Raw genomic sequence first — 72089 nt, 5'->3', positions numbered from 1 at the left:
GCTGTGTGAAGGCCATGGCCAAGGGCTTGTTGACAAGGAAAAGTCTCTCTGCATCCGTAGAGTGGATCAATCACATATATCACTAATCACCCTCCCCAAAAGAGGATTAGCAAGCCTTAAACTCGTAATCAAGAGCCAATGAGTAAGAGAGCCTAATCCGAATGCATAATCTCCCCTTATGCTTTAAGATCAAGTGAAGAAAAACCTTGAATGAGCTAAAAATCCCTCAAATAAAGGTGATTCTCTCATAAGGGAGTGATGAAGCTTGTAACAGAGTTTTCCCAATGATATCTAGGATTGCAAGCATCTCTAGACTCTACATCTCTATTCTACAACATCCCTTTGTTGCCCTATGTTTTGCACCAGATGTATGTTTTTCTCATGAAGGTAGAGTATGGTTGCTCTCTTAAAACTATTGCACTTACACGCTCCAATTCTAGCTTCTGTGAAAGATGGTCATGCTAAGCCTTGTTGACCTTAACAGACAAGATCTGAGAAAGGTACACCATCATATAAGCAGTGCAATGGTATGGTAAATATGCAAAATATACTTGGTTGAGAGCTCACATTATTGAATGTCTTCTCTCATTAGCTTTGAATTCTCAGCATTCTTTCTACACCCTCATCCACTGCAAGTTTTTCCCTTGTCCTCTTGATGAAAGACTAGCAAAGAAGCCCATTTCTTGGAGAACATGGCATATCATTGAATTACATGAACAGGTTTTCATGCCAAAGATTTGAGGATAGAAATGCAATGGTTCAAAGACTTCTAGCTTGTTACTTTGTTTAAAAACTTTCATTGTCTTGTCTTTGCCCATGATGCTTATAATTGGCTTCATATCCCTATGAGCAGCACACACCAAACCATAACCATAAAAAGTTGTGCAATAATCATGGTTCCGAAACTAGTATGGCAAGAAAGATGCAATATCATGATCATATGACAATAAGCACCATGTCAATAACAACTCATATTAAACCTCTCAATGATATAGCGCCATGTTGCACGAAAGAGTGTTGATGCTGGCATCAAGTACCGCATCCACTATTAGTCACCATACACTCTAGAAAGCCAAAGGGGAAGGACTTTGACCATTCAGTCAAAAGAAGCTTATATTTGTTTTTAGGAAAAGGCATGTGCCAACACCTTTCTCCCCTTGTTGTCAGGGTTAGGGTTATTAATTAGAAACAATATCAGTGTAAACAATCCTTGTGCATAGGATCAAATGTATGAGGAGTCAAATTTATTATAAGTTGCCCAATGTAGTTCTAGTCAAAGTCTAGACTGATGGTGACTTGCCTATTAAAGCTTGCACAGTGTAGTTCTAGTCAAAGTCTAAACTCATGATAATGAAATTGCAATGTACATGCATGCGTGTTAAAATCCAATATAACAATATGAAAGATTAGAGATGTTAAAACATCCCCAATACTAGCTTTTACAAAGTTTTGATCAAACATAGTGCATGAAGCATGAACACCAAGTCAAACAACCTGCCTATGACTTCAAAGATAATAGACCTTAATATATTTTTATGTATAAGTAGTCCACATATTAGCAACATATAACATGGTTGAGCCACATACAACAAGAATCTCATACCAACAATGTGTAATGTAGCAATCATATAAAGATGCCATTTAGTCCCAAAAGAAAGAAAGAAAGAAAAAAGTCACTTAGAGAAAGAAAGAAAAAAGTCATATATAGATGCCATTTAGTCCCAAAAGAAAGAAAGAAAGAAAAAAGTCACTTAGAAAGAAAAAAGTCATATATAGATGCCATTTAGTCCCAAAAGAACGAAAGAAAAAAGTCCCTTAGACAAAACATGTGATACCACACTATCCATTATAAGAAACATCTCATTAATGTGCATATCAATGAATCCAAATCTTACACACATTTTGAAAAGTGTACACATGTTGAATCTTTGCAAGTCATTTTCTATCTTTGCTTATCTTAAAATTAAGGATTTGATCCTTCCAATGGTAGATGTGGGATAAGATATACCTTCTTGGTATTCTATGTACTTTATTTATTAATGAATGCATGGTAATACACAATTACAATGCCCTTTGTGACTTGATTGTTTAAGGATAGTTCAAAATAAATCTTCTTGTTTAAACTCTAGTTTGTATAACAATTTTCATACTTCCCTTCTCTGTTATTGAGTAATAATTACACATGACATCAATGGTAATTTTCATGATTTCTTGCAATGACTTCATGGGGCCATGTAGGAATGGTGTTAATGCCAAGTATGCCAATTACACCCATCATCATTCATCATATGCTCCATAAAACCAAATAAGGATTATTAAGGAGTAAATTTTAAATTTAGAACTTTATACAAAAAAGAGCCTAAATGTGACCATGGAATACTTTTTTTTTTGGCAATTGCTATTTTTTCAACTAACTTGTGTAGAGAGAACTTCCCTAGAAGGATTTTTTTGAAATGATATACTTAAAAGAGACGAATTTTATACAAAAGCCACAAACGTGACTTTTTTCTTACAAGACTGGTGTTTTTTTAAAAAAAAAGATTTGTACATCACCCAAGCTTAAAAACTGAAAGCACCACAATGGTATCATCAACACTGAACTCACACATGAACATCCTAATGGGCATGAAGGTGGCATTTGAGTAATAGGGTAGCATCACATAGGTAAATCAACAAGGGATAGTGTTGCAAGCTCTAAGCAAGTGGGATAGCCATCTGCAACCTTTTAGTAGCCCATTAACTCAACTAAATGAGAAGATCATATTAGACTACTTTTCCATGGCACATAGCAATGGCTCATAGGAACGAGCATGTGAGGAAACCAACTAAGTGGAAAACAATTGGGCTACCAGTGACTCTAGGACCTAGACAACCACAAAGTGATAATATCTTTGTGGCCACAACAACCAACATGTAAAAACAAAGTGGGAATACCTTTATGGCTACAACCAACTGATTAGGAATATGAATTAAAGGTATGTCAACAAAGGTAGAAAATGCACATGGCACAAATGCATACCAGACCAATGTGTGTAGCTTGAGAGTGGCCAATCAACCATGGCAAGGTTAGTGTACATTAAGCAATGTGTGTAGCTTGAGAGTGCTACCAATCTGGTCTAGTTTTATGAAAGATATTAGTTGGTGGTCATACACAAAGGCACCCCCTTCAAGTGGGCATACACAAAGGCACCCCCTTCAAGTGGGCTAGTGAATGAGTTGTAGTCATCAGCATTTAATGCACCTAAAAGTGGGGGGACGTAGCCCTTGATTAGTGGATGAACTTGATTAAGCACATGAGTATGGATCCAAATTAGTCGTTAATGATGATATATTCTTAGCTTATTTAAGAGGCATCCATTTATTGCAAAATGTTTGTGTGTTGAGTCTACAATTACCTATTGTTATTATTGCTGTAATCATTTTCTTAATAATAATTAGTACCTATATTATGCTAAATCCATGGATGTAATACATTTCTACACACCCTAATCCACCTTCCAACTCAATTTTCAAGTTGGTATCATAGCCAACTATTGATTTGTTATACTAGTTAAGGATTTGCAAATTAGTCATGAAAGACTAGAGCATGGCAACATAATATTTGTAGGCAAGAGGTAATGAGTGCATTGTACCACCCATGTAATCAAAATTACCACACCCTAGATGATAGAAATATAAATCTACATGTTGCCAATAAGTTATAGCATAAATCCACCAAGAGAGTGGAGGCCTTAAGCAATGAAGAGCTATATAGGTAGGTGTGGTCTACTCTTACACACAGATGGCACATGCAAAGTAGATATTCTTTAAAAAGCAACTTATATAGGCACGCGTGATCCACTCCTGCACATAGATGGCATCTGGAGTAGATATTCTTTAAAAAAACAACTTACATTAGAAAGTCTAAATAAGCAAGTTAGCCATATCTTGGTAGACCAAACATCCACATCCAATTTGGATTTGCACATGTAGCCTTTAATTTGGTTAGCACATAAGGTAATATCCACATTAAAAAAAATCACCCACCATCCATCATCAAACATGTAGAGTACAAATGTACCATCTTCCAAAGCTCGTACCTGTTGGCCTATTTCTTAGAAAACCCTAACATGGAAACCATTTGATCCACAAAAAAACATCATCGTGGATATAGAATTCCATGAGAGAATCCTAGCATCAATACACAAATAGCCACATGAAGACCCTAACATAGCGAAAATGTCCAACCTGAGCATAGTGTAAGAAATATGATTTGTGTGTTCACACAAACAGCAATATCTTCCATAAGATAAAATTTAAAGCAAGAGAGATGGAGAACAATACTAAATTATAAAGTGATTGCATCTCCACCCATGTGCTTTGGTATGGAGCTTTGATGGCAACCTAGGTAAACTCTTAGGTAAACTTTGAGAGATAAAGCATGTCATGCACTAGCAAGGATGTACACCATAATGAAGATAGATCTCAATATGATAGAGGAAGCTATCATTACCTGTCTATATATAGTATATAGTACTTGAGTTTGGTTGTATTATAGATCGGCCACCATACGACTCCATCTAGATGGACTAAACCGACCATATCACCCGACTAGAATAATATTAGAATAAACATAAGTAGATCTTGGTGCATCTTCCAAGTCCATACAAAGTTGTTTTTTGGGCGACTGCTCGACTTGTGGATAGCGTGTCTTCGGGAAGATCTCCTTCTACCCTTGAGTGCGGTCTATTAGCTTGCACTCTCGTACATCTTATTTGGCATGGTGCCAAATCTACATAAGTCATCTCCTAACTGTCGAATCACCTATGGCCAATCCAAGTGTCTAAACTCAAAACCATGAACAATTAGGCAATCGATAATGTTCAACACACAACAACTACCCCTCATATAAGTGCCTTACAAAATAGAGTAACATGTTACCATAGTAACACAATGACAAGAGTGGAGCATTCATTTCCAACATATAGCAACTAACTCTATGAGAAGCTCTCATAGTCCTATTTCAAGGGATAATGCCCAACTGATGGCACACCCCTTGCCCTCCTATACCCCCCTCCCTTGTTTCCGTCTTTTTCTACTTGCTCTTGCCTTTCCCTTAGCTTCAAATGTTCCTTCTTCACTTTTTGCTAGGTTAGTGCTATATTTCATGCAACAACAATTATGAGCCATTTCTGGTTCCCCTATTTTGGAGGACTTCATGGCAATAACCACTCCACTTTTTTAAGCAAGGCTACCCTCAATTGTCTTTTTTTAGAAGCAGCTCATATCTACCTTAGTGGCCTTACTCAAGGCGACTACATAAATTTGTAAATTTGTTACAAACAAGTAGACTTAGAGGGGTGTGCGCTTTTGCCGCACAGGTCGTAGTTGGGGACTTGCCGGACACTGTATGCGAGCCACGAATGGCTGCAAGCATACAACCAGGAAGGCAAGCTCAAAACAGAATGCAAAAGGTGTGTCACTCACCGCTTAACCGCTGCCTTGAAGGATTCCCGCGTCGCAGCCGTGAAGAAGGAGCCGCCGCCGCTCTACCGCCTCTCCGCCGCCGTGCCGCTACACAGTGCTCGATCGCTCTCTCACTCTCTCTCTCTCTCTCTCACACACACACACGCAGGAGAAGGAAACCAAAGAGATAAGGCAAGAGCACTCTTGTATTCACAACACATGAGAATGAGGATTTTAGGGTTACATTTGACTCTTATAGGTGACTTGGCCGTTCACACTTGGGCGCCCATACATGGCCGGCCGACCCTAACCCTTATCCTACTGATATCCAAGGTGCGCCTCTCATCGGCGATCACCCAATCCCTTTATCCTTAACATATGGTGCCGACAAGCCCGGCCCATGACTCAGAATATTTAAATTAATGACGTAAAATACAGTATGTCGCAATGTCCGCCATGGGTTAACATGCCCCCCTTCCTGATGTAGATTCCGTCCTCGGAAGCTATGGTATGGTAAGCTCGAGAGGGTTGTTGTGGTAGACCGTCTGCAAAACAGGGAAGTAGAGTGAAGGTATGCTGGAATTCAAAAGATATAAAGTGTATAAATTCAAGCATGTGAGACCACAATGGATGTTGCTATTAGAACTTAGTTTAAGGGTACATGAGTGAGCTAGTGTAGCAAATTAATAGGAGTTTAAAATTATTGAAAGGAATTCAAGAGTTAGCAAGGTGTCAAAGGTTAATCAAGGTTTATAACTGGCCTAAGTCAAGGAAAATAACCAAGCTTAATAAATAAACAGATGACCATACTGTGTCTACTCTAAGAACAAGTTAATACCACGCGTCTAGGGACACAAGAAACATCAGAGTTACAGGAGCCTTTTGCCTTTATTTTTATTTTTTTTTTTAATGCACGTGACAATTTTTATACACAATGGCGACCTTCCTAAGGCAAAACTAACATCGATCCTGGTACCATGTTTAACACAAGGCATTATCCAGGAATCTATTAGCTCACTTTAGGCAAGGCTACCCCCTACCAACCAAGGCATCGGTTTGGAGTAGAATACTCCTCGCCTACCAAGTATCAATAAGGCGATAGGCCAACATTAAAGCACATCATAGACTTGTATTGCCATTTATTGTAGGCTTTTTTTATTAAAAAAAAATCTATTTCTTTTGATCTTTGCTCCTGAACTATAATTTGTCTTGCATCCTTTCGACAAAGGGGTAATAGCTATGTCCTAGAGGTCAACACACACATGGCCAGGTGTCAAACATTAAGATGGTTTGACCCTAGACCTAAGACAATCGTATTCCAAGGTTAACTAAAGACATCATGCTGCCTGGGAATATTTCCAATAAAGTTAAGCTTATTAATGATTTACACTAGCATGCAAGCAACTTCAAAAACTAAGTAGTACATTGACAATTTCCATGTGGTCATGCATTATAGTTTATGCAATTGATTGAACAGTAAAAACGAAAGAGAGTGGGTATGGAAGAATTACACCTATAATTGGAGATCTCCTTGATTCGACGAGACAGCTTGCAATTTGATGTAGATATATTTTGATGAACGTTGCGGGGCAGTCTCAGGACTTGAAAGCGAACCCACCTCAAACTTTTCAACCTGTACAATCAACAAACAAGCACTATACCTCGAGAGGCACATCAGTGTGAAAATTTCAAGACTTGTTTAAGGAATCTAAACTAGAAAAAACTTGGAAATGCTAACCTACCTACCAGTCACCACACTACTACTGAGGATACGGTAAGAGGATGTTGTAGAGTCCTGACTGTAGCCCTAAGGCTAAGCCTCTATCCGCATCATCCAAACAAATAAAGTCAACCTCAGTAGTGCCATGAGTTTCATCCGTCCATTCATCATTGTCAGATATTTCATTTTCATTTTCCCATCCACATAAACTCATCAAAAATGTAACCATGCGAGGATAGTCATCTTGTGGAAAAGGAAAGCATTGGGCTATCGGGGATATGTCCTCTACGGAGTAGGGGTCAGTCATGGTCAATAGGCGAATAAGCCATTCTAATTCTTCAACATTTTCTTCTCTGGGTAGTACATCTATATGATCCCATTCAGTTTCAATAACAGGATAGCACATGTGAAATATCTAAGAAAGGTATAGATGATACCTCTCACCAAAGGTAGGAGTGGATGAAGTGTATGATGATCGGGCATCTTCCATATCTGCAAACACAGATATAGCATCAGTAGGTTTACGAATGACAGGTCAATCTAGTTCTTGATTGTATACGGATATTTCTCTTGTTTTTGTGCTCTTGCTCTTTTTACTATTTTTTGTTTTTCTTTTCTTTGTTTTTTTTTTTAAAAAAAATGTATGAAGCTATATATATACATCCCCTTGAATTTGGCAATTACATGGTCAGGGGAGAAGGTTATAAGGAGGAAGCATTAGAATGTCGAGCGTGAGTACATGCTCCCCCTTTCCTTGGGTAGATCATATTATTTGCAATGATGTTGCAGCCTCTTGGAACCAATTTGTCCAGCGGGTCATAGGTTGTGATGTGGGCAGATAGCTTTTTATGACCCTTGTGGCTACATCCAATTGCAGAGATGGTAGTGTACGCTCCCATTGACGAATGGAGGAAATGGTTTCCGACGATACTATTACAAGGGAAGACGTAGACTCATCGGTTTTTTGTTGGGTGTTGACAAGAGTAGGTGTAGAGCATGTAGAAACTTCTATATGAGTGTGTGCCTGGCATGAGGAGCTAGAAGCTTCATATGGCTCCCCCCTTCCTGAGCTAGGTGGTAATGATCGATATCGTTTGGGAATCCAAACTAACTCTGGAAGAAGTGGTGCAGAGCACTCTATTACCTTTCCCTTACCACGGTCTTGAATTGTCATTGGGGTGGCAACAATTGGTTTGCAAGGTTTTACAGGTGATGTAGAGGGATTCAACTTATGTTTAGGGACCCAAATCTGGTCATTCCCCTCATAGTACCCTTGGGCTACTAATAATTTTTTAGGGATCCATCGCGATGTTACATTGCCCTTTCTCGGGTGGGTAGCTGCTTTCCTTTTACGAGGCTTCTTGGTGGCTGAACGAGATTGAGCAGGGGAAGTAGCTCTGTTAACGAAGCTTTGGGGACCCATTTGTATGTACTCTTTGGCATAGTAAGCGAAGCTTTAGGGACCACCTTGCCTATTTCCACTCTTGGCGTTGAATCGTTAGAGGGGTGGCCAACAATCGAAGATGGTTCTGCCACCCACTGGACTTTGTGATTTTTCATTATCTAATATTTGAGTGGATGACTTAGGTGCGGGATTTTGAGCGGTCAGACCTAGTGTTGGTTCTTGCGTTGTGACTTGTCTGGTTGCCCAATCGATATTGCACTTGGTGGCCATCATCCATTTGCGCCCTAAGATTACAGTCCCTTCCATGGTACCAGCAGGCATAACCAAAAAGCTTTGAATTATGGTTCCCTTGTCATAAGCAACCGGAGTGTGCAGAATTCCTGAGACAGGGGTTTTCTTCTTGTTGATTCCTTGAACTTGGATAGAACTCTTGGATAAAGGTGGTTTTCCCAGTTGACACCACACGCCATATGATAGCAAATTGTGTTGAGCTCCTGTATCCAATAATGCATTATACAGCACCTCCCCGTAAGGACTCTGTAACTCAATTGGGTATCTTAGAGGTGGGTCAGATTCTAGTGCATCCTCCTCTGCTTCCTCGAAAAATACTTGCGTAATTCCCAAGTTGGCTTCTCGTTGTCTCCTAGCACGCTGTTGACGTTCTTTGGCTTCGACTCTCGCTTGTATCTTTTTAAGCTCAGCTTGTTCTTTAGCTGCCTTCTTTTGATGGATTGCATGTAACTCCTCTTGGCTCAGGGGATCATAGTACCTTTTGAATTTACTCCCATTAAGGAATCCAATGGTTTCAACTCCGTTGAGAGTCTCCACTCTAATGGTACCTTGCGGGGTAATTTCACATACTCTATATGGTCCCTTACCAGCATATTTGAGCTTCTTCTTTTCGTTTCGCACTCCATACATCAGGACTTTATCCCCAACCTTGATGTCCTTGTCCTTTAGATGGCGATCAAACCATTTTTTCCTTCTATCCTTCTCCACAAGGGCATTGTATACAGCCAATTGTCTTTCTTCGTTTAGTCGCTCAAGGATATACAGACGCTCTGCTAAGGGATTACCATCCCAACCCTCTTGAGTAGCAACACGAAGACTAGGAATGACAAATTCCCACGGCATGACTGCTTCTTGGCCATATACCATTTTGAATGGTGTGCAATTCATAGCCACTTTGTACGCAGTACGATAGGCCCATAAAGCTGTCGTAAGCTTTAGATCCCAATCCGTGCGATGAGCTTCAACTGTCTTTGTCAAAATAGAGATTAAAGTCTTGTTGGTACTCTCGGCTTGGCCATTCGCTTGCGGATAGTAAGGAGTAGATTTATGATGCGATATCATGAAATTTGTTGTGAGCTCCTTAATCACTTCATTTATAAAATGCGTACCATTGTCGCTCACAAGTTCAAAAGGACAACCGAATCGTGTGATTATATTTTCAAAGAGGAACTTGGCTGTTGTCCTCGCATCTGCCTTACGTGTCGCTTTCGCTTCAGCCCATTTGGTCATATAGTCAGTGGCCACAATAATATAGCGAGATTGTGTGTTTCGGGCCGCTGGACTAATTGGACCTACAAAGTCTAAACCCCACTTTTCAAATGGTTGGTTTACTTTGATCGGATGGAGGGGCATCTGATCTTTCCTCTGGGGTTTCTTATATCGTTGGCATTCATCGCAACCCTTCACAAAGAGTGATGTATCTTGGAACATAGTGGGCCACCAATACCCTGATTGTAAGATCTTTCGCGCAGTTAAGTCTCCTGAGAAGTGACCACCGGCTACGCCCATATGTGCCTCTTGCAAAATGTATAGATACTCATCCTCTCGGGCACAACGCCTAAGAACGTCATCCTTTCCTCTTTTATAAAGAGTCCCGGCTATCAGGCAATAGGGTTCGCATTCTTTGATTAGCTTTCGAGCTAGATCTTTACGAAGCTCCTTGGGTGGAAAGCCATTAACCAAAAAGTTAACAATCTTCTCACTCCATTCAGGCATTGTCTCCACCATGAACAGGGAAGTGTCAGGTAAGTCATCATCAACCCCTGTAGGAGCCTCACCATTGGGTATGCGAGACAAATGATCAGCCATAACATGTTTCTTGCCAGGTCTCACAACAACCGTGAAATCAAACTCAAGAAGAATCAATAGCCATCGTGTGATTCTTCCTGTGGAGCATGGTTTGTTTACCAGATACAACAATGCTTGATGATCTACATAGAAAACAAACTTGGTGGCAAGGAGGTAATAACGAAATTTCCTTACTGCATATATCATTGCCAACCCTTCTCGCTCCGTAGTGGTGTAGTTCATCTCAGCATCGTTCAACTGGCGACTGGCAAAGCTAATGGGGTAGTCTAGCTTGTGTTCTCCAGGTTGAGTTAACACACACCCAATAGCAAAGTTTGATGCATCAATATGCACATGGAAGAGTAAATCCCAGTTAGGCATTCTCAAGATTGGAGCACTCGCCAAGGCCTTCTTTAATAGCTCATAGGCACGGTCACATTCTTCGGTCCAAATAAACTCGATGAGAAGCTTATACAATGGTCGAGCTATCTCGGCGAAGAAGAGAATAAACCTTCGATAATAACCAACGTGGCCCATAAAGCGTTGGACTCCCTTGTAGTTGGTGGGTGGGGGTAATTCCAGAATGACCTTGATTTTACTCTCGTCAGTGGAAATCCCATTTTTGGACACTATATGTCCTAAGATAACTCCGTGTTTAACCCAAAATTGGCATTTGAAAGGATTCACGAAGATGCGATATAATCTACACCTTTCAAATATTTTTCGTAAACACATCAAGTGCTCATCCCAAGAGGAATGAACACAAAGATCGTCTAAGAAAGCTTCACAGAAGTCCCTTAGATATTCCTTAAAGGCCGTGTTTATCAATCGTTGGAATGTTGCAGGTGCATTGGTCAAGCCAAAGGCCATGACGCGAAAGGCAAACACTCCAAACTCCGTGATAAATGCTGTTTTAGCTTGGTCCTCGTCTGCAATTGTGATCTGATTGTAACCCGAGTACCCATCTAAAAAGCTATATGCCTCCTTGCCTGCCACTCTTTCAAGCACATGTTCAGAATATGGCAAGGGGTAATGATCCCTTCTGGTGGCTGCATTAACCTTTTTGAGATCAACGCACACTCTGAGTTTCCCATTCTTCTTTGGCACGATGACTATCGGAGAAACCCATTCTGAGTGCTCAATTGGGTATATGAATCCACATTTTACCAGCTTTTCAATTTTCTCTTGTACAATCTTTGCGTACTTAGGATTCATTGGGTAGGGACGTTGCTGGACTGGTTTAGCAGTGCTAATCATTGGAATCGTGTGTTGCACCACCGAAGGTGGAACACCCTTCATATCATGATATGTCCAAGCAAATATGTCCTTGAATTCTTTAAGAAGCTTCGTAAGTGCAGCTTCTTCCGCCTTGGTGAGGTCTTGAGCAATAAAAACTGGTTTAGACTCCTCACCCGGATCTGCTAAGTCTATCTCCTTAACTACCGCAGGGCCATCGTAGACACCGCTACTCCCATTGGTAGGCGTTCGTTGGGCTTTTGTGTAGACTACTTTACGTTCCCCTGTGGTGAATGATTTGAAATGCTCGGGTGCGGGGTGTAAGTCTACTGGTTCTTGTTGTGCCCAGTTTTTTTCTTTTAATTCCGCCTCCTTTTGTTGTTGAGCCAACTCTTGGTTTTGCCGCCTTCTTGCAGTACGACTTAGGTTTGGCTTCTCTTCGATTTCTAATTGGGTGACGCCATGAGGTTGCGGAATACACCACATAACACTTTGGAGGTATTGTCCCCAATTATCCACTATCTTCCGATGAGCGTCAATGGCTCCTACATAACTAAGCCATTCTGCAGTGGATCTCTCCTTATTTATTGCAGTTCGTACATTAGCTCGATAGCGTTGGCGCTTATGTCTCGTTTTCTTCTTACCAAGTTTTTGATTTTTGTTTCTATCCGATTCGGACTCACTTGGTCGATCTTCACTTTCGGATGAACTGCAGGAGGCCACTGTCCTAGGCCTTGAGCACCTTGCTTCCACATTTGGGTGAATATTTGATTCATTTTCCCCATCAGGCTCAGGGTCAGTTTCTTCTTGAGATTCATACTCAGAGTTGCATTGGTCAGAGTCTTCGCTACTTTCAGTGTCGGTGGAGTTTGCCACTTTCTCGCCATCAGGGGTCAAGTGCATAACACCTATCATGTTTATTGGCACTAACGGTGGCATATCTTGCCCCTCAGGTGTTACCCAACTTGTGCCTCTATTTCCCCATGTGTCTATGGTTGTCGCTAGGTGTACCCAATCCACGTTATCCGACTCAGTCATACCCGGTAGGACATCCATGTAAGGAGAATCTTTCCCATCATCAGTCTCTTTTTTGCATGTATAGCAATACCTTAATGGGGCGGAATGAACAGTGGTATCCGATCGATTATCGATGATAACCTTGCTTCCTAAAGGATGTGCACGACCATTCTCAAGATCAACTCGAATGACAGAGTCCTGGAATTGTAGGTAGACATGGTTTTTCGACCAGTCATGTACCATTTGTGCTTCCCTCATGAAAGGACGTCCTAAGATCATTTGATATGACATAGGATGCTTGGAGAAATCCATTACAATGAAGGTATGTTTTACCTTGTATCCCAGGACCTTGATCTTGAGGTCCCTTAACATTCCAATAGGTTTAGCTATGGTTCCGTTTGCCATCTTAACCACTATGTTTGTGACTTCGAGGTGAGGCCTTCCCATAGATTCCCAACAGTTTTTAGTCACAATGCTCACTCCAGCACCACCATCAAGGATTCCCTTTAGAGTTAATCCCTTGGTAGTAATGGGGAGGGTGGCATTAGATTCGTCACCTTCAAAGTACTGTCCCAACTTGTTCACAGGTATTTCCACGACCGAATCTTCATCAAAGTTGGGTTGTAGATCCCAATGCTCCCCTTCATCTTGAAGCGTGTCGGGTCTATCCATATTTGCAAATTGTGGTAGCCTCGCCTTTAGTTCTCCATTGAGAAATGCCCGAAGAGCTAAGAATAGCTCAGGATCTCCGTATAATTTGGATATGATCGTGGTTCTGATCTCAGAGGACATGAAATCCATTAGCTTAGACACATTCAACGGTACTTTTCGAGACATCGCCCCTTGACTAGGGACTGGTGAAGATGGAATCACTTCCTCTTCGATGGGGTCAGGCATTCCCTCACTAAACATTCTTTCAAGCAAAAAGGGTGTTTGCCCACTTCCTGATGTTCTATCCTCACTTTCTTCTCGAATGATACTCGGTATAGCTAACGGTTTATGGTTCCTGTGAGGCTGAACTTGCGTAGGAAACACTGTGTGTGGAATTTTGATTTTTCTCGGGTTTGGCTCCAGTTCTCTTTGTGTTTCTTCCACCAAACCCCTTAAGTGTTGCACTTGTTCAATCTCCTCAACTGGGTTTGGGTAAGTTCCAATCTTTTTCTTGAGGGTTTTTGGCCCACGTGGCTTGTCTTGGGGAGTCTCAGTCAGTTTGGGTGGTCGAGAGGGCATTAACTGACTTGGTTGTGGGGCCGAGGAAGTTTCCTTCTGTTTCCCCTTATTTTTGTACTCGCTTGATTCTCCTTCATTGAGCTCCCAAGTGGGTTCCTCCCTTAAGGTAGTGGCTTTGGTCCCCATGGTTTCTATTGAATCAGAATCGTCTTCAGGATCATTCATATGCACGGGGTCATCTCCTGTCCCTATGTTAGTCTTTGAACTGGGCTTGGAGCTCGTGGCATTAAGCGATCTCTTTCGCCGTGTTTTCTTTTTCTTTGCCTGAGCGATTGATGCAGTATCCCTTTCTTCAAGAATGTAGTTTTGATTTTGAAGCATTGACCGTGTAACTACATTCGCGGGTACAACGGGTGTGGTTCTTCGTGCTTGGTTGGTGACCTCAACCAAATTCAACGGCGTAATCTTGGGTGCATTAGGATTATGTGGACATTGAGCGATCAAATGATCTATGCCACAACGATTACATGTAAGTACCGGCATTCCCGATGTGCCCGCTTGATTTGGTTGCATCTGAGTAGAGATCTTCTGTAGCCTATTAGGGCACTCTGCTACACGATGTGGTCCACCACACTCGTAGCATTGAAGAGGTGGTCTCCTCGCCAAGGTATTAAGGTTTTGCCCTCTTGTGGCAAGAGCAGCCGCTTGATATACAGGCTTGACTTGCCCGAAATGATCCTCCATGTAGTACTGGGGAATCATTTCAAACGTATCAATCCCGCATGGAACAGTGGGGTCTATCTCCTCTTCATAATCCCCACATGCACTATGTGACTCACAACCCATCTGGTTTACAGGGGTAATCCTTGGATGTGGAGGTTGTGGTCCTAGCACTGGCGGTGGTAACGGCACAGACTGGACTACATTCGGATTCCTTGGAACTATGTGCTGTGACGGTTGCTCGATAGGTTGTGCAGGCATTAGCGCGGGTACTTGAGGTGTGTTTGACCAAGCTAGTGGTGCCTGGTTTGCCAACATTCGCTTAAGTGTTAGGCAATCTTTAGATTGATGGCCATACTTACCACATGCGTTGCAATTCCCATTGAATTTGACTCTAAATGTGGGACATTCACTCGTGCTATGTGGTCCTAAGCACACCGAACACCATTGTTGCTCTCTCCTTGGGTACATATGGCTATTTTGAGGAGCTCGATTACCCCTAAAGTATTCTTGGAGAGCCTTAGTCAGGTCGGTCATCACAGACATTTCAGATATCTTGGGCTCCTTGGCAATAGGTTTCACCGTCATTGGCTCGTGCCCAGATACTTGCGAACTAATGGATTTTATCTCCGAAGACACCTTTTTACCTGCAATCATCAAGTTGTCTTCTAACTGGATTGCATTGGCAGTGACTGCTTCCCACGTTGTAAGACCTCTAATGACTAGGCCATTGTAAATGTCCTCGTGGCGCAATCCTCGGATGAATCTATCGAGGAGTTGGTTGTTATTGAAGCGTTCATTGGGAGTGCAGCGAGAATTTAGATGCTTCAATCGACTTATAAAGTCTCTCACTGACTCCCCTTCCTCGCGTTCAGCTTTTTGGAGTTGAGATGCTACTCCCCAAAGCACACCCTCACGTATGTATTCTTTCAAGAACAATCTCTTGAGAGTGGGGTAGTGAGTGCGCTCTTCAACCCTTAAGGTTCGATACCAATCTCCGGCCTTCCCACTCAAGGTTAAGCCTAAGGCTTTACACTTATGCAGCTCATTGTGCTCTTCCAAAGAATCACACACGTGTTCAAAGACTTCAATGTGCTTCCTAACATCCTCGTTACCACTAAAGTTTTGAGTGAGCTTAGCCACTTGTACTGCCTTGCTTCTAGGTTCTCTCTCAGGCATGCCCCGCATGTTTTCCGCAATGGATCGTCCGATCGTCTGAGCAAACGCTGCGAGATCACCTAAGTGAGCAGGCATAGTTGGTGGAGGCACTTCTGGGATAGCCTGGCTGATAGGAGTTGGTGTTGGTCTGAGTAGGTTGGCAAATGACGTAGGATATGATATGTGGCTAGGCCTAGCTCCTCTTGGATAAGGGTGGTGATAAGGCGGTCATGGAGCATACGCCATTGGCATACTAAGAGGCGTAGGAGCTGCCTGAGCATGAGTAGCGATAGGTACATAGGGTCGATAGGCACTGGCACGCACTGTTGTAGGTACTGTTCCACTAGGTAGCGGTGACAGGTGCACTTTCAGCTATGCTCATCATTGGGGTAGGCATTGCGGATTCCCTAATGGAAAGTTGAGCCAAGGTTGGAAAGCTAAAGTTACTACTCGTGGGCTCAACCTGCATTGAGACTCCAGGCGAAACAACATATGAAGGGTCTATGGGACTCACCGAGGGAGTCTCCAATTGTGATAGGGTTGGTTGTTTGGCCTTGCCCGTATCCAAAAACCTCATAGGGCCAGTGGAAACTAGGTCCACTCCCCTATTTTGCCTCTCAATTTGGATAATTCTATGAATAACATCACATATCATGTGTTGTTGCTCCTCTAGATTAGTGGCGCTAGATGTAGATCGTAGGACTTCTAACCAACCTACATGGTATGTGTAACCCGTGTATAGGTCCGTTAGAGTCTCTGTGTGTAGATCATATTCCCAATTTTCATTGAGAAATATCCCATCTAGACTTGGTGTGCCAAACGGTTCTCTTGAAGTGGACGCAATGTCACTTCTTATGGATTGGCTTCTAGGGACCTCTACTTTAGGAAGAGTATCGGAAGGTGGTAGCTCAGTAGGGCCCTCATTAAACGAAGTGGGTAGAATATCCACATGGACACTCTTTTGGAGGGTAGGGTCTACATAAGATGTGAATGGCGAATCCACTACCCCTCCTTCTTCATTTACTTCGCTTGTCGCATGTTCAGAGCGTGTAGCTCTACTAAAAGTCTCTATTAGACGACTAAACATGCTAGATCCAGGTTGTGGGGCCCACACTGGCATGTTTTGGCTTGTCTCCTCAGGGTTCTTGGTAGGGTGTCCTTCCATGGCTTCTGAGTCAGAAGATGAGTCACTATCCACTATTCGTGGATCTTGGGTCGCACTCCCTTGGGTTCCAGCCGAAGGCCAAGATGCTAACGTGGAGGGATGGTGTGAGCCTGCGTAGACTGAAACGCTTTCTAGTGGCTCAGACTCCAGCACCCGACCAGAGCGTAGATGCATGTGACGTGGATACCCTACGTGCGTTGGTAACTACCCTTGAAACTCACGCAAGTGGTTTCTTAGGTGTTTCGCACCCCGTTTTTACTTGTTTTTGTGTTGTTTTTAACCCGTTTTTGATCCCCTTACTTACGGTCGAACTTGGACTAGGGCGTATGATAGCTCGAAACGAGCGTATCGTTCAAAGGATCCTAGTGTACTTTACAGCACCGTGTTCGCCTATCTAGAGCTCCTGTAGTCCTCAAAACAATCCGTTTCCCTTGGGGGGAAGGGGCAAAAGCCTATTTGCTTGTGGAGGAAAGGGTGAGGGCTTTATCCCACATACTCACTTTACTCCTTGGGGAGTGGGCTACATATAGGGCACAACTTCCCATAAGCTCACTTGAAAGAAAGCTATGGAGGCTCTCTCTCCTATATATATATATATCAAAAGACCGAGACCGAGGCCGGGGTCGAGGGTCGAGGGGGGTTCTTTCTTTTCAAAAAATTTTTCTCCAATTAGAAAATCTTTCCTCTCCACACGTTTGGTTCTTTCTTTAAAAATAAAATTTTATTTTTTATTTTTTATTTTTTAAATTTTTTATTTTCTATTTTTTTTCTGTGAGATAAGTTTTCTAGGGTTTCCTTAGGGTTCAGCCTTGGCCGCGACGCAGTTCGCACACACAGCACAGATCTGGGGATTCAGAAATCCCTCTCGCGTGCAGAAACCAGATAACAGAATGCACGCCCACACGCGGAGCGGAAAAATAACAAAAAGAAACAGAAATGCAGAAGACAACTTGCAGAAACAGAGATTGAAAACCACAGAAACACCACAACAGCAACACAGACGCCTTTCCTACAGTAGTGTAAATTAAACTTCACGCAGCAGCCGAGAGCTGCAAACTGGAGCTTGGTGCAGGGCAACTCCCCGGCAGCGACGCCAAAAATGTGCGCTTTTGCTGCACAGGTCGTAGCTGGGGACTTACCGGACACCATATGCGAGCCACGAATGGCTGCAAGCATACAACCAGGAAGGCAAGCTCAAAACAGAATGCAAAAGGTGTGTCACTCACCGCTTAACCGCCGCCTTGAAGGATTCCCGCGTCGCAGCCGTGAAGAAGGAGCCGCCGTCGCCGCCGTCGCCGCTCTACCGCCTCTCCGCCGCCGTGCCGCTACACAGTGCTCGATCGCTCTCTCACTCTCTCTCTCTCTCTCTCTCACACACACGCAGGAGAAGGAAACCAAAGAGATAAGGCAAGAGCACTCTTGTATTCACAACACATGAGAATGAGGATTTTAGGGTTACATTTGACTCTTATAGGTGACTTGACCGTTCACACTTGGGCGCCCATACATGGCCGGCCGACCCTAACCCTTATCCTACTGATATCCAAGGTGCGCCTCTCATCGGCGATCACCCAATCCCTTTATCCTTAACATATGGTGCCGACAAGCCCGGCCCATGACTCAGAATATTTAAATTAATGACGTAAAATACAGTATGTCGCAATGTCCGCTATGGGTTAACAAGGGGGATAGATTCAAGAGCTCTTGTGCAAGCGACTCTTATTGGCAAGCATGGATGCATCACCGGCATTTGGCAAGCCACTCTTGTCAGTGTTCATAGAAAACCCGCAATTGTAAATATTTGGAGCTCACTTGTTATAAAAATTAAATTTGTAAATTTGTTACAAACAAGTAGACTTAGAGGAGGATAGATTCAAGAGCTCTTGTGCAAGCGACTCTTATTGGCAAGCATGGATGCATCACCGGCATTTGGCAAGCCACTCTTGTCAGTGTCCATAGAAAACCCGCAATTGTAAATATTTGGAGCTCACTTGTTTTAAAAATTAAACTTGTAAAATCATATAATCTGAGACCTAAAGTGAATATCCTACAAGAATAGGCAAGTTCAAGGTTTTCATAACACAAAATTGAACTACACAGGTGTTAAGTGGTATAATATTTTTAAAAGAGGGTTTTATAAGGTCTGATAATCTCTTTAAGGGCTAAGGTGGTTGTCGAATAGGATAAATCCACATGGAATATTATGTGGATAATATTGATATAAAAGTGAGTGATCTATGTTCCTTCCAAGTTCCCAAACGTGCATAGGGTTTTTTTTTATTTAACCCGGGTTAAAGTCTAACCTTTTTCTTTCAACACTTAAGCCTTAGCAGCTGAGGGGCCTTCTTCTTGTTGCTATCGTGAGTCTGTGTTACCACCTGCAGCCTCTCGTTTCACGGTCCACACCTGCTGCGACCCTATGAATCTACGATGCTTGTCGCGTGGTGATTGTGGTTCGCTTGCAAATCCTCAAGGCTCTCGGGCCTCGGCCTTTGTATGATGTGTGTTGATCATGGTCCAAAAACAAACCTTGACCCTCTCCTCTCATGAGGGAACCGTAGCTCCAACCCTTTAAAAGGTCAATGTGTAGGTTTTGATACTATCATCTCATTCATTGTTATGGGTGGTTGTAGGACATTGCATGAAGGCTGTTATGGGCTTTGTTTTGCTAATGTTATTATTCTTTTGCAAGTTTGCTGTTATGTTTTGGTGTATAGCTATGGTCTCACCATATGAGCAAGCACGGTCCCTGTTTATGAGGTGTTGATGATGTCATCTTTTATTTTCGTCGTTGTGGTTGCATTGCATGAAAGTTGTAGCTTATTGCATGAAGGCTATTATGGACTTTATTTTGATAGTGTTGTTATTCTTTATTGTTACGTTCTGTTGTAGGGCTATGGTTTTAGCATGAGCAAACACGGACCCTATTTATGAGGTTTTAATGACGTCGTCTTCTATTTTTAGCGTTGTGGTTGTATCTAGTTGCATGAACGCTGTTATGTGTGGTTGTAGGACACTACATGAATGCTATAGCTTATTGCATGAAGGTTGTTATGGGATTTACTTTGTTAGTGTTTTTATTCTTTGCTGTTATGTTTTGTTAATGTTTTATTCCTTGTTGTTATGTTTTGGTGTAGGGCTATGGTGTGACAAGGGGCCATGAGCAAACACTGTCCTTGTTTATGAGGGGAAGTATCATAGCTCATATCCCTATATAATTTTTTGTTAATTTTGTCATTCAGGGGTCGAGTCTTATGCCCAAGAGGGACATAAGAGCATACATGCGTTCGTTGTTGTTTCCCAAAGGGACATGGGCTAACACGGTCCCTTCTAATCAGGGAACCATAGCTCAAAACTCTACATAAATGTTTATTTTGTTCCATTCAGAGGTCAAGATTCTGAACCCAAGAGCTCAACTAGATGATAAGCTATTTTTAGTATTATGACATTACATGTTCATGTAAGTGAGATTAATATATGTTTGAGATATGAGTTATGCATGGAATAAAATTTCTTGTTTATTCTACAATGTCTTGTTTGTCCATTATCTACATCATAGAAGGTTATTGGTAGAGAGAGAGAGAGAGAGAGAGAGAGAGAGAGAGAGAGAGTATTTTGTATATTTACTTATTTAATCTCATCAATTACACTTGTACCCAACCAAGTATAGTTTGGCATTAAGTTTTGAATTTTAACTTTGTTTATTATTAAAGTTTTAAATTTAAATTCAAATCAAGTGGAATGTTGAATTGTGAATTGATTTTTTCCTAAAGTTAAATGTCAAATATTGTGGATTTTATTTAAAATATTCACATATAAATTGGAAATGTAAAAACTTATTTTTTTGTGTCTTATAAAGTTTATTGTAGTAAAGGCTTAATTTTTAATGTAATATAAAGGTTAATGTAGTAAAGGCTTAATTTTTAATGTAGTAAAGGCTTAATTTTTAATGTAATATAAAACAAACATTGATCCTAGTCTCATGGATTTTATGTGTGCATAAAATTGTTAGTGCATGTGATTATTTTGAATGCTAGGTGATTTTGTTTGTAGATAAATATGGCACGTAGACAATCAACTCTTTTAGCCCTTCTTGGTTTCACACGTATAGAGGGCCGAGGAGGTTGTTGGGGTGGAAGTGGGAGAATAAGTATCTCTCTCTCCTCCTCCTCTAGGGCTACCCTGTCAAACTCAATTCCAGTGTAACCATTCCCTAGGAATTAACTATCTATGATGTGTCATTTTCTTGTTGAGAGAACAAGAGACTATTAGGGTGGAAAGTGTTATGCCTCAAACTTCCAAACACATCATGGAGCCATCAAAAATGTCAAAACATCAAACTTGCCAAGAAACACTAAAAAATGGTATGTACACGAGATGATTGATAATGAAATTATTGTCTTGTATTAATCTACAAATGGTGGGTTGGACTCATGCGGATCCGAGGCATGGGGATACCTTGCTCATCACAAGCCTTGTGTATCAAAGTGATTGAGGTGGAAGAGGTCGTGCTAGGCCACGTTACTATACCACACTCCAAGAGTCCCCCACATAGATGCATTATCCTTGGTACGAGCTAGCATACCCCAAAACCCGTTGTAGGGTTGGGATAGTTTTCCCAAGGCTAAGCGATGTCCACCCTTTCAAAAAAGAGCTTGAATTCCTCTTCAAGCTATTTCATCATGCTATAGAAGGGTCAACAAGCGCATACACATCATCGAAAGTCAATTCCTAGGGAATGGTCACATTGGAATTGAGTGGGAATGGTTACATTGGAATTGAGTTTGACGAGGCAGCCCTAGCGCGCGCGGGCACACACACACACACACACACACACACATAGAGTTGTTCTCCCACTTCCATCCCAACAGCCTCCTACACCCCTCACCCACATTACCTAGAAAAACCCTCCAAGAATCGATTGATTCAGGACTTCTCCAACACTATGGAGATAATTATTTCCTCCTCATTAGTCTCAGCTCTCTTCTTGAAGCCACTAAGTGGCACCCTCAGATAATGGGGCACCTATTGGGCTATGCCTTTTCAAGTTCCTCCTTATTGAGATGAGCTCCTTCGTCCATGTGGTGGCCTCCCTTCAAATATGTGTCATTTGCTCCACTCATTATGGTGCTGTTCTCGCGACTCTCAGAGAGGTCAATTGGTGGCCATCTAGTGGAATAAAAGTGATGATTAAGTTTCTATAGACACTTTCTTACTATACATTTAATTACCAAAGCCTATTCTCACTCTACATTTAATTTGCCAGAGTCGATGAAAAGCTATTGGCTCGGCTCTTGCCAGCTCATAAACACATCGGTGTACTTCTAACCCACCGGTGCGCTGGTGGGTTAGAAATACCACCAGTGGTACATCTCAGTAGTCACGGGAGAACAGCTCCTATGATGTAGGAGTTATGGTCTTCTCATTCCCACTAAGTGTTTCAACTACTACCACTATCCACAACCACTCCATCAGTTTGTCCAGTTTGTTATATACCTTTGCATCACAGACCATCAAACTTGGCCTATGTTGAGGCTGGAGCTTGTTTACTCTAGCTATAGGGATCCAAACACATCCCATCCGTATGTTAAGAGGAGATCTTGGACTCGAACACTCATGGACTTGCTACCTTAGGTGCTAGGTTGGCATCGATATTTGTATGAAGCTGTAGATCACCCCCTACTCTTGGGCATTTGGTAGAAGCTTTTGAACAGGAGCTCCACACAATTCTCCTTGATAGGAAGAGTGTTGGTAGCCAACCAAGTGTACATTACTTCTTGTTGACCAAGTGTCATTAGTCACTTCTTGTTAAGCCTTCTCTTGTTCTTGGATTGACCAAGTGTCACTTCTTTTGGGCAAGAGGAGATGGTTCCACCCCCCCTACAAAGGGAGATGGAGTATCATCAATCCGGTCATACAAAATAGAGCATCCATAACCTTCCATTGGGGGGGAAATCTATGGAAGGAAGTTTTACTCCCGTGTGGTAGATTGCACCCCTTTGGGTTTTTTTTCTCCCAAAACTTGGCATCCTTTGTGGACAAGTTTTGAGGACATTCTTCAAACATTACTTTTTCAATCACCTCCCTTAATTGACAAGGAGTATCACTAACAACCCTCGACATAGAACGCCCTCATCAACCTCATTTTCAGCCTGATGTACACCAAGATTTGCTAAAAGGTGTATGTGCCATACACACTCCATGTATGGTTGCTAAAAATGCTACCCTATAGAGCTCTGTCCAATTGGGCCAATGGATCTAGACGCAAATGGTTGGCACCATACCCATAGTAGCCCTCCACGACATTCCCTCCCTTCCCTCTTCTACTTTTGGAAAGGCTCTAGAACAATTTTTAGTTGTGAAAGACCAATCATCACACTCTTCTTGTGGTTGGTCACCCAAAGTCACAACAAGTTTGATGGTGGATCTTATGTTTGTTCACTTTGTCACTTAGAAGACCATCACATGGGCCATGTAGGGGAGTCAGACACACCTCTTCAAACATGACAACAACTGTCTAGCACTTTTCAACTCAATCATTTTTAGATAATTGTTTTCACTTCTATAATCCCTGTAACACCTTGGACTCCACAACCAATGGTGGGAGCTCAAGCCTAATACGTATATAAGGCTCAAGCCTTTAAGCTCTTTCTCCAAGCCTTCAAGCTCTCAAGCCTTCGAGCTCTAACTCTTAAGCTCTCAAGCTTCAAACCTCCAAGCTCTCTAGCCTCTCTCTCTCTCTCTCTCTCTCTCTCTCTCTCTCTCTCTCTCTCTCTCTCTCTCTCTCTCTCTCTCTCTCTCTCCATCTATGATCGCTCTAAAGCTCTCAAGCTCTCACCGTTGAAGCTCTCTTTTTTTTTCATTGAAGATATGATCCCAAAATTATTTTACAAATGGCCACATGGCCCGCCATGTGATGTACTGCTTTACCTCACAAATTACTCTGAGCCACAAGTGTAGCTCAGAGTACCCTCATCCAATATGCCGTTGTGTCATTCTCCACCAAATGAGTTGATCGCGAAAGAGACTTGCCACACAATAGTAGCCCTTTTATTGGACCTATGTGAGCTATAATACCAACTTTTGCATCAAATATGAAGGCATTTCTAGCTAACCAGATATGCCACAAACCTGTCCACCTGAAAAAGTGAAAGAAAACTGAATGTTTTGGGTTAACCGACCCATTCGGAATCTTGCCAAAAATCCAGTCTTTAACCTTTATAGGCCATATGTCAATGGAATCCATACGTAAAAAAAGGAAATCCCACACACCTTGGTTGCCAACCGAACATGAAATGAAAAGATGCGGGCATGTTTCCAAGCATGTAGTACAAAATACACAATTACCAAAAGCAATCCGCCGCTTTCGCAACTAGACCCCCAATGGTAGGCCTCCAACTAGCATGCGCCATAGGAATACCTTTCCTTGATATGGAATCTTAGACCACCAACCTTGTAAAATTACTTCCATCCACTAGGCCCATGTTTCCAAGCATGTCATACAAAACACACAATTACCAAAAGTAATCTGCTACTTTCACAACAATTGATCTCCTAATGGTAGGCCTCCAACTAGCATGAGCCACAGGAACACCTTCCCTTGATATGGAATCTTAGACCACCTGCCGTGTAAGATTACTTCCTTCCACCAAGCCCTACTCTTCCTTATGTTCCATACCCTATTAGCCTTCTCAGTGATCCAACGCTTATCTTCCACCATCATATGGTACACTTGATTTGTGGTACATTGGTGGACAATGTACTAAGGCTTTCTATCTAGCCAAGGTTGTTGATCCTCCAACTAAGGAATATCACCAAACAATGTAAGTACTGCCCTCACCTTCTCTCATAACTGTACATATCCACGTGGAAGCCGAAAATATTAGACCATCAGCCTTGTAAGATTACTTCCTTCCACTAGGCCCATGTTTCCAAGCATGTCATACAAAACACACAATTACCAGAAGCAATCCACCACTTTCACAACTAGTTTCCTAATGGTAGGCCTCCAACTAGCATGCGCCACAAGAACACCTTCTCGTGATATGGAATCTTAGACCACCAGCCCTGTAAGATTACTTCCTTCCACCAAGCCCTACTCTTCCTAATGTTCCATACCCTATTAGCCTTCTCAGTCTTCCACCATCATATAGTACACTTGACTTGTGGTACATTGGACAATGTCCTAAGGCTTTCTAAATGCCCAATCTAACCAAGGTTGCTGATCCTCTAAGTAAGGAATATCACCAAAGGGTGTAAGTGCTGCCCTCACCTTCTCCCATAACTATACATATCCACATGGAACCCAAAAATATTGACGGATTTTTAGAAAAGACATAAAGCGGCCTCTACGTGGCAACAAAGTATCCAAAATTCTTACTAGTTCCAATCTAGCCATTCTATTGAATTTTGGCCGCTCAACAAGTTTGTCTTACCACTCCAGAAGTCGTATGAAGTAGCCAACACCTCACCTACCGCCATAGAATTCAACTGCAACCCTAATCTGAAGGCTTCCATTTAGTGTGTGCCACCACCTCCTTCCATGAGATCATCAAATGAGAGAGAAGAGGTGAAACCACCACTCAAACCTGTTGGGAACCATTCACTACATCCCACCATGTACCATCAATCCTGGTATTACCGTGTACAAGTGTGAAAGAGTCCAAGGTCCAACCAAAGCACGAGGCACCCTTCTTTAGCTGAAGCTATTGGGGGTTCCATGGGTCCCCTATCGCATCTTCGAGAGCGTCAACGTCAAGCGAAGATAGAGATTACACGAACCATTATTGAGTGCAATCTCTCCATTAATATGCTCAAGGTGGAGCAATAGAAGACAATGGTGAAAGCCATTACAAATGTGGGCCTTACACACGATAGATGGATCTGCGTCCCATACCATAACATGCACACGAAATGACTTGACGAAGAGAGGGAGAGAATTGATAATTCTCTAGCACCCGTGTGAGTAGAATGGGCCAAGTATGGGTGTGACAGGTGGGGTGATAGAAAGAAGAGGGGAATCATCAGCATACTTGTGTCTTCCCCTCTAGGTTCATACTTTGTATGAGCGGTGGATTTCGGGAAGAAGGGGAGGGACAACAAGGGCAACTTCATATATCGCCATATCAAGCAAGCCATCATGAGAATTGTGAGATGTGCCTTGCTTTTTTTTCTCTTGAAAGCATGATGAAGTTACAGGTTGGCCCAGAAAATGTGGTGCAAGTCATCACCGCCAATACATCAAATCGTCAATAGATGGGTCGCTTGTTGGAGAGGGATTATCCCTCCGTAGTGTGGATGCCATGTGTGTCTCATTGTGTAGACTTTCTCATGGAGGACATGGGCAAGTTAGAGTGGATGAAGACAATCATGCAACAAGCCACCTCCATCATCACCTTTTTCACCTCAACGGTAAAGGTGCTCACCATGTTCCGCGTACATAGCACCCTCGAGCTAAAGAAGCCTTCCACCACACGGTTCGCACATACATGTGGCTTCTATTGGAGAGGCTATATGATGTGGAGACACCGCTTCGCCAAATAGTGGTCGACCTAGAGTGGATGGATTGGGATGACAGAGAGATGAGTGACGCAAAGGAAATGCAAAACTTTTTCTTACATGAGAATTTTTGAGCCGAGGTGCGCAGCATTGTCATTGTCATAACCCCCTTCTATAGGGTTTTGCACATGGCCAACATGGAGAGCGGCTACCTTGGGCCTCTTGGTCCACTTCATGCAAGAGGCCACCACCAAGTTGTGCGCTTGTTCTTCCCACGATGAGGACAAGCACGAAGATCTTTGCACATTGTGGATAGGAGATGGAGATGGATGTGACAACCTATCCATGGTCTTGCCGCCTTGCTACATCCGGCCTACAAATCACCTGCCCTCTTCTCACCGACATTGAGTTGCTAGAGGACCGCGACACCTTCTTGCCCAAGGCATTGCTAGAGGAGGGAAATTCCTGGAGGAGCTCATTAGCTACACGACTAGAGGGGGGGAGTTGCACTTGCATCACCACGTACTTGGAAAAGGAAGTATCTTGTGAAACCCCTTTTTTGGTGGGAGACATTTGGCTACACGCTCAGTCACTTCTCCAAAAGGTGGCTTTGAGACTCTTGGCTCAAGATTGCGCTTTGGATGCATGTGAATAGGAGATGGAGAAGGATGCGATGACCTATCCATGGTCCGGCCTACAAATCACCTACCCTCTTCACCGACATTGAGTTGCTAGAGGACCACGACGCCTTCTTCCCTAAGGCATTGCTAGAGGAGTTCCATGGGAAATTCCTGGAGGAGTTCATTAGCTACAACGACTAGAGGGGGGAAGCTGCACTTGCATCACTGCATACTTGGAAAAGGGAGGATCTTGTGAAACCCCTTTTTTGGTGTGAGACATTTGGCTACATGCTCAGTCGCGTCTCCAAAAGGTGGCTTTGAGACTCTTGGCTCAAGATTGCATTTTCGGTGCATGTGGATAGCAGATGGAGATGGAGATGGATGCAACGACCTCTCCATGGTTAGCCTACAAATCACCTACCCTCTTCATTGACATTGACATGCTAGAAGACCACGACGCCTTCTTGCGTAAGGCATTGCTAGAGGAGTTCCATGGAAAATTCCTGGAGGAGCTCATCAGCTACAACTAGAAGGGGGAAGCTGCACTTGCATCACCACATACTTGGAAAAGGGAGGATCTTGTGAAACCCCTTTTTTGGTGGGAAACATTTGGCTACATGCTCAGTCGTGCCTCCAAAAGGTGGCTTTGAGACTCTTGTCTCAAGATTATGCTTTGGGTGCATGTGAGGAATTGGAGCACCTATTCTCTCGTACACATGAAGCTCCATAATTGCTAGCACGCGATAATTAAAGCGGCTAGTGCATTACCACACTAACTTGTGCATGTTGCATGCCATGAAGAAGATGGACTCAGCTAGACAAGTATAAGTTACAACTTATGACCACTTAAAAGTTAAAACTTATGTTGTATACTTCTTTCTTTTTGCTCTTTGAGTTTTATTTGATAATAATTATATATCAATGCGCATTATTGCTTGTAGGTCAGTGTGGACGAGTTCAAGCTCCAAGCGACTCTCTCAAGAGTGTCCACAAGGAGGTTAGACGAGGAGGAAGAGATTGTATGCAGAGCTCGAGAAGATGGATCGACAAGTTTCTCGTACTCATGGACGTACAACAACTTGGCCTAGTAGCAAAGGAGTGCGAGTAAGCACTCGCAGTGTACCTTTCGTTCCAGCTCGAGTAGCATAGTGCAAACCTGCACACGACGAGGTTCTAGTAGTTCTACCTCCACTCCTACAAATTAGGAAGCTCCGATTGCCTTGTCATACGACATTAGAGAGCCCGAGTTTGATGACGAGGACATCCCTAGTGAAAGGTAACTTCTACGAGCGTTCCGATGAGCACTCTTTTGATGGAGATGATCCTAGCAAGAACTCTAATTTTGATAGTGATCACCTCTCCATCTAGATTCTAACCCCAACCCTCCAACTTGGCTTTTTTATACACTTCTTGGACTACTACCTACGCCTAGAGTGCCTCGCAATGTATGACTTAGCCTACGTATGTTTTCAACTGGGTTTTAATGGAAGTTTGCTTTGTGTTCTCTGACAGCTTGTCTTCTCTTTGAAATTGAAAATACCGAAGTTCGTAATATTTTTTTTAAAGACTATTTTACCGTAAGACGGGAAAAATTTACGTCATACCATACTTTCCAGTACGATATTGTATCGTACGATACGATTCGGTATCGTATCATACAAAACAACCAATGGATAATTCAAAGAGCATGCAGCAACGTCATGCAACCTGCTTTTGTACTTGGAGACCAGGCCAGAGAATGGTGGCATTGCTTGGCACTAGAACCCTAGCGTCTTGTGGTAGGCATGTGGCTCACTATCATTGGTCACTCTGCCTGCTGCAATTGATTTGGCACCACAAGAGACTTGGCAATGTTCTGCAGCCTCTCCATTCACACTTGGAGCCCAAGTTTTCGTCACACCCAAGGGAATGGTGGAAACAAAACTGGCTACAGATCCTCAGAATTCAATGATCTTAGATGCAGTGTCGCGAAAATCGAGGGTGTATTCTGTGCTCTTTCATGTGGACTACAGCCCCGCTTTAGACTTGCAGATCTTTAAGCTTGAGGAATTGTAAAGCTTTCAAGTGTGTCCATTGTAAGCTACATAGTAAGGTACTCGGTCGACGTAAGTTGAGCTATATGATATTATCCTAAATATATTACTTCCAGACCACAGCTTTAATAGTGCATAGTAAAAAAATCGTTATGTACATTACTTGTGTAAATTGCAGAATGTGTACACAAGATAGCAACCCATGGAGTTTTGCAGCTTTGGCCTGTACAAAAGAGTAACCTTCCTTTGAGGCTTAGCAGTTTTAGCAAGTGGACTTGCATGTTTATGTAACTCTCAGGTTTTAGAAAACCACAAGCAAAGAATGGAGCAGCTCATCATGCCCCTAACATGATTCGCAGCGAACTGGCAACCCCGCATCATTGTGCAGCTCCTACCACAAAGCTCCTCGATGGATACATGGGGATAACTGAATAGTTCAAGGGGGCTATACCTGTGGCATGTTCCATAATTGAACACATGTTTGCTGCTTGCAAAGCACAAGATTATGTATGCACTTTATGTGACATATACAAGAGTTACAAACACACTTCATGCTTGCAACAATCCGCAATTAGTCACTTCTACATGGTTGCGTTTCTCTGGAGTGAACTATGATCAGTCTTGGATGAATTTTTATCTGCGTTGGAAGTTTAGGGTCCTCACACAGAATGTGAAGACGAAGGCAAAGAAAAGAGGGAATATGATCAGCACGGCTGCCACCTCCCCAAGAAAATCACTATGGAAGCCATATGTTGTGCTCAAAAAGTCACTGATGCTCATGCTCGTGGTACCTCCAGTTGCTGAAGTAACTTCTATGGTTGATGTTGTCATGTCACCATATTGAGAGGTGATAAGACCATTGACTGTCCAAGCAGTTGGGCACAACCAGTAGTACCAGGACCACCATCTTGGTAGTTTCTGCACCAAAACATGGGAAAACCTTAGATGGAGATCAGCCATACATTTAAAAGCGCACGTGCACACACAACACACACATGCCATCATTTTCTTGAGGCTTACCGGCCTGGGCATTATGAATCCTGAGAAGAGGTTGAAGATGGCATAGAAAGCCGATGCCACAATTGCTGCTACTTGATGGTTGGGAGTAATGGAGACGGCCATCATTCCATAGTATGTGAAATATAAAAATGTGCAGAACATGGTGAAAAGAAACCACAGGCATTTGCGAAGCACCCATTCAAAACCGATCATAGAGTACACGATAAAACCATACATGATTGTCTGGGCAAACACGTAGGGCAATTCAATGAAAACCTGAAAAGCAGCACCACACCGAAATGTCTTAGCATAGATCCAGCCCTAGAGGGTTTGCGTGCCCTCTGACCTCTCACATCAACAAGAACACAGACAGTGTATATCCTCACCTGAGCTAAGGCATACGGCATAGCAGAATACATTCCGGCCGCCCGCTCCCGATAGAATACAGTACGCTCAACCGAGACTATCGGTTGTACCGTAGAGCAGTTGTTTATACCTAGAAACAGTGTAGCTCCATACATGGCTCCCATGACGGTCATTAAATCTCCTTGTTTCTTTCTGTTAACTCCATAAAAACAATCAAGTTATCAGATGAGGATAAGGGGGTCTCTAAGGAACTGTGTGTGTGTGTGTGTGTGTGTGTGTGTGTGTGTGTGTGTGAGAGAGAGAGAGAGAGAGAGAGAGAGCATCCGTGCATGTGAGAAAAATAATGAATGACTGAAACAAGAAATGTATTTCCATGTTATTCAAAAAAGAATGCTCACATTTTGGTGCCAAGCTGCCAAAAGATTGTCCCGAACATGAGCGCTGATATGAACGTGAACGAAAATCGAACTAAGTTGTACCCCGGACTGCGCCAGTAAGTCAAATGCTGCTTCCACAAGAGGGATTTGAACTGCACCCACAAAGGTTGGCAGTACTGTGTCGGGAAATATAAATCTCTGGTTCCCGGGGCTGGCAAACTGAGCTCCTTCACCATTTCCTTATTGCGCCTACACTCAAATCTCGTCTGTTAAAAGCAAGCTACACTGGATGTTCTAATGCCATAAAATTTACTAGTATAATAATGAGTGCCTTAAGGAAGGAGAGATGCATACTGGGCAAGAGAGGATCGCCTGTAGACATCTGCAAAGTCTATGCCCAGGCGTTGCTCTGCTGCAATAGAACTAGCTTCCAGCATCCATGTGGCAGGGTTTTGTTTGTCTTTCATCTTAGTAACCCCTGGAATATCCTGAATACAAAAAAACTTTATCACCTAAATGACCCTGTGCAGTGATACTAAACTGCATGCAGCACCCTTTTCAGTAAATCCATCAAATGAGAAATCATCCCTGAAGATCAACCCTGATGTGCTGCCCCCCTCACAAAGGGAATAGCTTGCTGCCTAGTTTGAGTAGATCCTACTTCAACAGAGACAGGAAGATCTATACAGGTGCCTATGCATGCTTCAATCAAGGCTTAATGATGGTTTGGGCGACATCCTACCACTCGAAAAAAGAATAGGCAGAGGCAGCCTTAAGAGGATAAAAGTTGAGCAGGACAGACCCTTACGAGCCACCAGCTCAAGTACACCGATACTCTAGGTGGAAATTTGGCCTGCCTGTTTAATATGATCAACTAAAATTTCGCCACATAGGACAGCGAATCTATGGTGAAGGAAGCATATGCTTTGCAGCCAATTGTGCAAAGTATGATAAGGATGCATAGACACAGGATACTATAATGCAACCCCGGCACAGGACACCTCTTACCTCAAAATATTCAACTATTTTATGGGAGTGTCTGCCCAATGGCCCTGCATAGATGACCTGACCACCTCGCTTCATCAACAACAGCTGTGAACAGAAAAGGTCCAAAGCACATATTTAAGTTCAAAACTCGGTAAGACAATAGAAATATGGAAACAAAGTAAAGCTGATTCCATACCTCATCAAATGCTTCAAATATGTCAATGCTTGGTTGATGGATTGTACAGACAACTGTCCGCCCTGTGTCCACAGTGTTTCTTACAGCACGCATAACTATAGCTGCTGCTCTGGCATCCAATCCAGATGTAGGCTCATCCATGAAAATAATTGAAGGGTTGGCCACAAGCTCCACAGCGATCGTAAGCCGTTTCCGTTGCTCTGTTGAAAGACCACTTACACCAGGGAGCCCTACCAAGGCACTGCTCAAGTTGTTCAGTTCGACCAAGTCCATAACTTCATCCACAAATTGCTGCAACCCACAACCACACATCAACTCCTCATCTATCATGCTAGAAAAGCAAGTCCTCCCCACAACAGCACATCAACTCCTCATGTATCCTGATAGAAAAGCAACTGCTCCCTACAACAGCACATTGTCTCCTCGTCTATCATGCTAAAAAAGTAAGTCCTGCCACATAAAGGATAGAAAATTGAGTGTACAGATCATACCATCCTGGTGTCGTTATCGATATCGGCTGGCAGACGGAGCCAGGCAGAATATATAAGAGATTCACGAACAGTAACCTGAGGAGAGTGGATGTCTGTTTGTTCACAATAGCCCGAGATCCTAGCGAATGTGTCTTGCTTTTTGGGATAACCGGATATGCGAACATCTCCCTCGATATACCCACCAGTTTTTCTGCCTGCAAGGACATCCATGAGAGTGGTCTTGCCTGCCCCACTAACACCCATCAGAGCAGTGAGCACGCCAGGCCTGAAAGATCCTGTCACCCCACGAAGCAGCTGCAGTCTATTGTCTGTGACTCCTTGTGCCATCATTTCCTGCAAACCATTGAAATTTGAAAGATCTCAATCGCCTCACAACCCCAATTCATAAAATATTGATGTACCAAACTAGAAAGAATGCATGTGTCGTACCACAGGCATGTCGACGAAGTACTTCACATCATCGAATGAGATAGACAAAGGTTGAAAAGGAAGAGACATTCCACGTCTCACTGCAGCATTCTCAACTCGGCCTTCATTATAGCTGCTGTCACGGTGAAGTGAGCTGCTTGTCATGTGATGCATAGGTACTTCATCTGCAACGGCGGCCACAATCAGAAAAGCTCCTACACAAACTGGTCGATTTCCTGACACCAACATGCAAGATACACAACATGTGGCCAAAAACTCTTCTTACAAGCATTGTTTCCAACTGAAGAAGACAAAGACAATGGCAGGGTATTGCGCCTCGAGCGTCTTGCTGAGGATTCGATCAACATGACTTCGCCTCCATCATCAGCAGACTCCATCTCAGCAAGTGCTTCCTCGGAAATTGTTGCCTGTGGCTTCCCAATTGCTGCACAGATAGATGAGAAGGCATTGGCACATGTCACGCCTTACAGAATGGTAAACTAGTGTTACAGTGCTGACAATGATACTTACGGTGGAAGTAGGACAGGACCAGCGTGAAGAGGACGTTGAATAGGACAATAAAGCCAACCAAGGCACAAACACCAATCCAGTACTTGTTTGATTCAGTGGAAAATCCACGGGATTCAAGTACCGAAACACCCGTGGTGATGTTGCTTCCACTCAGAATTGTATTCTGCAAGACAAGTAGAATTTGTTCAGATATCATGAGTGTTGGTTTTCCATTCAAAGTAGTTGAAATGGACATAGGTCATCACCCATCGAGGAGCAAGAAATTCGTTCACGCTAGTTGCTGAGAGCCCATATGCAAGAGGTGACGACCAATAACCCCATATCCACCACACAGGAATTTTTGCTGAAATAAAGAAACTCCTCGTCAGCTGCAGTTCCCATGTCCAGAAGGATAAAGGAACAAAATATGGCTCAAGAGAATCTTGTGAACTGCACTCTCATGTAAGAGATACTCAAGATTCGTGAACCAGCAAAAATGCATATGCAATCAAGATGGGAACTGTGCATACCTCTTGCAATGATAAATCCTCCAAGCATAAATATGATTAGCAACATAAAGAGCAAAATGCATATGCATCAAGATGGGAACTGTGTATACCTCTTGGAATGATAAATCCTCCAAGCATAAATATGATTAGCAGCATAAAGGAGCCCCCAGTGTTTGCCAGGATCATCGACCGACAGAAACCCCCGATCAATCGAAAGAGAGATGAGGACATCTGATGCATTAGAAAGAGTAGAAGATATTGCTGGAAAAACCTGGACACACCCAATGCCAATTGTCATGAGCTTCTCCAGAACCTCACAGGACTTGGTTGGAGGTGAAAAAGAGGGATGGAGCTCAGATACACACAAGAACGGTGAGCTTAATGCAATGGGCATAGACTATACCTGCTTGGTTCTGGGGAAAACCCAATTACATAGTAAGTGAGTGCGACCCAAAGTCCTGATTCTACCACAGACTGCGGTATTCTCAATAGAAAAGTTGGAAGTGTGTATGCCCATGCGGGATAGAAGAGGAGGTCCCGTTGTTTGAAAAAAACCGGAAGTCTAAAAATCGTCATGGACATCTCCGCAAAACCATTAAACATGATGATGTTCAAAGAGAAAAACAATGCGCCGAGATAGTAAGAGCCATCTGATAGCTCTGCTTTGAGCCTTGTCCGTAAAAACACAGTCATTGCAATGAAAGCCACGATGACTAGCTGTAAAAGAGCCAAGAGGAAGTTAGAATCTGATATTTACTGCACTAATGCTTGTGTGTGTGTGTGTGTGTGAGAGAGAGAGAGAGAGAGAGAGTGAGGTGTTGGCTTGTGCTTGTGTATTTGTGTGTGCCCGTGCCAGTGTTTGCACCTGTACACCCTTGAAGATGTAAACAAATGAGTTGCGTTTCATCAGAAGCCATTCGCGAGCAAAGCACGCTTTGAAAAGCTCCGTCTTGCTGACTGAGAATCTGCTGAAGCTTAATGCCGCCCTGTGGTTCCTCTCCCTCGGGAAAGAACTAGCCAGCTCATCAGCCAGCCGGAGACCAACATGAAAGTGCTTAAATCTGTCTACGAACTGCTTGACAGGAACATAGTGATAGGGCTTCCTTTTGTCAAACCAATACTGCTCTTGATCTTTGCGCGAAATGACCTGTATACAGTGCCCACCATGACATTGTATCAGCTTGCAAAACCAAAATTCGACGAATGGCACCATGAGGATGCCTGGCATAGCAACACAGAGATCCTCAGCAGAGCAGCACAAGACTAACCTCTTGCAAGAAATCTGCAGCACCCTTTCTCTCAGGACATCTAAACCCACAAGAATCAAAGAACTCCAACACATGCTCTCGTGGCCCGTGATAGACTATCTGTCCTTCAGCAAGGAGCAGCACATCATCAAATAACTCAAAGGTCTCCGGCGGGGGCTGCAGTAGAGACATTAAGATGGTCCCTTCCAAGACGTGCACAAACTGCCGGAGGCACTTCACCACCTGGTAAGTGGTGGAGCTGTCAAGGCCAGTGGAGATCTCATCCATGAACAGAGTCTTGGTTGGCCCCACTATCATCTCTCCTGAGAACAATAAACCATGCACAACGCAATGTTAAATTTCTGCTTGCCTGTGAGAGTATTTTCTTTATTAGAACCTGCCTTTTACAAATGGTACCTGTGGTGACTCTCTTCTTTTGTCCACCAGAGATCCCTCTTCGCATGGGATCCCCAACCATGGTATCAGCACATACATCCAAACCAAGGATCTGCATGAAATACCAATAACATACATGATTTAAGGCACAGAAAGTAAGATTGTCAAGTAGACTACACGAAGGTTAGATGTGAGAAGAGGATGAGCTCCCATATCTGTTGAAAAGGCTCACCTTCAAGGTGTAGTCTGTCTGAAGGCTACCCTTTATCCCTTCCAAAGAAGTTGCCTGTCCAAAACAAGACTTTGATGTTATGGACCACGATAGTAAAATTATATCACTTTTATGCTTTCCTGATGAGACTCAGTCAGAACTCCATTTCTGTATAGCGTACCTTCATGAATGCATCAATTTCTGCATCTGGGAAAATACCCGCTTGCTTCTCCCTCCTTGCAAGCTCCATCAGCATCTCTGCAGAGAAAGTAGATACGTATTGAGGGGCATAGCTTTAGAATGTAAAAAAGGATACCTGCTTTGGTGTGCCATCAATGAAAGCTCACCATATTTTGTTCCAACTCCCTGACATCGAGCAGAGAAATCTAAGGTCTCCCTCACTGTTAGTTCTCCGATGTGCAAGTCATGCTGGCTTATGTATGCAGATGTCTTTTGAGGAACAAACTCATGTAGGGCATGTCCATTATAAGTAATGCTTCCCCTTGTCTGTGTAGCATTCAAAAAGCACAACATTAAATGTGGGTATGCATGCATTTGCAGAGAGATCAAACAACATTAGGGCAAGGCAAACAGGTTATCTTACCTTGAGAGAGGGGTCCAACTTTCCAGCCAAGGCCAAGAGAAGGCTCGTCTTTCCTGATCCGGGAGGACCCAGAAGGAGTGTCATCCTGTAGAGACAAAGAGAGGCTATTAATGTATAAGTAAACACTTGTCCAAAGCTTCCTTAAGGAGAAGCATGTGCTTGAAGGAACACAAACCTGCTAGGCTTGAGAACTCCATTGATGTCTTTTAAGATGGTGATACTGGTCTTCTTTGCTGCAGATAAGTGCAGTATATCAAGAAGTCCCTGGCAGAAGACACGGAACCAACCTAAATATCTATATAGGTTTTGTTGCACAATGCTGCTCCAATGGGGGTGTTTACAAAATTACCAATACGCATAATTTAAGATCCACCCCACAATCTCACCTCGAAAAAGTTCCTGACAACATTCCAAAGTGTAGGCAAAGCCCTCCCTCCAACATGACATTTGGCATCTATGGTGAAGTTCTCAAAGCGCACTTCCACAGTTGGCAGCTGGATGCCCACTCTGTTCACAAACGGCATATACAATCAACTGGATGGCGTGGGTTGCGGTGGGGATATGATGTCTTGGGGGATTAGAAGGGTTCTGTGTAAATTATAGACACCATAAGGAAAGACTGGGAAGACTTCATCATGTGTTAGGGATTAAGAAGCGTTTAGGGTAGGTTCTCTTCAATCTATGTGCTAGGGGGGTTTTTGGTCGACTGTAAAAGACCTGGAGTAATGCCCTGCGGGATTAGTAAGGGTTTAGACACCAATATTGTTAGAGATTTAGAGGGGTTTTGGGTAGATTAAAGACACCATAAAGAGAAATTACACTATAAGTTATGAACTTAGAAAGGTTTTGGGTAGATTATAGACACCATGAAAAGAGATTAGGAGGAGATTATACTAGTAAGGATTTAGCGGGCTTTTAGGTAGCCTATAGACACCCTGATTAAGAGGAGATTGCGTTGTGTGTGAAAGATTTAGAAGGGTTTTGGGTAGCTTATAGACACCATAAGAATGTCAAAATTCGTGTGTCAGGGATAACAGACACCATAAGCATGTATAGATACGCGTGGTTTTTGGGCAGATTATAAACTCAATTAAGGAGAGATTAAGAAGAAATCAATTACTTGTCAATGCGGTCTCTGAGCTTGATGAGAAACTTTTCATTGTCTTCTTCAGTGACCTTGAGGAGCTTCTCCAGAAGCATCTGCTTCTCCACAACGCCGAGGTGTCGCACATCAATGGCATGCGTGACCACCTGCCCATCCTCGAGGTTCTTCAGAATGGATGTCCGCAGCCTGTCGTAGGTGGGCAGCTTCTCTAAGGCCGCCCATTTGAGGGCCTCCTCATCATCATGCTGTGGCTCCCTCCCGGACTGCAGAGAGCGCGTGAACACGTTGTCCGGTCCCCTCGAGGACCAATTTCTGATGCTAGGGTTTCTGCCCGTCCTGCTCACGCTCCTGCTCAAAGTGTTTCTGAGCTGCGTCCCCCATATGTCGATGTTCTCTAGCTCTACTGCCTGCGCCATGGCTACAGGCCGCCAGAAAACACACACGGACAGAAAGAGTGCTTGATGTACTCAGATCTAGATCAGCTAATCTCAGCTGGCAACAGAGATAAAGCGAGGGCGCACAGAGAGAGTTGTAAGTGAGTTAGAGAGAGTAAGTTTAGGTTTCTACAAAGAGAGTGTTCTCACAAGAAAAATAGGAGCGTCTAAAAATAGGGTTTCAGAGAAGTGTCTGAAAATAAGGGATTTTGAACAGAGAATGTCTAGACGATGAGAGTGTGAGTGTCTGCAAATTGGAGGGTGTGGGAAAGAGGGTTTCTGCAAGAGAAAGAGAGAGAGGAGGAGAGAGAGAGAGAGCTTCTGCAGACACTCACGAGAGTGGGGTTAGCATCGTCCATAAGGAGATGATGAAAAAGGGGTTGTGAGTAGACATGGTCGTCGGCAGCGAGACGCCCACGCTCACCGTTTAGTGTTTTGACTCTGTCTCTCTCTCTCTCTCTTCTGTCTCTGTTGGGCTGGGCTGGTGTGGGGCGAACCCCACAGCTGATGAATTGACGAAGTCACGATCAACTGCCCGAGCTTCGTCAATTGAGATTCAGCTGTGCAGTGTGTAGAGTCGAGACTCGTATTTCCACACCCGACATTTCGACAGCAGCCACCCAACACCACCACCACGTTGGAAACGCGCGTGTAGGTTTGGGGGGGGGGTCACCTGTGTATTCACTATGAGAGAGAGGGGGGTATTAGCGTCGGTAGAATGCAACACGAGGGCATATACGAACAACGGTGGGACTTGAACTCGGGTGGATCATGGCTTTTATAAGGCCCTCGCACTAGCCACTCTTCCCCACTTGTGGGTAGCAGAAAGGTACTGCAAGGGTCCTCTATTATTACACACACTGGGTGTGAGAGAGAGAGAGAGTGTGTGTGTGCGCGTGAGAGAGAGAGAGAGAAGAAACATTCTATTCTGCTATTAAATATGGTTGTTTGATTGTTGCCTTATATCTTCCACTTTTTTTTTTTAAATGCAGCTAAGCCCTGCCTTATATAAGTCTTTGAGGGTGTTTAAGAATGTTTCCTTTTTTTGGGATGCTTTGTAGCAAATGGAAAGAAACTTTGTTTTCTACGATTTCCTAGGTTGTCTTAAATGCCTTTTTTGCAAGGATTTGGTATTGAAATTGAGCCTAGCAAACACACCTTGCGGGTGTAGCGCAACAAGGTTCGAACTCACGCCCTTGGGTAATGAGCCAACCCATTTTGCAACTACACTACATGCCCGCAGATAAATCTTAAATATTTTAAAATGGCTCTACTAAGGAGTTGCTCTCACATTTTTAAAAATCCCATTGTTCATTTTAAAAAACCCATAGAGAGTTTAAAAAGCAAAATAAAGTGTGAATACACTGCAAAAGGGCTCAAATGATATAGAACAAAGCAAAGATGACACATCACCTTTTAACATTGACAGCATTTATACCAACTCTTCGAGTGGCTTGTTCAAATACGACCATCCCCATTGCTAAACCACTAGTGGGATTTTTTCAAAACGTGAGAACATGTCATATTTTATATCTAGCCTCCATGGAAGGACAACACTTATTCTGGAGAGAAAACAAGTTGCAAATAGAACTAGTGTAAGATTGCCTTTTAAAGAAATTATCACTATTTGCATGTTACTTTCTTTGGTAGTTATATCTTTCTTTTTTCGGTAAGTGTATAGGATCTAGTCGAAATCATTTTTAATATGGAAATAAGATTACCATTTATCATGTAGCATTTAAACGTATTCATCATATCTTAAACTTTTTGATAGAAAAGGCAAATTGATCTCTCTCTCTATCTCTCACACACACACGCGCGCGTACTTTGAAGACAAGCAGGCAATTTATCAGAATGTAGAGTGCTCATTGAGGATTTATGTAAACCTAATAAAAAACCTAAGTCAATACCCAAAAAGAACCAATAGCTTTTTAGCAAAGGTGATTGTATATGCTTGCATTGCAGATTTACTGATTGATTAGTAGGATGTTTCCATGAATGTTTCTTTTCTTTACCATAAATTTAGCTCAAGACTGACATGGTCTTTCATTTATTTATTTGGTTTTATAGGTCATTTTGGCCTTCCATACATTAATATCACTTTCTTTCTTTCTCAAAGGTTCTACTGAGTGCATCTTATGGCTCAGTGCCCTTAGCCTGGGTACCTAGGCAATCCACGCCTCTCTTCTTAAATATCACCTATAGTAATGCTCCAAGCTCCAGCTATAGAGACATTTGTAGTTTCTAGCCCCCACCTTCATAGCTGCTCAAAGCTCTCAAGAACATGGCTACTCTAGTTCGAGAACTCAAGTCAGTAGCCTTGACTCCGTTGAGCTGAAGTAGTCATGACCTACTCTAACCTCACTTACATCCAACAGACTCACTAAAACTCAAACAAAGAATTAAGTGAGCATTCAAGCCTAGAATTGCCTCTCAACACCCTCGTTTAGCGATGCTCAACCAAGACCCTAACCAGTTATCAATGTCCATAGTACTAGTTGAGCTCAATATCTCAACAAACCACCTTGGCAACTTGGGACATCCCTAGGTGGAAGTTAGAGAGTGAAGGCATTCTCAATCACATCTAGAAAAAATGCTCATGTTCTCCATCATGGAGAGACATCTTTTCCATGTCTTCCTACATTACACTAGCACTATGAATTGTTACATTTTTCTTCTTCCAATAAATGTTCCTCATTCCCATAGGAGTAACACTTCATGTTTATCTTCTACATGTTTTTATGGAAAATTGACTACTTTGAGGTCAATGTAAATTCACTTTTAATATGCTTGTCTACTTTAGTGCTTCGCTCAAGAGTAGGTTTTCATAGATTTTCCAATGTGGTCACAAGGTTTCTAAGTTCCCTTGGCTTGCTTTTGAGGAGAATGGCAATTGCATCATCATTTGGTTGTTTTAAAGAACCACCAATGTGTAATTTCTTCCTCTCTTCTACATGAGTGCTCCTGTCAATCTTTTCCCCAAGGTGAATTCATAGTGTTAGCAAAGCTGTCTAGCATTGACCTAAACATCATTGCAACATATTGTATCTCATTGCTTAACTAAGCATTAGGAACGTTTGCAACACCCTCATTAATATCTATGACATTCACTTGACCTTGTTCCACATGTGCTACCTCACTTTGAGCCTTCAATATGTCATTGTCCCCTTCGTTTATTGTATAATGATGCATCATTTGCATGCTCATCTTCTACATTGGCCATTGCCTCTTTCCCAAATGGTGGCAAAAGAGGGGTCTTTCTCGTACCTCTCGCCATGGAAAATATGCAATTTCACGAATCAAATGGCCTTTGATCATAGATCATCGTGAAGCTCTTGAGATAAGCTTCACAAAGATGCAAAGATCATCCACAAATGAAGCCCCATTTGCTCTCTTTTTGTTTTTTTGTACCCCCACCCCATTACGACACAAAATCGATCATATCTCCTTAACTGGAACTCCGATTTGAGGAGTCTTTAGGTTGTTAGAGAGAGAATGGAATGGGGAACACGATTTTATAATCAATTTAGGTTCAATACATCCCTTTTACTCTATGCCCAGTACCCCTCTTTGGCAATTTTGGTAATTTGACCATGAAAAAAGATATCAATGGTTGACGAATTGCTAGAAAGCCTTCAATGTAGCCTTTCCAAATTTGTGATCCAACTAGGTTCAATCCATAGCATTTATGATTGAGTCAACTTCTTAGGTTTGGCCAAAACTAGCTCCAAAGTGTTGTATATACCACCTTTTTGTTGCCAAATTATTCAAATGCATGTGTTTTCAACACCATAGAACATCAAAAGTACTTGCCCCAAATCACTTTTGAATACATTCCACATGATCCCTTTGTCCACACATACATCTCATAAGCATAGCCTTATATACATTAATCCATCGTCAAAAAACATCATTCCATTTACAATACATGGGATCCTTTGACTCCATTGCCACGTATTTTCTCAATGTAAATTAATCCTTCTCCATATAGTGGTACCTAATCCTCCCACTCCAATAGCCCCAAGGTATTAGAATTCATGAAAACTCTCTCCTTGGCCCTTTTTTCCTCCTCTTGCCAAGAGTACTCCTTACAACAAGCTAGATACTAAGAATTTTGAAATGTAATTGATATGGACTTGTAACAGTGAGATTGATGCCACTTACAAGTTTTTCATATATTCCATTAGCATGGACTCTTTCTATAACATTTGCATCACTATTAGATTCAACATTTGCCTCTTCACCACCAATAGATCTCAGCAAGTACCAAGGCTAAAGATATCTCCAAATTCACCAAAATTATATGAATTTGCATCTGATGTTTGCAAGAAACATGTCAATGCCATGGAGTTTGCAATAATGCATTGAGATTCCATTCATAACATGAAATCACTTGCTTTTCATACCCTTGACACCATTATTTTTACAAGGTTTCTTTGCAAGATTTTTGAAATTAGATGATATTCCATGTATGTAGTGATCACTAATTACAAAATCCTTTTGCTTATTCAAGCCTAGAGTTAGGATTTACTCTCGTATGCACATATACATGTATACTTGAAAGAAATGATGAAAAACCCTCACAAGTTCTTCAAGAAAGTGAGAAAATATTACAAATCCTTCAAGAAAAGCATGGGAGAGGTCAAGAATGGCTTCAAGAAAGCCTCTTATGCAAATAAGAGTGCAAAGTAACTCATGATAAACCATTTGAATAATGTAACCTTACTACTTTCTCAAGATCATCATCATATGTTTTATTATCAATGAGTTTACTAGCATCTTTTTTAATGTAATTGACTAAAGTTATGATGTAAATCTTTACCTTTTATACTCTTAGATATTTAGTCCATGTTCTTATATTAACACTTTAGTTTTGTTGAAACGTTAAGTTTAAAACGTAGAACATGTAAGTCAAATATGGATCAGAGCTTGAATAGTTTTAAAATACACAAGGTATCATGTTTTTCATATCCATTGATTCCAAAGGTAGAGACAAATAACATGTGTCATTGTTAAGAGCGTTCTTAATAATTGTTGCCTTTTAAAATGCATGAATTGAAGCCATTTTTTTAACGCATCAAAAATGCCTTTTCAAGAACACTTTTTTTAAAATTCTCATTTTCGATCAATATGTCTTGGTATCTATCATTATCTTAAATAAAACATTTAAGTTTTTGATATTGTGTGCATGCATGTGTAAGCAATATGATACATATACATGCATACAAATGTCTATTATATGTAAACAAACTTTTGAACTTAGATTTGTGCATACATATGTTTGTCTATTATATGAAACCAAACTTTTGAACTTAGATTTGTACCATGTGTAAATACACAAATTTGAAAACAAAATGAACTTAATTTTTATTTACATAATATTGTGGAGTGGGACACAATTTTCAACATAACAATACACTTGTAGGCAATGATAGCCTTAAAACAAGAACACGATTTTTATGAAAAATAAATGTTGGAAAGCACAATTAAGTGTAAGCCTATAATTTGTCATAGACCTCTTAATCATCAATTGTCTCTCCTCCTATGTGATAAAAATGACATATTTGTTTCTTACCTTAGCTCTATGCTATAGGTGTTAAAAGACTTTTTAAAATAGTTGCGAGTTTTTATAATATAACTTATTAATCATCATGACTTTAACCATTTGATTACTAAAGATGTAAAGAAAGATTACATTTTTTGTAGTTTGTCACTATGTTAAGGTGGATGTTACTTGAGTGCTTGAATTGTATTATTTTGACATTTGGTTGAGAGTGTTTCCAACTAACTGATAGCTCAAGTGAGCCTTGAAATTTTTCTCAATGTTGGCTTTGGTTCAAAGAAACCTAGTCACCCTTTTGTCCACCTCCCGTGGAGTTATCTTATCTAATGGACTAATATCACGGTTGCACTAAGTCCTTACTTACATGCATGATAATATCCACCTCCCATGGAGTCATCTTGCGTAATGAACTACTATTATGGTTACACTAGGTCCTTACTTGCATGCATGATAATGATCACTCCTTGGTATATTTCACAAAAATCTGCTTTGCTATTATGGTGGATATTAGTAGCGTATGGCATGATGGTGCATACTCTCTCTCTCTCTCTCTCTCTCTCTCTCTCTCTCTCTCTCTCTCTCTCTCTCTCTCTCTCTCTCTCTCTCTGCATGTGCACGTGCATGTAAGCATGTGTGTGCATATTTGTTCCTTGTATGGTTTCACATAAAGAAAATCCCATCTTAATGAGAAATTATTGATAGTTATATTGGCTAAATTAAATCAATATCTATTATTTTAGTTCATGAAATAGCCTACATAGATTTACTACTTTCAAGAACATTTTGACTATGCTTAACGAGTATAGGCCTACAAATCCCAACATCAATGACACTTAACCCTATAAGATGACTGTTATTTAAGTTCACGAAATAGTCTACATAGGTTTACTACTTTCAAAAACATTTTGACTATGCTTAACGAATATAGATCTACAAATCCCAACATAAAAGACACTTAACCCTATAAGATGACTATATATTATTTCAAATTATTTTTTAAAGAAAAGTATTAAAATAACTTCCATTTAAATCATTTAGCTCCATCCATTCAAGTATCATTTCACATCCTATCTTGGGTATTTTTAAAATAGTAAAAATAGATAGTGGATTATTTAAATACTATAAAATGAGAAGATACAGCTCTAAATTTCAAATTAACCCCATGAAAATGTAAAGAAGGAACTTGCCATGCATGTAACTAGTTTCTTCCCATTTGTCATAGGCTTCCAAGTGGAAAAACTGTAAATCCCTCATAACAAGGATGCTAAATGTCAAGCATCCCTATTTCAAACAAATTTAATTCAAGAGGAATCCACCTCTTCTTCATTATACGGAATCTCTCTCTCTCTCTCTCTCTCTCTCTCTCTCTCTCTCTCTCTCTCTCTCTCTCTCTCTCTCTCTCTCTCTCTCTCTCTCTCTCCCTCTCTCTCTCTCTCTCTCGCACACGCACACGCGCACACAAAAGAGGACTCTGTACAAAGGTGAAAGAAGAAATAAAGAAAGACGTGCAAGACCATTAGCATTATCAAGATGGTGGTCCAATGAGGATTTGAAAGAATACAACAAATCAAAACTCACAACCAAATTTGAGGAAAAGGAATTGAGGTTATTGAAGCCCCCTATAGATTACCTGTGGGCAATTTATCTAAAGAATGGTATATGGATAGAGATGAGTAGAAGGTATACTTAAATGATCAATGATGTGAAGCCATGCAGTGACCAAATGGGAGCTAGTATTTGTCAAATTTTCATAACAAGGTTAAGTCATACCAAATTTGATAAGATTAAGGCTCTAAAATAATCAAATAAACTTAAACGCACAAGAATATGATGAGTTATAACCCTAACATAAATCAAACATAAGAATGAAAAATTAGCCAAATTCAAAACAACTTGAAAGCATGGGAAGTCTCTCATGTGAGTAGAGCTCTCATTCTAGATTTTTATAAGTCTAAACCACAACTAGATAATCTTTTACGAGGATGAATGTGCTTGATGTATGGTCTCACAAAGCTATTAGTTTATCATAAGTAGGATGTTTCTTGAAGTTTTTAGTTTTTTTTGGTTGCTTAACCACATTTTTAGCTTAATCCTAGCATGGTCTTTATGCTATGTATGTGGTCTCATAGGTCATTTTAGCCTTTTATAAACTTAAATACAACTTTCTTTCTTTCTTTCTTTATTTTTATGTGTGCATGCATGTGCGACCATGCTTCTCTATACATGTATGTGTATGTAAAGACAATTAAGGGTCAACAAACTTTGCGCTATATTCTTGTCATTTGCATTATACAAGAAAAGGCTCAGATTTTTAAGTAACAAAGTCACAAGAACTACCATATAGAGATCTAATTGAAAATGATTTAACATACATCAAAAGTTATCATATAAATAATCCAACAACTTAATCATTAATTAATAAAGTTTTAAAAATCACGCTCAAACAAAATGTAAAAAGGTAAATATTACAGTAATTGCCATAAGTAGAAACATCTTTAAGTGGAGACTCTCGCTAATGTTAATGCCATTTTGTACCCCAATTTTATAATCATCCAATCAATAGATATTTATGATGTAATAAGTTTAGTATTTATCAAGAATTTATCTTTTTGAGTCTATTGAGTATGTTTACCACTTTGTAGGTAACACTTTGAGATACCTCCAGGTGACAGAATTTATTTATATTTCATAGAAAATGCAATTACAAGATTTTTAGTTTTTGGTGCAAGTAATTTAGAAGTGTAGCGCTTGTTGATAAACTTGTGGTGCAAAATAGGGCCTCTAGAAGCTTTCAAATAGATTGTGGGTGGCAAAAAGGTACTGCAAAGGTCCTCTGTTATTACACACACACTGGGTGTGTGAGAGAGAGAGAGTGTGTGTGTGTGTGAGAGAGAGAGAGTCTGTGTGTGTGTGAGAGAGAGAGAGAGAGAGAAGAAACATTCTATTCTGCTATTAAATATGGTTGTTTGATTGTTGCCTTATATCTTCCACTTTTTTTTAAAAAATGCAGCTAAGCCCTGCCTTATATAAGTGTTTGAGGGTGTTTAAGAATGTTTCCTCTTTTTGGGATGCTTTGTAGCAAATGTAAAGAAACTTTGTTTTCTACGGTTTCCTAGGTTGTCTTAAATGCCTTTTTTGCAAGGATTTGGTATTGAAATTGAGCCTAGCAAACACACCTTGCGGGTGTAGTGCAACAAGGTTCGAACTCACGCCCTTGGGTAATGAGCCAACCCATTTTACAACTACACTACACGCCCGCAAATAAATCTTAAATATTTTAAAATGGCTCTACTAAGGAGTTGCTCTCACATTTTTAAAAATCCCATTGTTCATTTTAAAAAACCCATAGAGAGTTTGAAAAGCAAAATAAAGTGTGAATACACTGCAAAAGGGCTCAAATGATATAGAACAAAGCAAAGATGACACATCACCTTTTAACATTGACAGCATTTATACCAACTCTTCGAGTGGCTCGTTCAAATACGTTCATCCCCATTGCTAAACCAATAGTGGGATTTCTTCAAAACGTGAGAACATGTCATATTTTGTATCTAGCCTCCATGGAAGGACAACACTTATTCTGGAGAGAAAACAAGTTGCAAATAGAACTAGTGTAAGAATACCTTTTAAAGAAATTATCACTATTTGCATGTTACTTTCTTTGGTAGTTATATCTTTCTTTTTTCGGTAAGTGTATAGGATCTAGTCGAAATCATTTTTAATATGGAAATAAGATTACCATTTATCATGTAGCATTTAAACGTATTCATCATATCTTAAACTTTTTGATAGAAAAGGCAAATTGATCTCTCTCTCTATCTCTCACACACGCGCACGCGCGTACTTTGAAGGCAAGCAGGCAATTTATCAGAATGTAGAGTGCTCATTGAGGATTTATGTAAACCTAATAAAAAACCTAAGTCAATACCCAAAAAGAACCAATAGCTTTTTAGCAAAGGTGATTGTATATGCTTGCATTGCAGATTTACTGATTGATTAGTAGGATGTTTCCATGAATGTTTCTTTTCTTTACCATAAATTTAGCTCAAGACTGACATGGCCTTTCATTTATTTATTTGGTTTTATAGGTCATTTTGGCCTTCCATACATTAATATCACTTTCTTTCTTTCTCAAAGGTTCTACTGAGTGCATCTTATAGCTCAGTGCCCTTAGCCTAGGTACCTAGGCAATCCACGCCTCTCTTCTTAAATATCACCTATAGTAATGCTCCAAGCTCCAGCTATAGAGACATTTGTAGTTTCTAGCCCCCACCTTCACAGCTGCTCAAAGCTCTCAAGAACATGGCTACTCTAGTTCGAGAACTCAAGTCAGTAGCCTTGACTCCGTTGAGCTGAAGTAGTCATGACCTACTCTAACCTCACTTACATCCAACAGACTCACTAAAACTCAAACAAAGAATTAAGTGAGCATTCAAGCCTAGAATTGCCTCTCAACACCCTCGTTTAGCGATGCTCAACCAAGACCCTAACCAGTTATCAATGTCCATAGTACTAGTTGAGCTCAATATCTCAACAAACCACCTTGGCAACTTGGGACATCCCTAGTGGAAGTTAGAGAGTGAAGGCATTCTCAATCACATCTAGAAAAAATGCTCATGTTCTCCATCATGGAGAGACATCTTTTCCATGTCTTCCTACATTACACTAGCACTATGAATTGTTACATTTTTCTTCTTCCAATAAATGTTCCTCATTCCCATAGGAGTAACACTTAATGTTTATCTTCTGCATGTTTTTATGGAAAATTGACTACTTTGAGGTCAATGTAAATTCACTTTTCAGATGCTTGTCTACTTTAGTGCTTCGCTCAAGAGTAGGTTTTCATAGATTTTCCAATGTGGTCACAAGGTTTCTAAGTTCCCTTGCTTGCTTTTGAGGAGAATGGCAATTGCATCATCATTTGGTTGTTTTAAAGAACCACCAATGTGTAATTTCTTCCTCTCTTCTACATGAGTGCTCCTGTCAATCTTTTCCCCCAAGTGGAGTGAATTCATAGTGTTAGCAAAGCTGTCTAACATTGACCTAAACATCATTGCAACATATTGTATCTCATTGCTTAACTAAGCATTAGGAACGTTTGCAACACCCTCATTAATATCTATGACATTCACTTGACATTGTTCCACATGTGCTACCTCACTTTGAGCCTTCAATATGTCATTGTCCCTTTTGTTTATTGTCTAATGATGCATCATTTGCATGCTCATCTTCTACATTGGCCATTGCCTCTTTCCCAAATGGTGGTAAAAGAGGAGTCTTTCTTGTAGCTCTCGCCATGGAAAATATGCAATTTCACGAATCAAATGGCCTTTGATCGTAGATCATCGTGAAGCTCTTGAGATAAGCTTCACAAAGATGCAAAGATCATCCACAAATGAAGCCCCATTTGCTCTCTTTTTGTTTTTTTTACCCCCGCCCCATCACGACATAAAATCGATCATATCTCCTTAACTGGAACTCATATTTGAGAAGTCTTTAGGTTGTTAGAGAGAGAATGGAATGGGGAACACGATTTTATAATCAATTTAGGTTCAATACACCCCTTTTACTCTATGCCCAGTACCCCTCTTTGGCAATTTTGGTAATTTGACCATGAAAAAAGATATCAATGGTTGACGAATTGCTAGAAAGCCTTCAATGTAGCCTTTCCAAATTTTTGATCAAACTAGGTTCAATCCATAGCATTTATGATTGAGTCAACTTCTTAGGTTTGGCCAAAACTAGGCTAAAGCTAGCTCCAAAGTGTTGTATATACCACCTTTTTGTTTCCAAATTATTCAAATGCATGTGTTTTCAACACCATAGAACATCAAAAGTACTTGCCCCAAATCACTTTTCAATACATTCCATATGATCCCTTTGTCCACACATACATCTCATAAGCATAGCCTTATATACATTAATCCATCGTCAATATACATCATTCCATTTACAATACATGGGATCCTTTGATTCCATTGCCACATATTTTCTCAATGTAAATTAATCCTTCATAGAGTGGTACCTAATCCTCCCACTCCAATAGCCCCAAGGTATTAGAATTTATGAAAACTCTCTCCTTGGCCCTTTTTTCCTCCTCTTGCCAATGGTACTCCTTACAACAAGCTAGATACTAAGAATTTTGAAATGCGATTGATATGGACTTGTAACAGTGAGATTGATGCCACTTACAAGTTTTTCATATATTCCATTAGCATGGACTCTTTCTATAACATTTGCATCACCATTAGATTCAACATTTGCCTCTTCACCACCAATAGATCTCAGCAAGTGCCTCTTACCAAGGCTAAAGATATCTCCAAATGCACCAAAATTATATGAATTTGCATCTAATGTTTGCAAGAAACATGTCAATGCCATGGAGTTTGCAATAATGCATTGAGATTCCATTCATAACATGAAATCACTTGCTTTTCATACCCTTGACACCATTCTTTTTACAAGGTTTCTTTGCAAGATTATTGAAATTGATGATATTTCATGCATGTAGTGATCACTAATTACAAAATCCTTTTGCTTATTCAAGCCTAGAGTTAGGATTTACTCTCGTATGCACCATCTACATGTATACTTGAAAGAAATGATGAAAAACCCTCACAAGTTCTTCAAGAAAGTGAGAAAATATTACAAATCCTTCAAGAAAAGCATGGGAGAGGTCAAGAATGGCTTCAAGAAAGCCTCTTATGCAAATAAGAGTGCAAAGTAACTCATGATAAACCATTTGAATAATGTAACCTTACTACTGTCTCAAGATCATCGTCATATGTTTTATTATCAATGAGTTTACTAGCATCTTTTTTAATGTAATTGACTAAAGTTATGATGTAAATCTTTACCTTTTATACTCTTAGATATTTAGTCCATGTTCTTATATTAACACTTTAGTTTTGTTGAAACGTTAAGTTTAAAACGTAGAACATGTAAGTCAAATATGGATCAGAGCTTGAATAGTTTTAAAATACACAAGGTATCATGTTTTTTCATATCCATTGATTCCAAAGGTAGAGACAAACAACATGTGTCATTGTTAAGAGCGTTCTTAATAATTGTTGCCTTTAAAATGCATGAATTGAAGCCATTTTTTTAACGCATCAAGAATCCCTTTTCAAGAACACTTTTTTTAAAATTCTCATTTTCAATCAATATGTCTTGGTATCTATCATTATCTTAAATATAAACGAAGGTGAGGACCCAAGAGGGTCCACTTCTAAATAAAACATTTAAGTTTTTGATATTTGTGTGCATGCATGTGTAAGCAATATGATACATATACATGCATACAAATGTCTATTATATGTAAACAAACTTTTGAACTTAGATTTGTGCATACATATCATACATATGTTTGTCTATTATATGAAACCAAACTTTTGAACTTAGATTTGTACCATGTGAAAATACACAAATTTGAAAACAAAATGAACTTAATTTTTATTTACATAATATTGTGGAGTGGGACACAATTTTCAACATAACAATACACTTGTAGGCAATGATAGCCTTAAAACAAGAACACGATTTTTATGAAAAATAAATGTTGGAAAGCACAATTAAGTGTAAGCCTATAATTTGTCATAGACCTCTTAATCATCAATTGTCTCTCCTCTTATGTCATAAAAATGACATATTTGTTTCTTACCTTAGCTCTATTCTATAGGTGTTAAAAGACTTTTTAAAATAGTTGCGATGTTTTTATAATATAACATATTAATCATCATGACATTAACCATTTGATTACTGAAGATGTAAAGAAAGATTACATTTTTTGTAGTTTGTCACTATGTTAAGGTGGATGTTACTTGAGTGCTTGAATTGTATTATTTTGACATTTGGTTGAGAGTGTTTCCAACTAACTGATAGCTCAAGTGAGCCTTGAAATTTTTCTCAATGTTGGCTTTGGTTCAGAGAAACCTAGTCACCCTTTTGTCCACCTCCCGTGGAGTTATCTTATCTAATGGACTAATATCACGGTTGCACTAAGTCCTTACTTACATGCATGATAATATCCACCTCCCATGGAGTCATCTTGCGTAATGAACTACTATTATGGTTACACTAGGTCCTTACTTGCATGCATGATAATGATCACTCCTTGGTATATTTCACAAAAATCTGCTTTGCTATTATGGTGGATATTAGTAGCGTATGGCATGATGGTGCATACTCTCTCTCTCTCTCTCTCTCTCTCTCTCTCTCTCTCTCTCTCTCTCTCTCTCTCTCTCTCTCTCTCTCTCTCTCTCTCTCTCTATGCATGTGCACGTGCATGTAAGCATGTGTGTGCATATTTGTTCCTTGTATGGTTTCACATAAAGAAAATCCCATCTTAATGAGAAATTATTGATAGTTATATTGGCTAAATTAAATCAATATCTATTATTTTAGTTCATGAAATAGCCTACATAGATTTACTACTTTCAAGAACATTTTGACTATGCTTAACGAGTATAGGTCTACAAATCCCAACATCAATGACCCTTAACCCTATAAGATGACTGTTATTTTAGTTCATGAAATAGTCTACATAGGTTTACTACTTTCAAAAACATTTTGACTATGCTTAACGAGTATAGATCTACAAATCCCAACATAAAAGACACTTAACCCTATAAGATGACTATATATTATTTCAAATTATTTTTTAAAGAAAAGTATTAAAATAACTTCCATTTAAATCATTTAGCTCCATCCATTCAAGTATCATTTCACATCCTATCTTGGGTATTTTTAAAATAGTAAAAATAGATAGTGGATTATTTAAATACTATAAAATGAGAAGATACAGCTCTAAAGTTCAAATTAACCCCATGTAAAATAATTTGTAAGGATTTTACTTATAAATATTGCTTGTTGGAATCACCTCAATGCTTGGCCATAAGAAATGTTATGAATATTTGGTGAAAATGTAAAGAAGGCATTTGCCATGCATGTAACTAGTTTCTTCCCATTTGTCATAGGCTTCCAAATGGAAAAACTGTAAATCCCTCATAACAAGGATGCTAAATGTCAAGCATCCCTATTTCAAACAAATTTAATTCAAGAGGAATCCACCTCTTCTTCATTATACCGAATCTCTCTCTCTCTCTCTCTCTCTCTCTCTCTCTCTCTCTCTCTCTCTCTCTCTCTCTCTCTCTCTCTCTCATGCACACGCACACACGCACACACAAAAGAGGACTCTGTACAAAGGTGAAAGAAGAAATAAAGAAAGACTTGCTAGACCATTAGCATTATCAAGATGGTGGTCCAATGAGGATTTGAAAGAATATAACAAATCAAAACTCACAACCAAATTTGAGGAAAAGGAATTGAGGTAATTGAGGCCCCCTATAGATTACATGTGGGTAGTTTATCTAAAGAATGGTATATGGATAGAGATGAGTAGAAGGTATACTTAAATGATCAATGATGTGAAGCCATGCAAGTGACCAAATGGGAGCTAGTATTTGTCAAATTTTCATAACAAGGTTAAGTCATACCAAATTTGATAAGATTAAGGCTCTAAAACAATCAAATAAACTTAAACGCACAAGAATATGATGAGTTATAACCCTAACATAAATCAAATATAAGAATGAAAAATTAGCCAAATTCAAAACAACTTGAAAGCATGGGAAGTCTCTCATGTGAGTAGAGCTCTCATTCTAGATTTTTATAAGTCTAAACCACAACTAGATAATCTTTTACGAGGATGAATGTGCTTGATGTATGGTCTCACAAAGCTATTAGTTTATCATAAGTAGGATGTTTCTTGAAGTTTTTAGTTTTTTTGGTTGCTTAACCACATTTTTAGCTTAATCCTAGCATGGTCTTTATGCTATGTATGTGGTCTCATAGGTCATTTTAGCCTTTTATAAACTTAAATACAACTTTCTTTCTTTCTTTCTTTATTTTTATGTGTGCATGCATGTGCGACCATGCTTCTCTATACATGTATGTGTATGTAAAGACAATTAAGGGTCAACAAACTTTGCGCTATATTCTTGTCATTTGCATTATACAAGAAAAGGCTCAGATTTTTAAGTAACAAAGTCACAAGAACTACCATATAGAGATCTAATTGAAAATGATTTAACATACATCAAAAGTTATCATATAAATAATCCAACAACTTAATCATTAATTAATAAAGTTTTAAAAATCACGCTCAAACAAAATGTAAAAAGGTAAATATTACAGTAATTGCCATAAGTAGAAACATCTTTAAGGGGAGACTCTCGCTAATGTTAATGCCATTTTGTACCCCAATTTTATAATCATCCAATCAATAGATATTTATGATGTAATAAGTTTAGTATTTATCAAGAATTTATCTTTTTGAGTCTATGGAGTATGTTTACCACTTTGTAGGTAACACTTTGAGATACCTTCGGGTGACAAAGTTTAAACTTAAACTTACATTAATATTTCATAGAAAATGCAATTACAAGATTTTCAGTTTTTGGTGCAAGTAATTTAGAAGTGTAGCGCTTGTTGAGGGGTCAATTTGGACCCCTAGATAAGAAAAACTAAACTTCTGGTGCAAAATAGGGCCTCTAGAAGCTTTCAAATAGATTGGGATTCTTAAGCCAAAGTGCAAGCTCCTCGCTTCTCAAAAGCTTCTCCCCATTTCCTTTTGCTATTTTATCTACCTTCTTTTGACTTTGTTCTTGCACTGTGATTTTGCAGGTTTGAGTTTTATAGCTGTGATTCTGTAGGTTTGATCATACACCATGATTTTGGTCGTATACAAAATCACATCGCTCATACACCGTGATTACAAAATTTTGCCACTCGTACACCATGATTTGTCCATATGCCATGATTATAGAATCACATCACTCGTACATTGTGATTTGTCTGTTACACCATGTGACTGTAGAATCATGTCGCGCATACATCGTGATTTGTTCGTACGATGTCGTGATGATTGAGAATCACACATATTTTTGTCATGTCACTTGTACACACCATAATTTCACGTCGCTTGTACACACCGTGATTTCACGTCACTTGTACACACCGTGATTTGTTAGTATGTCGTGATTTACTTACACACCATCATTCATTTGTACACACCGTGATTTATATGTACGCATGACTATAAAATCACATTGATTTTTATTGTGGCTATAGAACCAAGTCACTCATACGCAATGATTTTAGTCGTACGTCGTGATTTTCTTGTACACCGTGATTTTGGTTGTACGCCGTTGTTTGCTCGTACACTGTGATTTTGGTCATACGTCATGAATAAGATAAGATTTGCCATTTTTGGCCTTGTAATCTTGAAAATCATGGCAAGAATCTCGGGAAGATAATCACAAGCGTGATCACGATCGTGTTTATCCAAGTTTTACCCAAAAACATGATTTTGCAAAAATAAAATTTTTTTAAAAAGGAAAGTTTTTGATGTTTTTGCTTAACCAAATTGTCCAATACATGTCTCATAAGCATGAAGATCATGAATGTGTATTTAATGGAGCCCAATCTACCCTCTAAAGTCTAATTTTTTATAAATTTTGTCTCTTGACTTCACTAATCAAAAACTAGTATATTAGTGAAAATTAGCAAAAATCAAGAGTTTTGTTTTGTTTTTAATGAAATTTTTTGTTGAGATTAAGCTACTAGTAGGAATGCTAACATGTTAATGCAAACAACTATAACAAAAATCTAGTTAACATGCAAAACTTAAGTATCTAAGCTTTATGTTAACACATAAAGCTTTAAGTATCTCTTTTATGTTAACACATAAAAGAGAATAAAAAGAAAGCAAAATTCACACCATTTTCACACAAATCTCCATTAAATCCCACTCTCGTTCATGGCACTCCACTATTCAAGAATGTGAGCAATGGGTAAACCATAAAATAGAGAAAAACAAATGATAAAGCTAAGGGATTGCTCTCCCCTGTAGTGTAGTGCCAAAAAATGTTAAGGCTAAAAGATAGCTTCAAGGGAACTACTCATCTTTACTCACCTCAATGTGTCATGGAGATCTTTTTGATGGACGAGCTTGTAACCCTTGAGTCTCCAAGCTTAACACCACCATGGATAGCTTACCAACAAACGTTAAATATTATACTATCGCGTTGCACTATAGGCACTACTCCCTCCTCTCACCTCAAATCACTCACACACATTCACGAGCATGCATTATGAGAGAAGATTAGAGATATTTTTAGCAAGAGGGAAAGATCAATTACACAATGGGAGGGTGTTCTTGCATTATGAGAGAAATTGCCTTATATACATGGCCATAAGTGTTTTCACACACTTAAACTATAGTCTGACAAGTGCCCAAATCTTCTATTTAGCCTAATGCTTATACATTGCTTTATCTCATAATACATTGATACATTACAACACTAGGGAGCACATCCTAGCTCACTACCATATGGTCTTAGAGTGGGGAGTGCCATTAATTATCCATTGGACCTTTACAAGCGTATGTCTAAGTTTGATATTTAGACACCATTACTTCATGGCTTGTTTGTACATGAGTTTGGTGTGTGCATCCTCGACATTTGATGTAGATTACTCATGCTTTGGCATATAATTGGGTGTGGCAAACCTTGTTAAACCATAAAATGGGTTAATAATGAGCTAAACTAAACATAAGCCACAAGCCACTAAATGTGAGCAAGGGAGTTCAAAAAAGCCCAAAAAAAAATTAAAAAATCATTTTTCATAACTTGGGTAGAATATATGTGTCTAAAAGAATTAAGGGGATCAACTCACCTAAAAGAAGCCCTTTGATATAAGCTTGGTCCATACTAATTATTGGAAACAATAATCTAGTTGATAATAGCGCATCAAACCATACTTGCTTAAACACACCCAGCCTTTGGTCCCATTTAATGACCAACACTCAATATAGTGCTTTCTTATTAAGAATGTAAAACTCCTTTAACTCTACCTCAAGCAAGGAGCTTTGGGGAAGAAATGAGCCAAATAAATAGATGTGGGTGGAGGAACCATGGAAGCCCTAGAAAGAAGAGACGCCATGGTCCTCCAAGTCGCAACTTGGCCATCAAGTTTAGTGAACAATGTCATAAACGGCATTCAACTGCCCTATCTTTGGGCAAACTCCAATGAGGGAGTGAGAGCCACAACCATCAAGGTTTACTCCATTTCAAACCATGTCGGATGCCACACTTTTTTAAACCCGTGGCATCGACCCCACATTAGGAATGGTCCTAGTAGTCCCATTAGTTCTTTTGTGGCAATCTTGACATGTCTATTTTTTGTAGCACCATTAGGGGCAAGCAACCCCCAAACCAGTTTACAAGCACACATAGTGTAAGCATGAGTATACCACCTCCTAAAGGAGACCATTTTAGAAGCTTCTTCACCATGGCACCAACTTCGAGTTACTCTCTCTGTTTGGAATGTAGGTAGAGAAAGGTAGAGAATCAGATCGAGGGACTACTTTCAACCTAGGTGTTCACCGAATATGTCCTTAGCCACCACAAGCATGTAGCCTCAAGGCTAGTAGGTAGGCATGGGAGTAACACCATTAGAAACCACATAGCCCAACTCCATGGGGCATGAAGCTCCAAACTCATAGATAAGCTACTGGACTGTATTCATTTAATTGGTTTTCAACAAGACGTATAAAGAGGGAAGATGAAAGGGATGAAAAAATTATCATCTCAAAGTTGATGGTTTTTATGACTTTAAAAAGTGAGGCCACAATCACTGCACATTTGTGTGGAGACCCTAAACTCTTTGTTGCATTGAAATCTCTGCTTAATGGGAAACTTAACGTTGGGCTACCACCCTTTGCAAACATGTGTTAATGAAATCCTTTCTATGAGACTACACCAGCGCCTCAAGTGGATGAGGACAACATCAAGTCTATGGTCAAAATACCATTGAGCAAACTCGGATAATACTTTGAGAGTGATAAGACTAATGCAATCCTCTCCATCACTACAAGGGAATCACAGTAATGGGAGTCCTAGATGGTGGTGCGAGAGTGAGTTTAATCACCAAAAAGTGTTGGGAAAATATGGGTAAACCTCGTCTTGAAGTGTCTAGCATTGTTGTCAAGATGGCTATTCACCTAAATGAGCATTATCCTTGCATGAGAGAGAAAGAGAAGAGTAGAAAGGAGATGCAAGGGTTGGTTCTAGAACATGCACTTAACTAACTCTAAATGGGTTAATTCCTCGATGTGAAGCTACTAGGAGCTCACTCCACCACCACTTGTGTCACTCAAGTGGAGATTTACTTGAGCTAGGTAGAGAGCAATAAGAGAAGGAGCTCTAGAGTGCTCAACTCCTATCTCAATGCCTAGATTTGTGTAAGAGTGAGGGAGGGAGAGAGACCAAGAAGAAGAGGGAAGAAAGAAATAATCACCTATACACTCACAATCAAGCAAGTAAGCATGCATCAACACATAAGCTTACCAACATAGCTAGAGTAAGAGGGAAGAAGAAGAAGGCTCAATTGTGATAATCACCAAAAAGTGTTGGGAAAATATGGGTAAACCTCGTCTTGAAGTGTCTAGCATTGTTGTCAAGATGGCTATTCACATAAATGAGCATTGTTGTCAAGATGGCTATTCACATAAATGAGCATTATCCTTGCATAATGAGAGAGGAAGAAGAGAAGAGAAGAAAGGAGATGCAAGGGTTGGTTCTAGAACATGCACTTAACTAACCCTAAATTCCTCGATGTAAAGCTGCTAGGGGCTCACTCCACCACCACTTATGTCACTCAAGTGGAGATTTACTTGAGCTAGGTAGAGAGCAATGAGAGAAGGAGCTCTAGAGAGCTCAACTCCTATATCAATGCCTAGATTTGTGTAAGAGTGAGGGAGGGAGAGAGACCAAGAAGAAGAGGGAATAAAGGAATAATCACCTATACACTCACTTGAATCAAGCAAGTAAGCATGCATCAACACACAAGCTTACCACCATAGCCAAAGCAAGAGGGAAGAAGAAGAAGACTCAATTGTGATAATGGAATTGTTCCTTTTCATATTTCATAAGTCACTTATATATATGAGCTCTCTTTTTGCAATGGTGGCAACTGGGGCTTGAAATTACTTCTCTAGCTCTATATACACCTGGGCTTTGTTACTCATGGCCGCCATTACACATGTCATAAGTTTGGTCATCCCATATCTTTTTACATGAATCGCTTAGCACGATTTTATATAAAATTGAATAACATGGAAGTGTAACTATGATTTAATCAATGTTAACCATTGTGGTTAACATACCCTGTCCCTGATTCAGGTTCATCCTCAGAACTGGCAAGAAAGCTTAGTGGTGGTTAGTAGAGGGAGTATGTGTGGACAAAATCATGCCACGATTTGGGGTACTAGGGGGATCTATAGAAAGCTTTGTAGCTTGTCTAGAAGGTGGTATCCATCATATCTTTAAAGGTCTGTGGATGCACTAAGCGGTGTGTACCCGTCACCTCTCTACCATATGAGATGTTCAATGGTGTACCCGTCACCTCTCTACCATATGAGGATGCTAATGAGATTGGAATTTCCACCTCTTAAATGGGTTCAGGGTTCTCATACTCAAACATTATCCTAAAGAGTTCAAAATCCATGCTTTGGGATAGATGAGTTCTCACACTGACCTCAAGGATGTCACTAGCAGGTATAGCCAATGGTTTATAGGTTATGACAGGATTTACTTTGTTTGGATGAAGTGTCAGAGATGCTTACTTTTTCTTTTTCTTGGTTCTAACTCCTCCAGAGTATGTGTGACCATATCCTTGAAGTTGTTCCAATTCTCTTACCGGTTCGGGTATGAACCAAGTTTCTCTTTGCTTAGTTTCTTGAAGGCTTGTATCCTTTCCTTTTTGGTCTCCTTGGTTTTTGTTTGAGTGTCTCTGGTTTTCTTAGAACCAGCCTATGTGTCCACTCAATTGGAATTCTCATCAATATCATTCATGTAGACTGGTCATCAAGTATTCCCAGGTTCACTCATTTAGTTTTCCTAGTTTTGCCTCCTTTTACAGATTTCTTTCTTTTATGGCCCCTCTTCTTTTTGGATACTACTATACTGAAGTAGCTTGGTTTTCTATTTTCTTTTTTACAACAAGTTTGAGCCATGAGTCTCATTATTGCATCCACAGGTGGGTTAGGGTTTCTCAAAATTGATCTCTGAGTTTGACCACCCACTCTAATCATGTTGAGAGGAGATGTGATCATAGGACCATTTTGCTGATTTGCAACTACCACTTTCATTGGGAAATCTTTAATCCAATGATCTATGCCACAACACTTACAGGTTACAGGTGGCATGCTAGAAGATGCAACTTGGGTGATTGGTTGGTTTTTAATGGGACACTTTCAGAGACACAGTGTGGTCCTTGACAATGATAGCATTGAAGAGGCATTCTCTTGACATTAGAGTTGTTGATGTCTTGACCTCTTCCTCGGCTAGTTGGTATACTAGTTTGACTCTACCTCTTGCATCGACTACATAGTAGTCCTAATAAAGATCTATGGAGTCCTCAGCGACATGTGATGAACTATCCAAGTTGGTATACTAGTTTGACTCTGCCTCTTGCATCGACTACATAGTAGTCCTAATAAAGATCTATGAAGTCCTCAGCGACATGTGATGAACTATCCAAGTCAATCTCATATTTTGGACACTCAAAAGAGTCCTCAAAACCTATTTGGTTTAATGGGGTGATTCTTGGGGGTGGAGGTTGAGGTCCCAAAACTAGTGGACGTAATGACACATTTTGTGCAATGTAAATCCTAGGTTGCTTTGCCATTTGCTCAGCATTGGGTTGAGGTGTTTGAATAGGCATTATGGCTTGTGGTGGCTGTGATGGAGCTGCAAATCGATCCTCATAAGAAATAAAAATAATAGATGAATATACTGTGAAGCTTTAGACTACCTACAATGGGATTGATTTGTTCATTGGATTCAATAAACATTTCTCAAAATCAAACTTTTAAAGATATGGTGGTGCATGAACTGGATCCTATAAAGAAGGAACAGAAAATGACAAAGTATGTGCCATTTTTGGCACTTATACTTATTCTATTAAGGTAGCCCAAAGCACTAGAGAGAGCATTATAGTCCTGATAGGTAAAACCCAAGTTGGGGCATGCAATTAATAGAATCCATTTTAGTGATGATTGCTAGGAGTTCTTAGTAGATTTCAGTGCTATAATTGTTAGGGTACCATATATCAAAAGATGAAATATGCTTATGGTAGTGGCACCATCACAAGCTAAAAGATATGATAGCTCTGGATGGGGTTGAAGTAGACATGCCTTGCATGTGAATATGGTGGCTATTGAGCCATACAAGGGTGATGAAGAGAAAAAAGAAAACCCTCAAGTATTAGCAATCACTTGGTTAAAGGGTCCAAACTCATTTTTCACTTTGGGAGAGATCTTGAAGGAAAAAGGAAAGCTTGTTGGATGGGGCTAGCAAAAACAAGTCCAAGAGAAAGACACCAGAAAGCACTAGATGAAATTTGAAAGCCTATGGAAGCCTGAGATGGACAAGCACCTATAACTTAGCGCGATAAGATGTTAGATAGTATGATGTTAGGGAGGAAGTTAGAATGGATAAGCATGGAAAGAAGAACAACTTAGAGCATGACATTACCAAGTGGTGTTTTGATGATTGGAAACAAGAAAGCTAAAGAATCTATAAAATTTGGAAACATTTTACTTTTGAATACTAGTTACCATACTGTTGAAATCTTAAAGGTTGTCTTGAAACTTCTGACATTTGAATACTAGCTACCATACTCTTGAAATATTAACGAGTTGGCTTGAAACTTTTGACTTTTGAATACTAGCACCAAAAGGAAGCATGCAGGCAGCCCACAGGGAGAATTTTACATTACTAGGCTCATGTGAGGCTTTGACACACATTACTCTTGCTATATGTGCCATGGTAATTGTATGTAAAGAATTACATAATTCCATGCCTAAATGTTTGCCTCATGTGGTCACATACACATGGAAGTGGTTATAATGGTTGTCTTTGTTTCTTTTGATGCATGGGTATGTGAATACATATATTCAAAGAAACAATTGGTCACATACACATGGAAGTGGTTATAATGCTTGTCTTTGTTTCTTTTGATGCATGGGTATGTGAATACATATATTCAAAGAAACAATTGGCAATGACTTAAATAAAATATTTAGTGAATTCCATGAAATATTGATCATAGTCTCGCGTGCCCAGTGAGCATTTTGCATCGATATAACATAAAATTGATAAGATTTGCTAGATGTTATCATAGTAGTTAGTCATAATTCAAATGTAAAGATGCCTGTTTGGCATGTGTTAGATGTCCAAGTATGCAAGTCAATGATAGGATCATGTCTCATATTTGACCTCATATGCATTTCTACCTTGTAGAACATATGATGGTGTGTAGCAAACTTTGAATTCTTGGGTATGTAAGAACTAGTGGACTAGCCTATGCTAAAACCTAAGAGTTCACACACCAATGTCTGATTGCCTCTCACATCTATATAAGAAATACTAGAAAAACGTTGGCGATTTTCTCACATTAAAAGTGGATGTTGATAGGACATGTGTGGGTTGAGTTGATGGGAGAAAGCTCCATTTGGCTACATACTAGCACTAAAAGTAAGGATGTGCATGTGCCTTTTGGAGCTAGTAGAGCCCAATGAGAGTGTTTTACATGACTTTGAATGGCATGGTCCAAACATGTGTCATGTGGGCATGTGGTTACATATGAGGCCTAGTCCCATGCATGTCTTTATATATTTCATGCTTGGATGGCTACCTGCTGGGGGTGTGCTACTACCACCCAAAGATGATTTAATCTCAAAGGTATTTGTGTACTAGGTATCCAACACTAGGTATCCAAGGGGGATCTATTGAGTACCCTTATGGCACCATTTACAAGGGTTCCATAAGGGTGCTTGAATAGAGCCCCCTTTGCTACCATGAAAGATCTCCTACAACATCAAGAAGGATTCTGCCCTCTCACAACCTTCATCTCTATGGTAGTATGAAAATCTTTATGAAAACTCTAACATGTAATACCTTCACTTGGAGGTGGAGAGCTTCTTTATGGCATTATGCAAATCTTTGTGAAAATTCTAACTTATAAGAACTTCACTTTTGGAGGTAGAGAGCTCTAGACTTGTCTTGGTTCTTCTCATGCAAGAAGAACATTCATGGTTCTTTACTCAAATTTAATGGTTACGGTCCTTGTCCTCCCGTCAATGTTGTAGTCATGTTTGGCAACCCATACTCTTTTGAGGATGATTTCTTATGGCATAGTTTTGACATTCATGCCAAAGAAATTACCTTCCATGGGATAAGAGTTTATGTGGAACAACACCTTCACATTCATTATATAGTCCCGAAATAGTTTCAATAGTCATGCCAAAGAAATTACCTTCCCCACGAGATAAGAGCTTATATGGAATTGAAGATTTACAACACCTTCACATTCATTGTACAGTCCGAAAACAATTTGCACTAAGGCCTTTGTAGGCTCAAGGACTAGTTTTCCTAATGAGGCCCATGTCTTATAGGACATTAAGTTTCTTCCTACTCCAATGTCTAGTAGAGAAAGTTTGGATATACCTTTTTTGGGGGTGGGGAAGTCTAAGCATAGCCTTGCTAGCTTCACATCTTCTTCTCATCATCATTGTCTATGATAGCCATCTGGATAGGTAGAATAACTTTTCTAGCTTTCTCCTAATAACGAGCATTGGCTTCTTATCAAGCTTTTTTTTCCCTTTCTATTTCCTTAACCAGATGGATGGCTTTGAGTTGTTCACAGGAGAGAGGTTCAAAGAATTTTCTAAGTTTACACCTGAGGAATTGGACTCCATCCAATGTTTCTAAACATATAGCTCCTCTTGAAGTCATTTTGTAGATCCTAAAAGGACCCATTCCTCTAAGATTGAACTTTTGTTTGTTTTTCTTGAGGTTAAGTCAAGGCTAAGTCCCCTACCTTGAATCTCTTGGTTTTGATGTTTGACTTAAACCATCTTTTTCTTCTCTTCTTTTCATCATACATGCTTATCAATGAGTGCAGCCTAGCCTCATCTACTTTTTCAAGTTCAGTGAGTTGTTTAGACAACTTATGGGGCTAGTCTATTCAAATTTTTTGGCCACCCTCAAGGTTGGGATCATGAACTCTACAAGGAGAATTGCATCAATGAATTGTTTAGACAACTCATGTGGCCAATCTATTCCATTTGTTTGGTCACCCTCAAGCTTGGAATCATGAATTCTACAAGGAGAATAGAATCTAGTCTGAAGACCAAATTGCAAGGTGTAGTCCCTATTTGTAGGCAGATTGATATTCCCATAATGTCGATGAAAGTTTTTGTCCTGAAAGCTTCAACTATTTTTTAGAGTACTGCAATTAATGCTTTGCTTGTGCTCTTAGCGTGTCCATTTGTTTACGTGGATAATATGGAGAATACTTGTGGTGGACAACTATAAATTCTTCTAATAGAATCTCCACCACATCCTTTAAGAAATGATTCCACTCATGAGTTCTAGGGGACATCCAAACCTTGTGATGATGTTCTCATAGAGGAACTTTGCAAATCACTTGGTGATACTATTGCCTTAGCCTTGGCCCATTTGGTTACATAATTCATAGCCATGATATCACACTTGTGTGCTTTTTGCTACAGGGCTAAAGGGTCCAAAAACTTCCATTTCCAATTTACTAAATGGCATGACATACCATTTTGGTTGTCACTGGCATCTTATCTCTTTGTTGGGGTATTGTGAAACTCTAGCTTTTGTCACATCTTTTGACATATTTTGCAACATCTCCAAAGAGTGTCAATATTGTGTAGAGAACTTTACCAAAGACACTTGCACGAGCTTATTCAAGAATATCAATGTACTAATCCTCACACAGAGAGTCTTAGGAATCATCTCTCCATTTTTTATAAAGTTACCTCAAGATAAGCATGTAGGGGGCTACTATGTTGACTAATTGCCTCGAGATAGGTGTGTAAGGGGTTGTTGTCTTTACTAATTATCTCTTACTTTTTAAGGACACAGATTCCTCCCCATGGCTGAAGAATCGATCAATCTCATTGCTCCATCTTGGCACTTAGATAATTTGGAATAGAGAAGCATCTGGAAGATCGTCCTTAGATCTCCACTATAAGAATAACTTGGTAGTTCCCTAGGGTCTTTCTTACCACCTTAGAAATTTGGGAACTTCTTGGCTCAACTGGTTCTATTGTTGATTCTATCGTACCCTCATTTGGCACTGCTTGTGCCTTCCCTTTGTTACAGCCCCTACTCTTTCTTTTCCCTTTTTTGCTTTTAGGGGTTTCTGATGTAGAAGAAGTGTGGACATGGCTGCCTAATTTTGTAATTGCTTGTTGGCTCGGGTCTTGTCACAACCTTCAATAGTACTTTTTCATCATCCTAAGAAGACGTCAAATGGACATGACACACTGACCATGCCCAACCTTGTTGTTGTAATAGGTGATGATGTAGTCATGGAGGGATTTAGATTTACTCGCTTAATAGGGAAATCATCAAATGATGTAGTCATGGAGGGATTTAGCTTTATTGGCATAAGAGGAAATCATCAAATGATCAATGCCACATGTTTGTATTATCATCCAATGGTGTTAGTAGCTTTTGGGTTAGCTCTCATTGGGCAAATCGACAACTTTATAAGGGCCTTGGCATCTAAATTAGGCTAAGGGATCTCACCTTGGTGCATTGATATCTCTCAGTCTATAAGCTCTAGATGTTATTTGCATTAATGTGGCCAATTAGTGTGTGTCTATAGCATCACATGTTTGGGTTGGGCCATGTGGTATTCACCCCTTGGTGGGCTTCCAACTACTAAGTCACATTACATAGAATTTATGTGTGTTAGGAGGTTCATTGATAATTAGCTCAGTCTTAACTAGCAGTGGTTCTTAAAGAGGCTCATAGGAGTGGTTCTTGGCGCGGCTAGTTGAGGAGGTAACACTAGAGGTGGAATCTCAAGTGTAATATCCATGTGCCTATAAGGATTCTTAATAGCTATCGAGTTCTTGCTTGAATAAGCTATGTCTGCACCATGCACCACTGGGAGGTAGCACTACAAAGCTAATAGTTGTGGGGGTGCCGAAAATGCTAGCACTCCTCATTATCCATTTAGGGTGTGGCAGAAATTGGTCAATTCATGATTTATGTATCTTCAGCAATATTCACACCATTGGTTCAATCTCGCTCTGAGGATTTGGCATTCATGGGAGGCTGTGTGGTTGCTTCTACAAATAGTACACTATGTCAATTCTCATATAGGAGCTAAATGACAATAGATTGAATCTCTTGTTTAAGCTTTGAGTACTCCTTTGAGTCCTTTGATCACATCGTTTGTGTCTTTAGCACCCTGGGTGCCTCAGCCTTGTTTGAATCTTGGCTCTTGATGTTGGGCTCTATCTTGGTTCACTGATTCTGACCTTAGATTATCTATGGTTAGGATGCCAATAAAGTTATCGTTAAATTATATGGCATCCAAGCAACACTCCACTAATGTTCCATACCTTTTGGAATTTATAACACATCATATAGTTCCTTGATCCTTAACCCTTCCAAAAATAACAAAATCAGGCTAGTTTGGCTTGGTTTTTTCTCAATGGGCCACTTGTTGTTTAAGTTCTTGAGATGGTTGATGTATTCTCTCATTGATGTACTCTCATTGTTTTGTGTTCAAGATGATTGTTTTGTGTTCAAGATGCTTGAATTGGAAAAGTTAAGTTATTGAGCTATGCTTTGACACCCATCTTAGAGAATCTTCTATGTGTGTGAGATCTTTTTCTAGTAATCCCTATCAAGATGAAGTCATATTTATAGAAAACAATGAGACCACATACTTTTCGTGCTCATAAAAGATATACAAATTTGCAATCATTTGGTACCATGCTCCTGGGGCATGTTCTAGCCCGTACAGTGCCTTTTGTAATCTGTAAACTATCGAGAACTACAAACCCTTGTGGTTTCTCCACATATACTAGCTGACTAAGCCATGTAATAAGCACACGAGTGTCTTTCTTTTCATCATAATTCTTGAAACTTGTGGCCACATGGTGAAGTCTATATCATGTATGAGTTGTATCCCCTCTAAATGCATTTTGCCAACTTATTATCTAGCTTATCGAGTTGTTGCTCAAGCAGGAACAACATAAGCAAGATAACTAAAAACATGTAAACATAGAGGGCTTCTTGCCATTCTAAGCTTCATAATGGGTAATTATTAGGAGCATCTATTTAGCACATTAGTGGCACACATAACTTACCTCCAACCAAAAAAATGAGGTAAATCATGGACTTAAACCAGCATGTCATCTCCATGAGAGATCTATTATTCCTTGTGCCACACCATTTTTTTGAGGTGTGTAAGGCATCACACATCAATGTTTTATGCCTCTTTCCGCTATATATGCTTGAAACTCCTTTGGGATTTACTCCCCCCCTTGATCTGTACGAAGGGTGCCAAATTTACATGTAGACACATTTTTAATCATAGAAACAAAGCCTCTATAACATGTAAAAACCTTTGACTTTTCCTTCATCAACAAATACACCCAGGTATAACTAGAGTAGTTATCAATAAAATTCACAAAGTAGAGATATCCCCCAATCGATGGTGTCCTCAAAGTACCATATACATCACTATGTATAAGCTATAATTTCTAGACAACCCTCATACTGATTCATCTTTAGGAATGATGCCCATTGTATCTTGCCTAAAATGAACCCCTCACATACATGTTTGATAGGGATCTTAAGCTTCGACAACTTTGATACCATCTTTTACCTTTTAAGACATAACAAATTGCTAAAATTCAAGTAACCAAAGCGGGCATGCCATAGCTCTGTATTCACTCATAGCATGTGTGGCAGTAATGGAACAAGAAATTATATGCCAATCTCTTATACCTATCCAATCTATAAAGCCCATGTCTTAGAGAACCAAACACCACAGTGATGTCTCCATTATGTCGATCATGAAATGTACACATGTCATCAAAATAAGTCTTACCACTGGGCCTTCCCTAGCAATGACAACACTAGAGAGGCTGACATCAAGTTCTCTCTAATACCCAGCACAAACAAGAATTCTAAGAGAGTGATTGTCCCACCATGTAGAACAATTTTACCAACTTTCACTAGATATGAGGAGTTTTTTACACGTGGTTGTGCCTCCTTAAGGAGCAGACTCTAGGAAGGAAAATAAATCACGCTAAGAACCAATGTGCTTGCTAGCACCACTACTAAAATACCATACATGATGTCATTGATATGTATACATCATGGACATAAGGGTCATAACTATAGTGTACAATGAATGCCCAATCAACATGCGTATAGTTTGTTGACTCTTTCTTTTCAGCACTTGGTATTGATGTATAGTACATTAACTCTTTCTTTTTGTCATTGGTATTGATGCATCAGCCACCACAACCATGCCTAAATCTTTCTCCACAGTGCCTTCCTCATCATGAACATGGTGTGGCTAAGAGGAAGAAAAGATCTCTCATGGATATGGCATGTTACATGGTTAGAGGTGAGGATTTATCTCATTTTTTTGGTTTAAAGTAGTTATGTGTGGTGCCACTTAGTGCTAAACACATAGCCCACCAAGGCCTTGTAGATAATTACCACTTATGAAGCTTGGAATTGTGCGAATCCCTATGTAGCTTATTTGTGTGTTTTTGTGTTATCTTGCTTATCCTCTTTTGTGCCTGAGTAACAACACAAGAAGCTAGATGATAAGACGGTAAAATCTATTTTTATGGGATACAGCTTAGAAAGCAAAGAGCATAGACTCTACCATCCATCCATGATGCAGATATTGGTGAGTAAAGATATTGTCTTCATTGAGACCTTGGTTCAACCCATGATTATTCTTTTGTACCTGAGTAGCAATGCAATAAGCTAGATGATAAGGTGGTAAAATGTATTTTATAGTATACAACTCGAAAAGAAAATGATACTCTACCATCCATCCATTCATAAAACAACAATACAATAAGCTAGATGATAAGGCAATAAAATGTATTTTATGGGATATAGCTTAGAAAGAAAAGGGTATACCATTCATCCATAAAGCTTAAAAAGTGAAGGGTATAGACTCTTACCTTCCATCCATAAAGCTAAAAAAGAAAAGGGTATATACTCTACCATCCATACATATAGCTCAGAAAGTAAAGGGTATAGACTCTACCATCTATCCATAAAGATAAAAAAGCAAAGAGTATAGACTCTACCATCCATCCATAAAGCTCAGAAAGTAAAGGTTTTAGACTCTACCATCCATCCATAAAGCACATTTTTGTGAGTAGAGATGTTTTCTTTGTTGAAACTCTGTTTAACCCATGCTTTTATGCAAAAAAAAATTGCAGATGAGAATATCTTTAATACACTCCTACTTTTGTACAATGCTAGATAGCCATATAGAAAATGAATGCTCAACAAGGTGTTACAAATCAACCCATACCTGCTGAAAATCAGCTTAAATTTCAACTCACAGATTAGTCAATTAATGAGGCGATTGTGGATGATGTAGTGAGGGTAGCCATACAAACATTGCTAGATAGCAAATTAGCTACTTTTTTGCCTAGCAAGATATATGCAGGTTCTCATCATGTATCTTATTCTTTTGTAACATGCTCTCATTGTCCATATATGTAATGAAGAGGCACATGTTTCCTTTGAGGAAGCATAGAAAAATGATCATTGGTGGATGTAGGCTATGCAAGATGAGTACAACTCAATTCTCAAAAATAACAATTGGTATTCGGCACATTTGCCTTATGGTAAAAAGTTCATTGGTACGAAGTGGATTTATAAGCTTCAATGTAAAGCTGATGGTAGCATTTAGGCCACTACAAGGTAAGTCTTGTTACAAAGGGATATGCTTAGGAGAAGGGCATAGATTATGATGTGAACTTTGCAGCCACATCTCGTATGATTATTGGAATGTACATCATTTGGATATCAAAACTACCTTCTTGAATGGTGATTTGTATGAGGAGGTTTATGTATCTGAGCCTCATGGTTATGTTGAAAAGGGACAGGAGTCTAAAGTATGCATGTTAAGAAAAGCTTTATATGGCCTTAAGCAGGCTGCTAAATCATTGTATGAGAAGATAAATGCATACTTGATTGCAAATAGTTTTTGCAACAGTCTACCACCCTCTATGTAAAGAAGAGTAAAGACTATTTTTTGGTCATTGTTTTATACGTTGATGATATGTCTCTCATCATCACGTCCTAATAAGGAGAAGATTTTAGCCTTCAAGGCTGAATTACATGTGTCATTTGAGATGACACATTTGGGCTCATTGCATTATTATTTCGGCATTTAGTTTATACAACATGATGATGATATTATGATATTGTAGTCAAAGTACATACAGAGACTGGTTACAAATGGTTTGGTCTTGAAGGCTGTAAGAATATTACTACACTAGTAGAGATAGGTGTGTGGTAGGCTCAGTCTCTCCAAGACGTAAGATATAGGTAAACCATTCGATGCATCACTTTATCAGTAGATTATTGGTTGCCTCATCTATCTATGTAATACGAGACCAGACATGCAATTTGGGGTCTCCCAATTGAGCACATTTATGCACAGTCCTAAAAGTAAGCATTGGTAGACAGCCAGAGTGCATTAGGCATTGTGAGAAACCTAATGTTTCATGCTTACACAAAGCACATTAAGGTGCATTATGTGGCTTATGTCTCTACACATGACGATGTGGCATATAAATTCACAAAGGATCTCTCATACAAGAGAACTTCAAAGATTTTTGCAAAGCTTTGAGCTTATTGCCATTTGGGGATTGATTAGCCACATGATCCATGTCCATATTCACATCATCACTACAAGGGGGAATTTGTAGCCATTTACATTGTAGTGGTGTTATTAACCATTTTCCGTACATCCAAAATCCATGCCTCTAGTCTAGGATTTATTCACATTATATATGGCTGTGGGCCAAGGATATATCAAAAGCCAACCCATTAGCCTTGTATATATGGGTAGAGATAAGCAATGGGCACCCACTTAAGTTGGGTGGTCGAGCAAAGCCTACTTATATATATACAACTTTTTTTTTTGATAATATGAAGGAAAAATTGAATCATTTGCTTGTGTGTGTGTGTGGATGGATTGTGTTGAGTGTGCATGCTTGCTTGCTTGAGTGAGTGTGATTGAGCATGATTGGAGAAGGCGGTTCAACCTTTCTAGCTTAACCATTATCTTTGGAAGGATTACTTAGTTAATTTGAAAGTAGAGGAAGGGCTCAAACAAGAGGGATTGATATACCTTTTGGCCTCTTTTTCCTCTCCAATAGGGACTTCCATGATCAAGACAATGGTCTAACCACGAGCACTATAGAGAGCAAGAAGGTTATTGACATGAACAAATGGTGCTGACGGGAATCAAACTAGTCTTAGATAACATTATTTTATTATTCTCACTCTATCTTACCCTTGGATGAAAATCCTTGGTAAAATGTTGAGGAAATGCGATCTAGAGAAGGATTTAAGTTGCTTTGTGTGATTGTCTGTGCTATTGGTGTGATTAGGAGTAGATTTATTGATTAGAGCATGCTCTACTTCTAACGTAAGAAACAATCCACTTTGTTGCACTCTCATCGATAGAGGGTGAGAGCTGCATTCCTTGCATCATGTGAGGCATTATGACTAAAGAACTCTACATGATATGAAAGTGGTGTATAAATAGCACAAGCAATGTGACAACTAGAGTTGCATGACCATCCTGTGTTTTATGCTCACATGAATTGAGATTCATTGTCACTTTGTGTGCAAGATCATCATGTTCACGGAGATCGAGATGGACGATGATAAAGTATCATGCAAACATCTTCACAAAGGCTCCTAGCGAGGACCAAATGGATCAACATCTTCATCAACCCAACATTGGATCACAAGGGTAGTTCACTTTCAAACGAGCAAACATTAAGGGGTATCAATGCTCCACCCTCATATTACATTGCCCAAGCATCTGCTTGCTTATGTTTGTACGGTCTCCATTATGAGGCGTAACCATGGTTGAGCAAACCGAGCACCCGATATTGCTAAGAATGTGGCTTGAAAGGTCTAGGCTACACTAGATCGTTATCTCATAATGGAGTTACTCTTGGACACCATGTCTAGACATTGTGGGACTTGAACAAGACCCAAGATGGGCCCGAATGGCCATGGGAGGTGGAAACACTGTATAGCAATGTCTAGTTCATTTTTATGGGCTGAGTCTACACCGCGAACAGTGGTCGATGACCCTACAATCATGTCATGGCCATCCCACATATATACAAGACTTTATAGATACACCGTCAGCCCCGTTTCCACGCAATTCATTAGTCATTACTAATGACTAATGAAAGTTTACTCCCTAGCTTCTACTTGTATACAACCTCCAT

General features: G+C 40.1%; 1 protein-coding gene across 1 annotated transcript; it reads right to left on the bottom strand.

Moving 5' to 3' along the window:
• Window positions 1–29405: 29405 nt before the first annotated feature.
• Window positions 29406–38763, bottom strand: LOC147605722 (ABC transporter G family member 36-like). Its single transcript, XM_086793187.1, has 24 exons — window positions 37688–38763; window positions 36954–37074; window positions 36743–36831; window positions 36568–36652; window positions 36311–36470; window positions 36145–36221; window positions 35985–36038; window positions 35774–35864; window positions 35378–35679; window positions 34975–35256; window positions 34513–34826; window positions 34220–34380; window positions 33867–33964; window positions 33622–33784; window positions 33377–33535; window positions 33112–33275; window positions 32683–33015; window positions 32192–32482; window positions 32017–32100; window positions 31363–31496; window positions 31030–31257; window positions 30652–30823; window positions 30287–30541; window positions 29406–30184 (listed from the first exon to the last, which is right to left on the bottom strand). Exons 1-24 carry the CDS (start codon window positions 38086–38088, stop codon window positions 29900–29902), a joined length of 4503 nt encoding a protein of 1500 aa, XP_086649313.1. The 5' UTR covers window positions 38089–38763; the 3' UTR covers window positions 29406–29899.
• Window positions 38764–72089: the final 33326 nt, after the last annotated feature.

Source organism: Cibotium barometz, chromosome 59 (genome assembly GCF_041138505.1).
Source record: "Cibotium barometz isolate CiBa-2024 chromosome 59, ASM4113850v1, whole genome shotgun sequence".
In the NCBI taxonomy this organism is placed as follows: Eukaryota; Viridiplantae; Streptophyta; class Polypodiopsida; order Cyatheales; family Cibotiaceae; genus Cibotium; species Cibotium barometz.
Note: the sequence above shows the minus strand (reverse complement) of the source record. Positions and strands in the feature narration are given on the sequence as shown.

Coding starts and splice junctions, on each gene's coding strand:
- LOC147605722 (XM_086793187.1), bottom strand. CDS start 38,088: ATGGCGCAGGCAGTAGAGCTAGAGAACATCGACATATGGGGGACGCAG. Junction 36,471..36,567: donor AGTTGGACCCCTCTCTCAAG/GTAAGATAACCT, acceptor AATGCTACACAG/ACAAGGGGAAGCATTACTTA. Junction 30,185..30,286: donor GATTCATAATGCCCAGGCCG/GTAAGCCTCAAG, acceptor GTTTTGGTGCAG/AAACTACCAAGATGGTGGTC.